The 72089-nt window shown below is 38.9% G+C and overlaps 1 protein-coding gene, 1 long non-coding RNA gene and 1 pseudogene across 2 annotated transcripts; all 3 read left to right on the forward strand.

Annotated features, from left to right (window-relative positions):
* Positions 1 to 25127: 25127 nt before the first annotated feature.
* Positions 25128 to 54523, forward strand: LOC122432429. Its single transcript, XM_043454332.1, has 7 exons — positions 25128 to 25419; positions 28501 to 28567; positions 34124 to 34261; positions 43998 to 44043; positions 53407 to 53507; positions 54030 to 54260; positions 54338 to 54523. Exons 1-7 carry the CDS (start codon positions 25265 to 25267, stop codon positions 54521 to 54523), a joined length of 924 nt encoding a protein of 307 aa, XP_043310267.1. The 5' UTR covers positions 25128 to 25264.
* On the forward strand, positions 29713 to 31994 carry LOC122432256 (annotated as a pseudogene).
* Positions 54524 to 68384: 13861 nt separating the features above from the next.
* On the forward strand, positions 68385 to 70163 carry LOC122432617. Its single transcript, XR_006266901.1, has 3 exons — positions 68385 to 68510; positions 68593 to 68696; positions 70137 to 70163. It is a non-coding gene; the product is annotated as an uncharacterized LOC122432617 (long non-coding RNA).
* Positions 70164 to 72089: the final 1926 nt, after the last annotated feature.

Raw genomic sequence — 72089 nt, forward strand, 5'->3', positions numbered from 1 at the left:
CCAGAACCTAGCAGATAGTAGGTGTTTACAAAGGGTTCAATGAAGGGCACCTGCCAGACTGTGTCAGACTCACCCCAGTGCAGCAGTGGGACCCAAGGCTGCTTAGGCTCCAGGGATGGGGTCGCAGCCCCAGTCAGGGAAGTTGGGGGAATAAAGCAGGCACTGCTTCCCTTTCCTTCTCTTTAATAGCATGTGATGTTATGCTGCAGTATGGTCGATCTGCAGTGTTCTGATCCTTGTTGTATATGGCCACCTGATTCAGGTACTCACAGTGTATCTATGAGATATGTCTATTCTTTCTTGGATTTCCTGTCATAGGAGGTCAAGAGTGCTGAGCATCAAGTCCTGGTAGATTATATATCTCAGATACAGTTTTCTGTGTATACATAAAAGGAAGGTAAGAGATAATCTCTGTGGATTCTCTCCTAGGGATACAGATTTCCATGTATATGGAAAGGAAGGAAGGGAGAAAGGAAGAGTTGAAAATTGAAAGGAAGGGAGAAAGGAAGAGAAAGGCAGAGTTGCCAGACCGAAATGATAGGAACTTTTCCCTGTTTCAGCCTGGGAAGCTGGGGCAGAGTTGTCCTCCTGAAACAGGAACTTTTCAGTTTTGTCTACAACCTCCATGCTGGATTTACCACTAACCCTGTGAGCACGGACACTCACAGTCTCGTGTGAGACTTTTATACAGATGCATGAATTCTCAGTACACCGAATTCACCAAATCTGAACGGGCCATCTACCCTGAACAGGTGATGGGGTTTCCTCAGGGTCGTCTCAACAGATGCAGCAACAGCATTTGACAAAATGCCACCTCCACTCACAGTAAACTGTCTTTTCAAAATGGGTACAGAGAAGGAGTCCCCTGGGGGCCCAGTGAGAGGGACTCCCCGCTTTCTTTGCTGGGGCCTGGGTTTAGGGACTGAGATCTCAGGCTGTGCGGCACCCCAAAAAGATACTGAGGGAATATTTCACAACACAACCAAGGTGTGTTTGATAAACTAAAAGGTAATATCAGACCCCTCAGTGTATGATACTAGCTTTGGAGATCCGCAGGGAAGCTGGACTCTGCAGCATGACTTGTGGGCGGACAGAATGGGTGCGGGCCGATTCCAATGGGGGGCCAGGCACGCCTGCAGGACTGGGCCTCTGCCCTGGGCCTCCGGAAGTATTTCATGCCCAGCAAAGTGTTTTAATGGAAGAGAAAGGATGAAAACACGAGTCAGAGTCCATTGTCAGCTGACAGGCAGCAAAGAAGACTGTGAGACATAACTTTAGAGCAAATAGAAAAGGGGCCCAGAAAGAAGATGGAGAAGGAGAGGAGAAGCAAACCAGTAAAAGCCGCGTGTGTGGGCACGATTCGGTGATGAGTAGAGGGGGAAAAGGACCTGTCTCTACAGGGCATAAAGTAAAAGGAGAAGGACCTGCCTCTACAGGGCATAAAGTAACAGTGTAGAGTCAGCTTTTGCAAGGCCAGGGGGCATTCTCACGAGAGCGCAGAAAGGCGGGCACTTACACTGAAGCCTGGGAGAGCAGAGGACGAAGGGGAAAGGGAAGCGTCAGTGCTGTAGCCATGGGTTCTGGGAAACAAACTCACTCAGAAGGACAACACAGATCGTGGAGTGCAGTTTATTACACCAGCGGGCCCAAGGCAGAGTCTCCTCTTAGCTGACCAGTTTTTGTGAAAACCTCACACCCACCTCCCCATATTCCCTGAAACTAGTCTGAACAAAGGAAAAAGAAAGATGCAATCAAAGTTAACCCAGTGGTTCATATGCCTTAAGCCTATGTAGGTAACAGTGGACAATTATCAATAGGTTTGTGGTCATACCCCAATAAGCATAATAGAATGTATGATTCTATTCGGTTACACAGGTAATTAGGGTGTTCTTTTAGGTGATGGAGAGCCCTGGGGCTCTTCCTTTGGGGGGGGGGGCTGCTTTCCCAGTTGGTCTGTCATTTCCATAGGTACTGTCCAGATAGCTCAAAGTCCACAGTCCAGCCCAAGATAGAATCCTGCTTTCCAGATAAAGCCTCTTCTGTTTCCTCCTTCATCAGTAGATTGCTGTGGCTCAGTTATCTTCTGTGCTCTGTGATCACCCTGAGGTGGAAGTGAAAGAGCATCTCGGTTTCTGGCTATCAGAGCAGAAACTAGGCCGCAGGTTAGATCCCCTGGGGACAAGCAGGCCCAGGTAGGATGGGGGGATCACGGAGTCCTGCCAGATGAGGCAAGGAGTAAACTTCCCGCCCAGGGAGTCCATCCCCCAAAACGCTTGGTTTAAATGGTGGGAATATGTTCAAACCTTCAAGGGGAAATATTCAGTCTGGAGAACCAGGACAGTTTTTCTTCTGGTCATGACCTGGTACTATATTTTTTCCTCCCCTGACAACAAGTACAGAATTTTCACTAGAATGAAATATCTGTTGTTTTGCATTGGGCCCCAAGAGACAGTCCCTGGTGTATCCAGCTGGGGGGTGGGGTGGAGGGAGGAACGTCCTCCCGTCCAGGGGAGCCCCCTCCAACAGGACTGGAGGGGATGCTCCGGGGCTTCCAGGGTCGGGGCGGGTTCTGTCCTCCCCAGGGCGGCAGGGGACACAGTATGGCAATCAGGGGAACACTGGGTGGAGGACTCTGAAGGGGTTCACGGTGCCCTGGAGAAAGGCTGGTTCCATTAGGTAAATGCTGGTCCCGCTCTGGAAGTGCTGGTCTCCCGGGGGAAGTGCTGGTCCCACTGGGGAAATACTGGTCCCACTGGGAAAGTGCTGGTCCCATTTGGGGAAATGCTGGTCCCATGGGGAAGTGCTGGTCCGGCTGGGGAAGTGCTGTTCCCCGGGGGAAATGCTGGTCCCCGGGGGAAGTGCAGGTCCCGCACCAGATCCGCCCCCGGAGGCCCTCCACCGCCCCGCCTAGGCCCCGCTGAGTTCACAAGAGGACCTGCCCCCGCCCCGCCCTGCGACTGTTCGCTAATACCACCAAGAGACCCGCTCCATGGCCCCTCTGATCCGCCTGTGTTCGCTTGGTAGGCAGCTGCCGCAGCGCACGTGCAGAACTGGCGGCACTGGGACCCCGCTGCGATAGAGCCCTGCGGGCAGCGGGCTGGCTGCTGGCGCTCTGGGCGGCGCTGACCCCAGTCCCCAGTCCCCAGCTTGGCCGGCCGCCCCTCGTGGCGCTACAGCTCCCCGGAGGTGGTGATCCCACAGAGGGACTTGGTGATACCCCAGAGGGAGCTGCGCCGCGGCAAGGGCGCCCGCGAGCCGGGCGGGCTCTCCTACAGCCTACGCTTCGCTGGCCAGAGGCACATGGTCCACCTGCGGCGCAAGAAACTCTTCTGGCCCGGACGCCTGCGGCTGATGACCCAGGATGACCAAGGAGCGCTCCAGACGGACTGTCCCTTTTTTTTGCATAGCAAAGGAAACAATAAAGAAAATGAAAAGACAACACACATATTGGGAAAAAATATTTGCTAAGGATGTGACTGACAAGGGATTAGTTTCCAAAATTTACCCACAGTTCATGACACTTGATAGTATTAAAGCAAATAAAAACGGGCAGAAGACCTAAATAGACATTTCTCAAAAGAAGACATACCGATGACCAAGAAGCACATGAAAAGATGTTCAACATCAGTAATTACTAGACAAAAACAATTCAAAACTTCAGTGAGATATCATCTCACACCAGCCAGAATTTGTTGTTGTTCAGTCACTCCGTCATGTCCGACTCTTTGTGACCCCATGGACTGCAGCATGCCAGGCTTCCCCTAACCATTTTCCAGCCTGAATGGTCATCATCAAACTGCAATGGTCATCCACAAACAGTAAGTGCTGGAGAGGCTGTGGGGAGAAGGGAACCCTCCCACACTGTTGGTGTGAATGTAAACTGGTACTGCCCCTATGTCCTATAGTATGGAGCTTCCTTAAAAATCTAAAAATAGAGCTACCATGTGACCCTGCAATCCCACTCCTGGGGATATATCTGGAGCAAAATATAATCTCAAAGGGTACATGCACCCTGTGTTCATTGCAGCACTGTATATGCTAGCCAAGAAATGGAAGCGACCTAAATGTCTATCGACAATAATGGATAAACAGGAAGTGGTGCCCATATACAATGAAATATTACTCAGCCATTAAAAGGAATAAAATAACGTCATGTGCAGCAGCAAGGACGGACCTAGAGATTGTCATAGTGAATACAGTCAGTCAAAGAAGGAGAACTATTGTATGATACTCCTTATATGTGGAATATAAAAAAATTATACAAATACACTCACAAAACAGAAAGAGACTCACGAACTTAAAGAACAAACTTATGGTTGTTGGGGGCAAGGATTGGGGAAGGGACAGTTAGGGAGTTTGGGATGGACATGTACACACTGCTGTATTTAAAATGGGTAACCAACAAAGACCTTCCACATCACGTGGAACTCTCCTCAATGTTAGTGGCAGCCGGGATGGGAGGGGAGTTTGGGAAAGAATGGATACATACATTTGTGTGACTGAGTCCTTTTGCTTCCCACCTGAAATTATCACAAGGTTGGTAGTCTGCTACACTGCAATGAAAAAAAAAAAAGTAAAACTGAGAAACAGTCTTAGCTCTTATGCGGTCCCATGTTTTGCAACAGAGGGTAGGTGGAGCCTATATAGATATTTTTCATAACATGTGGTACATAGAGTCACAAAACAAAATTCAACTAAGTACATTTAGAGGTCTACATTGAGCAGCAGCCTATCTACCAAATCAAAAGGAGCTCTGAAGAGCTAAACAAAATAAAGGCGTTACAGTCAGAAGGAGGACAGGAAAAGGGCGTTTTAAGCAAAGAGTGAATCCACGATTGTTTCAGGTAAGCTCACCTTCCATTGGGGTATGGAAAGGCACATTACCTCACTGGTGTTAACCAGGTAATTCTAGGCTGACTGACTCAGGTTGCATTCCTGGAATAAGGTGAAATTCACTTAAGTTAGGTATTAATTCTTGATTTGCTTACATGGGGCTTAGCACAAATAACTCCACTGTGGGTCTGTTGTCTCCTTTTTAACAATCATTAAGTGCACCATTAAAGGGTCAAGTTAAAAACATAATTAACTCAATGGCAAACTTAAGAATTAGCTGAAAGAATCATAGCTCACAGTAAACTAATGTTTGCATACAGTACTGTAGTATTCAAGGCAGGAGGCACGGTATCTAGTGCCAGCCACATAAGTGTTTCAAAAGATTCAGTGAAAGAACGTTCCTGATTTGCTTTTGTTTTGATGCAGGACATTTTTGTTGAGTCAAAGTTTCTGTGCTATTACTTAAATTTCCTGGGAGTAAATGCCGGTTAAATGTGTGGTGCTCTCCCTATGGTGTTCTTTGTGATTTTGCTTTTCTCCAAAAAATGTAGAAAATAAAAGGCTTCTAAGGGCAAGGCTACTTGGTTTTCTCAGGGGTATTTCATGTATTTTGTGTCAACTTCAGAGTCTTTACCATAGTTGAATTCACTGCAAGTTGTTAAAGAAATTACCTGTGAGTTGATGAGTTCAATATGGTTTCTCTTTCACAGAATTCCTCCACCTCGAGCTCCCCCAATGAACATCCTCTCTGCAGTCATCACTGAAGCCTTTAGAGTGGCCCTTGTAGGCTATGTGGCCTCATTGGCTCTTGCACAAGGATCTGCCAAAAAATTCAGATATTCAGTTGATGATAATCAGGTGTAGTATGTCCCAGTCCCTCTCCACACCTCCCCATAGCTATTGTATCATTTTGATGTGTACTTCCAGATGCTGAAAATGTTGAATTTATGAAAAATACAGCTTTCCTAAGTGTATAACAAGAATAGGTAGAACAAACCAAAACAAAAATCTGTAAATCACTGATAGAAAGGTGAAAATCTGAGCTTCTTGGGTTGGTTATAGTACACTTTTGTTTTGAAATAGAGGGATATCTTGTTCTCTTTGTTTTTAGGAGAAAATCTAAATATATTTAATGACTCATGCCAACTTTTTAAAAAATTCAGATTTCAAAATACAAAGAACACTATTATCCTTCTTAGTAAAAAACTAAAGGATGAATGGGTTTCTTAGCGTACCAAGGATGAAGATTTTACTGAGAATGTTTCTGAATCTACTTTTACTAGTGTTTTGTCTCAAGCCCCATGGCCCTGCATTCCTACACAGGTCTGCAGACATAGATGTGCAGCAGTGGTTAGAATCCCAAAGTACCTACGTCTAAAATCTCACTCTGAAATTGTTTCTATGCCCCAGTTTTGTCATTTGTAAAAAAGCAGGTTTATTAATTCAACAGATGGATATTGAACCCTATGTATAGCAGACACCAGTCTAGGAGCAAGGGATACAATGGTGCATAATACAGACCATGTCTTTCTTCATCTCAAAACCTCCCAGTGGCTTCCCGTAGTACTTAGATTAAAAGCCTATTGCCAAGGCTTACAAGGCCCAACCTGACCTTGCTACCATCTCTTTTCCTCTATAATCCCATATTTTTTTTGTAGCCTGTTCGAGCCTCACTTCTTGCCTTGTTTTTTTTTTTTTTTTTGAGTTTACTAGCTATGTTGCTAGTTCAGGATGTCTGTACTTGCTGTTCCCTTTTCCAGGAATTCTATACTCTCAAGTAGCTGCATTCCTCCTTTATTTAAATATTTCCTTCTTAGAGAGGCCTTTCTTGGTAAGCTAAATCCTCATCTCCGAAACTTTCCACTCTCTGTTTTACTTTCTGTGTTCATCTTGTTTATTGGTAGCATCCCTCCACTAGAACACCAGTCTGTGAGGGCAGGGATTTTTGTCTGTGTTCCTGGCAACAGCAGAAGCAGAAAAGTGTTAGGAAGCTTCTGTAGGAATCCAGGTGACATCTGATGACTTGGATGCAGCAATGAAGGAGATGAGAAGTGGATGGATTATGAATTGGATGTGGGCACCATCTGGGCAAAGGGGAAGTCAAGACTCTCTCTAAAGCTTTTGGCCCAAATAGAGCTTGAGGTGGGGAAGGGTGTGGGAGGACCAGCGTGGGAGTATGTAGAGCAATAGCTGATTAATTAAGCTTGGGATACCTGTTAACCATTCAAATGAAAATGCTGAGGAATAGGTTGCCTATATCAGTCTGAAGTTCAAAAGAGTAGTCTAGGCTTGGAGAGATAAATGTGGCGGCTGTCAGCATGTTTTTGGGTAGCTCAGAATAGAGAAAGGAGTGCTCCAATGTTTGTGATTGTTTGTGTGAGGAGGAACCACAGAGGAGGCTGAGAAGCGGTGGCCAGGGAGATCGGAGGAAACCAGGGGGGTTAGAGGTTCAAGAAGGACCAGGAAGGAGGCTTTCAGGCGGAGAATGTGGGCGACTGTGTCAAATGCCACTTTTACTGCCAGGGAGGTTAAGAATTAACCATTGGATTTGGCACCCTGGAGGTCATTGGTGGAGTGGTGGGAACAAAACCCTTTATTGTAGTAACTTGAAACCCGAGTAATTGGCAACAGATACAGTAAATACCTTGTGCTTCCCTATAAAGTTATTATTGTTAGAAGGATCAAATGAGTGAAGGGCTCAGAACAGTTTCTGGCTCATTGTAAGCACTCAGTAAATGTTAGCTATTTTTAGAATGATGGTTAAATTACAACCAGTGGAGAGAACAGAAGAATACAAAAGACGCTGCATTCCATGACAAGCTTTATTTGTGGTCTCTCAAATCTGGGCTTCCCAGGTGGCGCAGCGGTTAAGAACCCACTGTCGTGTAAATCTATTGCTGATTCATGTCAATGTATGACAAAACCCACTGAAAAAATAAATTAATTAATTTAAAAAAAAAAAAAAAAAAGAACCCACTGTCAGTGCAGGAGATGCTAGAGAGGCAGATTTGACCCCTGGGTCAGGAAGATCCCATGGAGTAGGAAATGGCAACCCACTCCAGTATTCTTGCCTGTATGAACAGACTCCTTCATGGACAGAGGAGTCTGGCAGGCTGTAGTCCATGGTGTCGCAAAGAATTGGGCATGACTGAGCACATCACACACACACACACTCAAACACACACACGCTGAAAGTGGATTGTGATTAGGAAATGATACATTGCCCTGTCATCATTCCTGCAGGAACTCCTGGCCGATGGCCTCAGCAGTGTGATCGCCTCGTTCTTCTTCTGTATACCAAGTGCGGCTGCCATGGGAAGAACTGCTGGTCTCTATAGCACAGGAGCAAAGGCACAGGTAACTTCATTCTTCAGCAGGCACAGAAGGACTGAGAGAGAGAGAGAGGAATGAGCGTCTCTCTAAGTTCCCGAGAATGTTGTTATTTCTTTAGTCTCTTAAAACTAGCATCAAGGCAGTTTATCTGTTCTCCTGCTTAGAAATGACCCTTGAGAAGCTGAAGGATTCAATGAGCAGACAAAAAGAAAGTCCTGTACTAGCGGCAGGTTTCTTGTCACCAATCGTTGAGCAAAAGCTCCCTCTCGTGGTGCCTCTGATTTTACTTTTTGCTAATCTAACCTGTCAGTTTGAAATTTTAAAATCTTCGTTCATTTCCTTTAAATAGAATGAAAACAGTTGTATGCAACATCAGTCCTTGATACTGACATTCCTGTCTATAGAGATGTACAAGTATGTGCATGAACAATACAATGTCTATGCACATTTTGGCTTAAAGAAACAGTGGTGTGTTTTAGGAACTCAAATCAGTTTGACATTTTAGAGCCTGCTGTATAGTAGTGATTATGCTGGATACTAGTAAAATTATCAACGGTGGCAATTAAGATGATCCTGTGATGATAAGGATGGTGGTCGTGGTGGAAGCATATATTGAGTTATATGCCAGGCATTGCATGTCATACTTTTTTTTTATAAATGAACTCATTTAATGTTTTAGGAAACTATATGAAGGAGGCATAATTATTATTCTAGGTTTCCACATGAGAACATTGAGGAAAAGAGGGTTAAACTAACTTACCCAGGTCACAGAGCTAGGAAGTGGCAGAGCTGAGATTTGAACCCAGATAGATTTACTCCAAATCTTGCATTCTTAAGCACTGTTCTATACAAGGAAATTCATATGTGTGTTGATTTAATAAATTAACACGAACAGCTAACCATTGTTAAAACAATTCATGCATATTTTATTTTCTTTTTAGGCTTTTTTTTGTGTTATTAGTTGGCTGTGACGTGTCTTGGTTGCTGCACGCTGGCTTTCTCTGGTTGCAGTTGGTGGGGGTGCCTTTGTTGCCCTGCTTGGGCTTTGCATGCAGCGCCCCTCTTGTTGCAGGGCCTGGGCTCTGGACATGGGCTTCAGTCGTTGCAGCACGTGGGCTCAGGGGCTGGGGCACACGGCTCTGTTGCTCTGCAGCATGTAGCCTCTTCCTGGACCAGGGATCCAACTGGTGTCTCACGCATTGCAAGTGGAATCTTTACCTGCTGAGTGACCTGGGAAACCCATTTTTTAGTAGCCTACCTTATATTAAGTCCTTTTGGGGGTGTTGTAGAAGAGTAAATTTGAAATATATATAGTTCTTGACCTTGGGGGAAAGTGGCAAGAGAAAGATGGGTAAATAAACATTAAAATATAGCATAAAACTAATAAAATTATTGATGAATGTATCATGGAGCAGATGGGAAGCAGTAACAAATTCTGATTCTATAATAATATGACATATTATTGCCACAACACATCAGCAAGGATGTGTAATTCTCATTCGATGTTGTTTTACATGACATTTGATTTTTAGGTGGTTCATGATTTAAAGCATAAGTTCATAATGTGCATTGGCACAACCATTTTTGCCAGCTCTCAAATATTTGTAATCTAAATTTGAATGTTTAATATATAGTGTACTCAAATATCATTCCTTACTCTGAAGACTTACATCTGTAAAATTCGAGGATTCTATAGTGATTTCCACCTGGTTTCTTACAAGGATGAGTGTGTGAGATTTCCTTTCATCAGTTCTTCATGGTATTCTCTTCATTAGACTTGAGAAGAAATAAAAGGCACCTAACAAAATACTAATTCACAGAAGCAAAACTCAGCAGCACTGTATTTTTATGCTGTTTTGCTTGTTGAGATCATCCATAATCTGCTCAACTAGTCCCATTAAATTGCACAGGGAAGTAACCTGACTTAATGTGCATACCTCAATTGAGGATGTTTTCCCATGGTAGTCATTTTGGCATTACAACTATTAAGTTTACGTGGGGATAACAGACATGATTTGAAGAAGGCCCTGGGACAGCCAAGTCTTAAAAGTTTTGTTCTAAATAGGCTATTTGTGAAACCAACTTTCCATGTGACAAGACTTCACAAAGTAATCCCTTAAAATATCTCTCTTTCTCTCGTAGATACTAGACTTATACCCAGTAAGTTACTCTAGAAGAATGAAAATCTTTCAACTTTCAGGCTAATAATAGCCAATCGTTTCACCAATTGACTCTTATTCAGAAACACTATGAGTATTTCTGTAGAAAGATAGCTTTTAAAATGCAGATATGGCCTTGTTCCTTCCTCCCAGAGCCCATAAACGGTCTTAGCTTTCTGACCTTTCAGCTACCCAAACTGTGTGCTTCCCCCTGCAGCCTCACCCTGGACTGTTCTCCGCCTCACTCTCAGCTCTCTAGTCCGGCGCCTCCTTCCTCTTGAGCTCTGGTGTCTTCCTTTTGTCCGTTTCGTCTCTGTGGCTGCCTCCTCTTCCCTTCTAAGTCAGCTCCTCCCATTCATCAGATTTCACTAAGACTTCTGGGCCAACTGTGTTCTTTTCTTCAGAGACCTTAGCTCTATTGGACTTTACATGTTTATCGGTGTGATTACACGATTGATGTCTGCCTTCTGCTCTTGACTGCAGCTCCTAGAAAGTCCCTGTCTGCTTTTGTTCTCCATATCATCAGCGTCCAGCCCAGGACTTAGCACATGGCTAAGCACTTAGCACTTAGCACTCAGCACAGTAAGTGTGGGAAGGGTGAATGAAAAATAAAAGCATTGGATGATTATAAAAAAGTCAATTTTGCTGGTTTAAGAAGGAACAGAATAAGTCAGGCAATAGCTTTTATTCTCACTTGATATAGTACATTTGAAATCAGGAAAATGCTTTCATTTGAAATCAGGCTTAGGATCAAGTTGCTCAGTCATGTCTGACTCTTTGCAACCCCATAGACTGCAGCACGCCAGGCCTCCCTGTCCCTCACCAACTCCCAGAGTTTACCCAAACTCATGTCCATTGAGTTGGTGATGCCATCCAACCATCTCATCCTCTGGTGTCCCCTTCTCCTCCTACCCTCAATCTTTCCCAGCATCAGGGTCTTTTCCAATGAGTCAATTCTTTGCATCAGGTGGCCAAAGTATTGGCGTTTCAGCTTCAACATCAGTCCTTCCAGTGAACAACCAGGACTGATCTCCTTTAGGATGGACTGGTTGGATCTCCTTATAGTCCAAGGGACTCTCAGTGTTTAGCCGAGCAAAGTCTTCCCGGTCTCTAAACTGAGGATAACCAACCAGTCAGTATCCAAACTAATTCTTCCCAGTGTCCTTTACACTGGGGATAACCCACTTAGTGCCTGACTTGAATAAAACCTTCCCAGTCCTTCAACTGAGGATGTCACTCAGTATCTAAACTGAGCAACCCAGGTACGTCTTCTTGAAACCAAGTTTCAAGGATAGCCTTGTCCCCCATCAACTAAAACTTAAAATCATCAATAATGGGAGATCCTAGAACCATGAAAAACTCACTCAAATTCATCTGGACTCCCTGAGGTGGTCGATGGACACATGGAGCCTCTGCTGGTACCAAGGCTTAAGACCCTCATAGGATTCAGGCAGAGGAGAGGGATCCTTCTTTGTGGTTGCCATAACTGTCAACTTAAAAAAAATATTCAAAACCTAAAAGTTGAGAGTTATGCTTTAGTGAAAGTCGCTCAGTTGTGTCCGACTCTTTGCAACTCCATTGACTATATCCAGTCCCTGGAATTCTCCAGGCCAGAATATTGGAGTGGGTAGCCTTTCCCTTCTCCAGGGGATCTTCCCAACCCAGGGACTGAACCCAGGTCTCCCACGTTGCAGGTGGATTCTTTACCAGCTGAGCCACAAGGGAAGCCCAGTTATGCTTTATTCAGTGGGAATTTTTAGGACTTCAAGCCTGGAGGACTGCATCTCAAGGGACCCTGAGAAAACTGATCTGAGGAAGCCAGGGAAGGAGTAAAGTCATGGAGAAGTTTTGCAACAAAGAACAAGTAGTGTGAAAATCAAAACATTATTATAAAAGGAAGCCAGATATATTCAGGTTAAGGAATTTGGTGCTTTCCTAGGTAGGGGAAGATAAGAGAGTCTGGGCTCCCTGAAATCACTCCTTTCATACATGCCTCCGCTATCTGGGACCAGCGTTCTGTGTTTTTCACACCCTGAGCTTCTCTGAGGTGCACCACAGGCAGTGGCTGCCGGATCACAGGGATTCTTCTTCCCGGGTGCCCTTAGGAGCCCAGGAGCTCACACTGGAGGGCTGCGATCCCTGATGGCGGTGACATCCTTGTTTACTGATACTGCAGGAAATACTCTATTTCTCAAGGTTCAGTTCAGTTCAGCTGCTCAGTCGTGTCCGACTCTTTGTGACCCCATGGACTGCAGCACGCCAAGGACTCCCTGTCCATCACCAACTCCCGGAGTTTACTCAAACTCATGTCCATTGAGTCAGTGATGCCATCCAACCATCTCATCCTCTATCATCCCTTTCTCCTCCCACCTTCAATCTTTCCCAGCATCAGGGTCTTTTCAAGAGTCAGTTCTTCATATCAGGTGGCCAAAGTGTTGGAGCTTCAGCTTCAGCATCAGTCCTTCCAATGAATATTCAGGATGGTTTTCCCTTAGGAAAAGGTTAACACTGATGTTTGCATAGTCATCTTTGTAAGTAACCTGTAACACAGATAATATTTGTTTGAGAATGTAACAAGAAGAAAATATAGATTATTTCATTATCCTATATCAGAGTTAGCATAAACATGAATAGTTACAACTTTAGAATAAAAAGTTATCTGTGGATATATAATTACCGTGAAATGAAATGAGTTAAAGAAAACTAAAATGCCTAGAAAAATGTTTGTCCTCTGGTTAATTAAATGTGTGAACAGTTTTTTCCTACTAGTTGCAGTCTAAGCTAAGCTGGAACTTATTAAGAAAGAGGCATTTAGCTTTGTTTGTTTTCTGAGTTTAATAAAGGAAACAAGTTTATCTCCCTTCTGGTTGTAATTTGCCTTTAAATTTTTTTCTAGGTAAGTCAGAGGTATATAAGAAAGTAGCACTTCATATACAAAGTTATAGATGTTCAGAATGTGGGTAATACTTGAAAACATAGTGTAACTGTGTTATTACAGAAGTCTAAAGTCAGAGAAGTCTGTTATAGCATTGCAAATATCTCATCTTAGTTTAACCTCAGTGTATAGTGACTGAGTTGGTTATCTACGGAACAGTGGCTTGGACTGAATGCTTTTTTTTTTTTTTTTTTTTTGATGCTTTTATTTTATTTTATTTTTTTCATTTATTTTTATTAGTTGGAGGCTAATTACTTTACAATATTGTAGTGGCTTTTGTCATACATTGACTTGAATTAGCCATGGATTTACATGTATTCCCCATCCCGATCCCCCCTCCCACCTCCCTCTCTACCCGCTCCCTCTGGGTCTTTCCAGTGGACTGAATGCTTTTAAAGGCGTTTTCCAAATTCAAACTTTAGTACCTGGGTCTCTTACTTACGGAGACAAAGAGTGTCAGTATTTTGAGTTTTGAGAGTGGAAACTATTATATTATTGATTTCTATGCCCGAGGAGTAGATACCCTGGGCATAACTGATAAGGATTTCTTATCTAATTAGATGCCCTTGTCTTTTGATCTAGGGCATCAACAAAGATGAAATGCATTAAAGAGCTGACATAAGCTATTTGATTACATAGTCTGTTTCATTGTATGACTTACTATCTAAGGTAAACAAATAGATTTTTTTCACCCGTTGTTTGTCATCCTTTGAAAGTAAGATCCATTTAACTCTTATTTTAACAATAAGACTGAAATTATAGTTCAGTGAGCACACTATTGTTAATGTATTTACAAAAAGCTGTGTAAATAAAAAATAAGTAATCTTTAGAGAAAATCTTGAAGGTAGTTGACGTTTACTGTTTTTAAAAAGAATTATTTAATTAGGTTGTAGCTTCTCTAACAGCTTTAGTGTATTTAAGATATCTAGAAACTTGAAATATATTTGACTTTATGGATCTAATTCAGTTTATAATCCATATTCCTTCTAATTCTTAGCTCTGTGACCTTGGGAAAGTCATTTTGCCTTTATGTCCCTCAAATCCTTCAAAGGAGTTTAGAGTCTAGCTGTCTCAAGTTCATAGCTGCAAATAAGATTAAGGTACCTTTGTAAGTGTTTGATAAAGGTCTCACGGCGACACTGCATGCCATTGTCTTTTGACATGAAGTGCAGTTTAATAATTGGTGCCTTTTTCTTTCCACATGAACACGGATATACTGAACCACTTATGGGGATATCTGAATGAATTCTATAACTTGCCTTCTGACAACAAGCTTTTTTCAGTCTAGTGGAATGACAGGCATAATATTTTGTCATTTAAAAACTCATGTAAAATCACCAATTACTCCTAAATGATCAGTTTAGCAGCAGTTTAGTGTATTAGAACTTCCCTAACAACCTCTAGTTCCCTAATGACTTATTTCCTACAGAAGGATTTTTCCCTTTTATATGCTATATAATGCTGTAGAGGAGTTCCACTAAATATGGAAGGAACTTGTATCAGTTTCTTTCTCTTAGTTTTATGATTTTGAGTTTAATCCGTGCTGTTACATGTGTGAATAGTCTTTTTATTATTGAGTAGTATTCTACTATAAGGATGTACCAAAATTTATCTATTCACCAATTGGTAAACAATTTAATTATTTACAGTTTTAGTGTTTATGAATACAGCTGCTATAAATATTTACATGTATGTTGATAAGCATAAGTTTTCATTTCTCTTAAGTAGTTTTAGGTCAGACATTACTTCATGAGAAACTGCCAAACTTTTTTTGGAAGTGGCTGCGCCATATCTTAAGTCCCACTAGCAGTGTCTGAGAACTCAAGTTGCTCTGAGACCTTACTATTGATTATTTGTCTATATATTTATTTTTAACCACTCCAGTTTCCTTTGATTCCTCCATTATGATATTTTAGGTATTTTTTTGGTCCTGGGAAGCCTCTTTTCTCTTGGTAGGCTGACAGTTTGGCTAAATGTTTCTACTAAGATGTGAATGTTTGTTTATGTGAAACTGATTCTCCATCAAGTGGAGCTTAGTTAGAAGTGAGCTGTTTTGAATTGCCTTTTGTCAACATATTGAGTTGGTTAAAACACAATATTAATGATTTTTTAGGATTAATAAAATTGTTTGCTTCACTGCAGAGACTGCTTCCATAATCCCATATAACTGTTTCATACTAATGAAGGACTCCTAAGAAGAGAGCAAAGGCTTCCGTGGAAATTTATCAGCCCAGAAAATCCCTAAAGCTGTGTGTATTCAGTTATTACCCATATAACTAAGAAATGAGAAGGGAGGTCAGGTGAACAACAGTAGGCTTAAGTACAATTGAAATGTCATTTTCACCATTAAACAACGGAAAATTGTGATGTGTGATAATAGTTGACGGTGTCCTGTTTCTTTGTGTAGAATGGCTTTTCTCTCAGTGCTGACTGAATTTCATCGCACTAGTTTGTCACCTGTCACGTTGGGTTGCTTCAACTACACAATATAGATAACGACAGTCTGTATAATTTAACAATCCCGTGCCAACATTTTGTTTCTTCTTATCAAGAAGAACTAAGATTATCTTTCCCCCCTATAACTTTGGAATAACAAAAAATTGAAGGATTTCTCTTTTTGCTGTCTTGTGTTTTGCAGGTGGCTTGTCTAATATCTTGCATTTTTGTCCTGGTAGTCATCTATGCGATAGGGCTGCTGCTTTACTGGCTGCCCATGGTAAGCAGTACTTTTTATTATTTAATTTTAAACTTTAACATTAAAGAGAATCATTCCATTTTAAGCATTTCTTTGAAGAACAACCTCAGTGATCCTAACTCTGAGAAGTTATGTGGCATAAGTAATGGTTGTATGGAGGAGAGATAGAAAGAGCCCACATCTGATGGGTAAGGTACGGGAGGGTACCATGGCTGTTTTCATTTAATTAGATTTATTCTGTGTTCAGTTGGAAGGTAGAATTAAGCAATCTCTGTTATGAGAAATAGACTTTGGAAGAAGTTTATAAAATTTAGACTCTTAGAAAATGCATGCTGGGCAAGAGAGTAGGGAACAAAATATTTCTTGCCACCCTTGATACATCTTTATACAAAGTGACTCAGAACATTAGTGTGGGTATCTGCCTTGCTTTTCGCAGGCCTGGGACACTATAGCAAGATGCTGGTCTTCAGGGATCCAGAGACAGTTCTTGTTCTAATTCTTCACTCATGTAATAAGAATAAATCATTTTCATGAGAGGATCTTCCAATAATCAAGTTTATTTCTCAAGAGACTTATAAATATATTCTGATGCAGCCAGATAATTTATATTCAAGATGATTAAAGAAATACATGATACACTGAATTTTGCAATAAGTTGCAAACAAATGGCAATGAATAATTATTATAAAGTTAACAGGACATTCAGTCTTATCACATTCACCCTTATAATTCACTACTTTTCTTTCTATTTCCTCCTTTTTTTAAGAATGGAATAACATTTACCCTGTGACTTTTCTAGAACTGATATTATGTTCTTAAAGTACAATAATAGGTTAGTTCTAAACAAAATGAATATTACTTTAGTCTTCTAAATGGTAACTATTCTCTAGTAAGTATTTAGAAAACAAAGACATAAAATACCTTGATTCTTTTAAATTTAGATTAAAGTCTTTATCTTGCATCTTTATCAGCTTATTTTTTATTTGTAGTGTGTTCTTGCAAGTATTATTGTTGTGGGACTGAAGGGAATGCTAATACAGTTTCGAGATTTAAAAAATACTGGAATGTGGATAAAATTGACTGGGTAAGTAGAAGTTTAATCTAAAATTGCTCTCTTGGCTTAAACACATGTTACAAAATAAGCTTTAATAGTTCCATTTGCAGAAGATAGTTTTAGCCATTTAAGTCTTACATTTTACGAACAGTTTTTACTTATTTACAAACTATAATTTTTTTCAAAGTCTTAAAACATTTTTTATAAGAACAGAAATGGAATTGTATCAAGTTTTGAATGATGTGCTGTTTAAGACCTTTTTAAAAAATGTTATCACTTGAATGGTTTGTGAATTCCCAGTTTCCATTATGAATTGATTATAGAAGTTAAGATCATCAAGAAACAGCTAGTAGAAATATGACTATATATAACATATATGAAAAGCCAGCATTGATTTCTAAGAAACATGTGCTTCATTGACATAGGATAAGCATACTAATAGTGACCATGTTCTCAGTCGCTCAGTCATGTCCAAGTCTTTACAGTCCCATGGACCGTAGCTCCCTAGGCTCTTCTGTTCGTGGGATTTCCCAGGCAAGAATACTAGAGTGGGTTGCCATTTCCTTCTCCAAATGGTGACCATATTCATTCTAAATGCAGAGTCTCATGAATTGCTTTTTTAAATGAGTTACATTGAGAAGAATATTATGTTAATAGTATATCACTAGGAACACATTCCTCTGGTGGCTCAGCTGGTAAAGAATCTGCCTGCAGTGCGAGAGACCAGAGTTCGACCCCTGGATTGGGAAGACCCCCTGGAGAAGGGGATGGCAACCCACTTCAGTATTCTGACCTGGAGAATTCCATGGACAAAGGAGCCTGGTGGGCTACAGTCCATGGAGCTGCAAAGAGTCAGACACGACTGAGCGGCTAACAACATAACACAAAGGAACAGATTAAATTATACTATAAAATACGGATTCCACTAACATCAGTTTTTAGTATGCTTGTTCTAGAGAAATGTGTCTATGTGAGAACATTCAGTATTCTCTCCCTCCCATAGATGGGTGAGCTATTTCATGAGTAGACTCTGCTTAGCTCTATTATGGCATTTACCATATTGAAATGCAATTATCTATGTACTCCTCTTTCAAATTCTTTACTCTGAGAGACTTTGGAGGATTATTTATGCTGGAGCCTAATTTAATAATACTCCTCTTATATCTCAATATTACTGAGCTCCTACCAAGGTACAGTACTAGGTGTTATGTGAAAATGCAGAGACGAATAAAGAAGTACTTATCGTCTTCAGACACTGATATCTGTGCAGCGTGCAGACACAGACACATTAACTGTTACGTGAGGCATGATACAACATAACAGAAGCAAAAGTAAGAACTTGGCACTGGAGAAAAGTAGAAGCTGAAACATTTAGTTTGGACTGGGTTAATATAGTAGAGTTACAGCAGAGCTGAAATGTGGACTGAGACTTGAAGGAATAGTGTTTTTTGGGCAGTCTAAGAGGCCAAAATTAACCAGGCTGATGAAGGAACAAGACTTTTTTAAGGTAATATATATGAAGTGGCACATGGAAATAGAAAAACTGAGAAGATGCAAAGTTATTTAACAAGCTATTGATAATCCCATGATAAAGGTATTGATAAGAAACTCATTAATCACATAAGGGGGAGGACATTATCATAATGGAAGGGGAGAGATCTCTAGGAAGTGTCAGAGGATGAGATGGCATCACTAACTCAAACTAACATTAGTTTGAGTAAACTCAGGGAGATAGTGAAGGACAGGGAAGTTTGGCATGCTGTCATCCAAGGGGTCACAGAGTTGGACATGACTTAGCAAATGAAAAACTATATATATGTATACATATATATGTATATATTTATGCAATGAAATATCATTCAGCTATAAGAAGGAACAAAAATGGGTCATCTGTAGAGATATGGATTGACTGCCATAAGGAGTGAAATATGCAGAAAGAGAAAAGCAAATATCATAGAATAATGTATGTATGTAGAATGTAGAAAAATGGTGCAGATCAACCTATCTTCAGGGCAGGAACAGCGATGCAGATGCAGAGGCTGGACATGTGGACGATGGTGCAGGCGGTGGGGTGAGATGGATTGTGAGGCTGACATGTATACCCTACTGTGTGTGAGGCCAGTGGTAACCGCTGCGTAGTGCAGGGTGCTCAGCTCAGGGCACTGTGGTGATCTAGACGGGTGGGATGGAGATCCAAGAGGGTGGGGATACATGTAAAAGTTCAGTTCAGCTCAGTTCAGTCTCTCAGTCCGGTCCGACTCTCTGCAACTCCATGGACTGCAGCACGTCAGGCCTCCCTGTCCATCATCAACTTCCAGAGCTTACTCAAGCTCATATCTATTGAGTCAGTGATGCCATCCAACCATCTCATCCTCAGTCGCCCCCTTCTCCTTTCACCTACAATCTTTCCCAGCATCAGGGTCTTTTCCAATGAGTCAGTTCTTCCTATCAGGTGGCCAAAGTATTGGAGTTTCAGTTTCAGCATCAGTCCTTCCAAATGAGTATTCAGGACTGATCTCCTTTAGGATGGACTGGTTGGATCTCCTTGTTGTCCAAGGGACTCTCAAGAGTCTTGTCCAACACCACAGTTCAAAAGCATCAATGCTTCGTGCTTAGCTTTCTTTATAGGCCAACTCTCACATCCATACATGACCACTGGAAAAACCATAGCCTTGACCAGACGGACCTTTGTTGGCAAAGTGATATATACTCACAGGCTGATTCACTTTGTGGTGCAGCAGAAACACACACCATTGTAAACCAACTGTACCCTAATAAGTAAACTAGAGAGCCTTATGCATCATTAGTAGTAAGCTACCTTAGTTCTTTTAATAGCAGTCCTAGAAAAAAGAAAGCTATTGAAAATGACCAAAACTATTCACAGTTTTATTTGCAATATCATTACATTAAATGAGAAAATAGTGGAAAATTATGGCATGCTTTTGAACCAAACACATAAACCAACAATTTACAGATTTTAAATAAAGTCTTTGTGAGGATTGAATTAGCGGTTGGCAACATCTCTATATAAAAGACTGAACTTTGTCACTTTGCCTTTCCATTAACCTCTGCCACAGGGAGTCTGATGGAGTGTGGATTTGTTTCTGTTTTCCTGGACTTTGTGTGTGTGTTTGTGTGAACATATATTTTTATCTCTCTCAGGTAATTACCCAGTAGTGAAACAGGTTGGTTATGTGGTATGTGTATGTATATATATGCCTCCCTGTAGCTCAAATAGTAAAGAATCTGCCTACGATGCAGGAGACCAGCGTTTGATCCCTGGGTCTGGAAGATCCCCTGGAGAAGGCAGTGGCAAGCCACTCCAGCATTCTTGCCTGGAGAATCCCATGGACATAGAAGCCTGGCAGGCTACAGTCCATGGAGTCCCAAAGAGTTGGACGCAACTGAGTGACTAACACACACACACACATATATATAATTTAATTTATAAAAATATATATAATTTATTTTTAATTGGAGGATAATTGCTTTAGAATGCTGTGTTGCTTTCTGCCATACAACAATGTGAATCAGCTATAAGGATACATATGTCCCCTCTTTATTGAATCTTCTTCCCACTCTCCAACCCATCCCACCGCCCCTGGTTGTCAGAGGGCACAAGTTTGAACTTCCTGTGTTATCCAGAAACTTCCCACTAGATACCTACCTTGCATATATTAATGTATATCTGGGTCTTGTAGTGTTTTTATTCCTAGTTTGTAAAGAAATCTTCATAATGTCTCCATAGGGGCCCTATCAATTTACTTTCCCACTAACAATGAAAGAAGTTTGCCTTTTTTCCACATCCTCTCCAACATTTATTTTTTGTAGATTTTTTTATGATGGCATTTCTGACTAGTGTAAGGTAATACCTCATTATACTTTTGATTTGCATTTCTCTAATAATGAGTGATATTGAGCATTTTTTTCCCTGTGTTTGCTGGCCAGCTGTATGTCTTTTTCAGAGAAATGTCTGTTTAGGTCTTCTGCCCATTTTTAGATTGGATTGTTTGTTTTTCTGATATTGAGCTTGCTGCATGAGCTGCTTATATGTTTTGGAGATTAATCCTTTGTCAGCTATTTCATTTCCAACTATTTTCTCCCATTCTGAGGATTGTCTTTTCATCTTGTTTATGATTTCCTTTGCTGTGCAAAGACTTTTAAGTTAAATTAGTCCCATTTGTTTATGCTTATTTTTGTTTTCATTACTTTAGGAAGTGGCTCAAAGAGGATCTTGCTATGATTTATGTCGAAGAGTGTTCTGCCTATGTTTTCCTCTAAGAGTTGTATAGACTTTTGGTCTTACATTTAGGTTTTTAATGCATTTTGAGTTTATTTTTGTGTACGGTATTAGGAAGTGTTCCAATTTCATTTTTTTACATGTACGTACACTTGTCCAGCATTCCCAGCATGGCTTCTGGAAGAGGCTGTCGTTTCTCCATCAGCCTGTGTTTCTGTTTTTGTGTCAGGATCATGCTCTTTTGTTTATTCGTTTTTTCTGACAATGCAAGGGACTTTATTAGGAAGGGATGCCTGAGTGGAGAGCAGCAGGGTAAAGGAATCCAGGGGAACTGCTCGGCCACATGGCTCACAGTCTTAGGTCTTATGGTGATAGTATTACTTTCCAGGATCTCTTTGGTCAATTATTCTGACTCCTTCCTGGTGTTTCCTGGTGGCACGCGCATTGCTCAGCCAAGATGTATGCCAGAAAGAAGGATCCTGAGAGGTAGTCGGACATGTGAGTACCATATTGTCTTGATCACTGTAGCTGTAGAGTGCAGTCTAATGTCAGGAAAATTGATTCCTCCAGCTCCATTGTTCTTCCTCAGGATTGCTCTGGCTATTTGGAGTCTTTTATGTTTCCATAGCCATTGTAAATTTTATTGTTCTAGTGATGTGAGAAATGTCAATGTTAATTTGATAGAGTTTGCACTGAATCTGAATTACTTTGGTTAGTATAGTCATTTTCACAATATTTATTCTCCCAGTCTAAGAACATGGTATCTCTCTCCATCTGTTTGTGTCATCTCTGATTTTTTTCACCAGTGTCTTAATTTTCTGCATACAGAGCTTTTGTCTCCTTGGTATATTCCTTGGTCTTTTATTTCATTTTATGTGTTGCAATAGTGAATGGAATTAATTCCTTAATTTTTCTTTCTGATTTATCATTGTTCATATATAAGAATGCAAAGTATTTCTGTGTATTGATTTTGTATCCTGTGACTTTATTAAATTCATTGATAACCTCTAGTAATTTTCTGGTAGTGTCTTTAGGACTTACTATGTATAGTACCATATCGTCTGTAAACAGTGAGAATTTTACTTCTTTTTTCATCTAGATTCCTTTTATTTCTTTTTCTTCTCTGATTGCCATGGCTAGGACTTCCAAAGCTATATTGAAAAATAATGGTGACAGTGGGCATTTTCGACTTGTTCCTGATCTTAGAGAAAATGCTTTCAGCTTTTCACCATTGAGAATAATATTTTCTGTGGGTTTCTCACATATGGCCTTTATTAGGTTGACATAGGTTCTGTCTATGCCTATTTTCTGAAGAATTGTTATCACAAATGGGTGCTGAATATTGTAAAAAGCTTCTTCTGCATCTATCGAGAATATCATATGATTTTTATCTTTCAATTTGTTAATATGATATGTAACATTGGTTGACTTGCATATATTGAAGTATTTGTAGGATTAAACTCTAATTAATCATGGTGCATGATGTTTTTAATGTGTTGTTGGATTCTGTTTGCTGGAATTTTGTTCAGAAATTTTTCATCTATGTTTACCTTTGATATTGACCTGTAATTTTCCTTTTTTGTGATGTCTTTTCCAGTTTTGGCATCAGGGTAATGGTGGCCTTCTAGAATGAGTTCATTAGTGTCCCTTCCTCAGCAATTTTTTGGGAAGAATTTAAAGAGCAACAACATTAACTCTTCTCTAAACATTTGATAGAATTCACCTGTGAAGCCATGTAGCCCTGGGTTTTGTTTTTGGGAGATTTCTTTTTTTATCACAATTTCGATTTACATGCTTGAGAGTGATCTGTTTGTATTTCTGTTTATTCCTTGTTCAGTCTTAGAGGTTGTAATTTTCTAAGAATTTGTCCATTTTTTCCTAGGTTGTACATTTTATTGGCATATAGTTGCTCGTGGTAGTCTTTTATGATCCTTTGTATTTCTGCATTGTCTGTTGCAATCTCTCATTTTTCATTTCTAATTTTGTTCATTTGTTCTTCCTTCTTTTTATCTTGATGAGTCTGTCTAATGGTTTATGAATTTTGTTTTTCTTCTCAAAGAATGAGTTTTTAGTTTTATTGATCTTTGGCATTTTTCTTTCATTTCTTTTTTTATTTATTTCTTTTCTCATCTTATGATTTATTTACTCCTGCTTACTTGCTGTGTTTTTTGTTTGTTTTTTGTTCTTTTCCCAGTTGCATTATGTTGTCTCTTTGATATTTTTTCCTCTTTCTTGAGATAGGATTGCATTGCTATATTCTTCCCTCTGAGAACTTCCCAATAGGTTTTTTGGGTCATCGTGTTTTCAGTGTCATTTGTCTAAAGGTATTTAAGAAATCTTTTTAGTAACCTATTGGCTATTAAGAAGTATATTGTTTAAATCTCCATGTGTTTGTGCTTTTTTACAGTTTCTTTCCTATTATTAATATCAACTGTTATAGCATTGTGGTCAGAGAAGATACCTGTTACAATTTCAATTTTCTTAGATTTAGTAAAGCTTGATTTGTGACCCAAGATGTGACCTATCCTGAGAAAGTTCCATGTGCACTTGAAGAGAAAGTGTATTCCAGTGCATTGGCTGGAATGCTCTGAAGATATCCATTAGGTTCATCTGATCTAATGTGTAATTTGAAGCTTGTGTTTCCTTATTAATTTTCTGCCTGGAAGACCTGTCAATTGGTGGAAAAGTCCCCTACTATTATTATGTTGCTCTTGATTTCCCTTTTATGTCTGTTAATGTTTGCCTTATGTGTTGAGGTGCTCCTATGTTGGGTGCATGACTATTTATAATGTTCTGTTTTCTTCTTGGATTGATAGCTTGATTATTATGTATCATCCTTCTTTACCTCTTGTAATGTTTTTTATTTTAAGGTCTAGTTGTCTGATATGTGAATTGCTTATAAGGTCTATTTGTCTGATATGCAAATTGCTACCCTGGGTTTCTTTTGATTTCCATTTGCCTGAAATACAATTTTCTATCCTCTCACTTTCAATCTGTATGTGCCCCTAGGTCTGAAGTGGGTCTCTTTTAGAGAGCATATATAAGGGTCTTATTTCTGTATCCATTCAGCTAGTCTATGTCTTTTGTTTGAAGCATTTAACCCATTTACACTTAAAGTACTTATTGGTGTATATGTTTCTTTGGGCATTTCCTTAATTGTCCTGAGTTTATTTTTGTAGGTCTTTTCCTTCTCTTGGGTTTCCTGCCGTTAGAAGTCCCTTTAGCATTTGTTGTATAGCTGATTTGGTGGTGCTGAATTGACTTTTGCTTGTCTGTAAAGCTTTAGGTTTCTGCCTCAAATCTGAATGTGATCCTTGCTGGGTAGAGTAATCTTGATTGTAAGTTTTCTCCTTTCATAACTTTAGGTATATCTTGCCACTCCCTTTTGGCCTGCAGAGTTTCTGCTGAGAGATCAGCTATTAACCTTATATAGTTTCTCTTTATTTTACCTGTTGCTTTTCCCCTTCTTGCTTTTACTATTGTTTTCTTTGGGTGTAATTTTTGTTAGCTTGATTAATAAGTGTTTCGATGTGTTTCTCCCTGAGTTTGTCTTATGTGAAACTCTCTGTGCTTCTTAAACTTGTTTGGCCATTTCCTTTCCCATGTTAGAGAAGTTTTCAACTATAATTGCTACAGAATTTTTTCTCAGGCCCTTTCTCTCTTCTTCCTCTTTTGTTGTTCAGTCACTAAATTGTATCCAACTCTTTGTGACCCCATGGACTTCTGCACGCCAGGATTCCCTGTCCTCCTGTTTTATGTGGATCTGTATATTCCTTCCCAGTGGTCAGGGACTCCTGCCAGTCCTCAGCTGGCGCTCTGTGGGATCCCCACCTGCAGATGTATTCCTGATGCATTGTGGAGAGAGATGTACTCCACATCCACCTAGTCCTCTGCCATCTTGTCACCTTCCCTGGGCTTTTGTCTACTACTCCTTAAATGATGTATTCTTGCTGAGAGATTTCATCACAGGGATGTTGTAGAGCAAGACTGTGAGGACTTAGCAATCAGGAGGAAGATGAGCATACGAAAGGACCCATACACTCTGTCTCCTGTTCTCTTCCAGGGCATATGGGTCAGTACATACTTATTCACAGTATGTTTTGCTGCCAACGTTGGGCTGCTGTTTGGTGTTGTGTGTACCGTAGCTATCGTGATCGGTCACTTCCCAAGGTAAGATATTATTTAAATGCTGTTTATTCTGACACAGCAGCAAAATAAATGGTGTTGGCAGTTACTTTTATTTCTGTGGAATAGATGGTATTATAATCTCATGCTTTTAGATTTAAAGCTAGAAACAAAAGTTTTTATCTACATGTGATATATAACAATGTTAGTCTTAATGGAGAAGAAATGGCCTTAATGGAGGAGAAATACTTTGTTATAGCTATAAAATAGAATATATAAAAACTATTAAAGTGAATTAATTAGCCTCATAGCCATATACTGCATTATAGAGTTACTTTTTTTTTTTAATTAAGGGAATGGATATAGTCTCTAATGAGACCCAAACAATATAGCAGTGTAATCATTTGAAAAGTTAAATAGCCTCAATACATTTAATTTTTCTGAAGTTGTGTTAATTTAGCTACTTTTTCCAGATGACTTATTAAAAAGTGCATTGTTTTTGTTTTTTACTAAACATCTGTAAAGCATTCCATATTTTGACTATTTTTTTGTTTGCTCAGTGTTCACCATCTGATAAAGCTTCTACTCATATCTTATCCTTCTTTTGAAATTCTTTGTGAAATAATGTAGTCTTAAAAATTAAGTTTTATCTCTATAGATTCAATTGTTATAGAGTCTATCAGTGCAGTTCAGTTGCTGAGTGATGTCTCATTCTTTGCGGCCCCATGGACTGCAGCACGCCAGGCCTCCCTGTCCATCACCATCTCCCGGAGCTTGCTCAAACTCATGTCCACTGAGTCAGTGATGACATCCAATCATCTCATCCTCTATCATCCCCTTCTTCTCTTCCTTCAATCTTTCCCAGCATCAGGGTCTTTTCCAATGAGTCAGTTCTTTGCATCAGGTGGCCAAAGTATTGGAGTTTCAGCTTCAGCATCAGTCCTTCCAATGAATATTCAGTGTTGATTTCCTTTAGGATGAACTGGCTGGATCTCCTTGCAGTCCAAGGGACTCTCAAGAGTTTTTTTCCAACATCACAGTTCAAAAGCATCAATTCTTCAGCGCTCAGCTTTCTTTATGGTCCAACTCTCACATCTACACATGACTACTGAAAAACCATAGCTTTGACTAGATGGACCTTTGTTAGCAAAGTAATGTCTCTGCTTTTTAATATGCTGTCTAGGTTGGTCATAGCTTTTCTTCCAAGGAGTAAGCGTCTTTTAATTTCATGGCTGCAGTCACCATCTGCAGTGATTTTGGAGCCCATGAAAAGAAAGTCTGTCATGGTTTCCATTGTTTTCCCATCTATTTGCCATGGAGTGATGGGACCATGATCTTAGTTTTTTGAATGTTGAGGTTTTTTTTTTTTAATATTGAGTTTTAAGCCAATTTTTTCACCCTCCTCTTTCACTTTCATCAAGAGGCTCTTTAGTTTTTCTTCACTTTCTGTTATAAGGGTGGTGTCATCTGCATATCCGAGGTTATTGATATTTCTTCCAGCAATCTTGATTCCAGCTTTTGCTTCATCCAGCCCGGCATTTCACATGACATAGTCTGCATATAAGTTAAAAAGGCAGGGTGACAATATGCAGCCTCGGTGTACTTGTTTCCCAGTTTGGAGCCAGTCCATTTTTCCATGTCCAGTTCTGACTGTTGCTTCTTGACCTGCATACAAGACGGTCGGGTCATGGTGGAGAGTTCTGACAGAATGTGGTCCACTGGAGAAGAGAATGGCAAACCACTTCCATATTCTGGCCTTGAGAACCCCATGAACAGTATGAAAAGGCAAAAAGATATGACAGTGAAAGATGAACTCCCCAGGTCAGTAGGTGCCTAATATGCTACTGGAGAAGAGTGGGGAAATAACACCAAAAAGAATGAAGAGATGAAGCCAGAGTGAAAACAATGCCCAGTTGTGGATGTGACTGGTGATGGAAGCAAAGTCTGATGCTGTAAAGAGCAACATTGCATAGGTACCTGGAATGTTAGATCCATGAATCAAGGTAAAATGAAAGTGGTCAAACAGGAGATGGCAAGAGTGAACATTGAGATTTTAGGAATTAGTGAATTATAATGGACTGAAATGGGTGAATTTAATTCAGATGACCATTATATCCACTACTGTGGGCAAGAATCCCTTAGAAAAAATGGAGTAGCCCTCATAGTCAACAAAAAAGTCTGAAATGCAGTACTTGAGTGCAGTCTCAAAAATTACAGAATGTTCTCTGTTTCCAAGGCAAACCATTCAATATCATAGTAATCCAAGTCTATGCCCCAACCAGCAATGCCGAAGAAGCTGAAGTTGAACAGTTCTGTGAAGACATACAAGACCTAACACCAAAAAAGATGTCCTTTCATCACAGGGGACTAGAATGCAAAAGTAGGAAGTCAAGAGATACCTGGAGTAACAGGCAGGTTTGGCTTTGGAGTATGAAATGAAGCAGGGCAAAGGCTAACAGTTTTGCCAAGAGAACGCATTGGTCATAGCAAATACCCTCTTCTAACAACACAAGAGACGATTCTACACATGGATATCACTCGATGGGCAATGCCAAAATCAGATTGATTATTTTCTTTGCAGCCGAAGATGGAGAAGCTCTATACAGTCAGCAAAAACAAGAGTGGGAGCTGACTGTGGCTCAGATCATGAACTCCTTATAGAGTCTCTCTCTCTCTCTCTCTCTCTCTCTCTCTCTATATATATATATATATATATATATATATATATTCATTGTTATCTGATCCTATCTTGCTATTGATTTCCTCTTTACTTCCTGTATTTTACACAAGATTTCTGACAAACCATATACTTTCTAGCCTTTTCCCTTATTGCTCACTCTTTTTTGTCAATTCACCTCCTACACCTTGAAGATAGGATAGCTGGGAGTTCAGGTGAGATAAATTACATTTTAAAAATCTAAGTTTAGATGTCTGTGCTGTTACTTTATTTCTGAGGGTCCCAGAGAGATACACATTTACCAGTGTCTTATAAACAGTTGGGATGTAGTGTGAAAACCACTCTAGATACTTTCTAATTGTTATAATGAAGTGACTCATCCTTTTTACTTCTTCATGGTTAATGTAGTAACTTGCAAATTATATATTTTATATATGCTTTCATTCTAGAGCAAAGACTCTGAGTACAAAAAATATGAAAGAAATGGAATTTAAAATGAAGACAGAAATTGATGATGTAAGTTTAGTTTCCTTTTCCTTTGTGTAATTAATAATTTTTGTAGGTCAGATAGTTTCAAGATATAAGAAGCAGATAAATTACTAATTTTAAAATGATAATTCTATTTTTGATTAGTTTGAACTTTTAATAGTATATGTGACCACTATATATATGGCAATCAACATGCAACAAATCAAGAGAACAACAACAGAAATTTTGTATCAGCATTCAAATAATAGAATAACATGGCACATAAAAATACAGTTCACAGTAGAATCATGGTCCAGATTAGTTCAAGTATTTGGAAACCTCTTTTCCATCTGACATGTCTGTTAGTTTGTGTGTGTGTCACTTAGTTGTGTCTGACTCTTTGCGACCTCATGAGCTGTAGCCCACCAGACTCTTCTGTCCATGGAATTCTCCGAGGATACTGGAGTGGTTTGAAATTTCCTTCTCCAGGTGATTTTCCTGACCCAGGGGTCTCCTGCATTGCAGGCAGATTCTTTACCATCTGAGCTATTAGTTTATATTGACATATAACAGTCAAACTAAACTAATAGTCTATTCCAAATTAAATGATGGAGGAAGATAGGGAAAAGGGAAGGGAATAAAGAAAAGTAGGATCATGGTATTTGTTAACACAGTCAATGAATCTTATCAGCAGGGCCTAATTAATGACTCTAGGCTTGGTTTCTTGCACAGTGGACACCTTTTTAAGGAAGTAACTTATTAAATTATCTCACCCCCAGGTGGCGCTAGTGGTAAAGAACTCGCCGGCCCAGGCAGGAGGCGTAAGAGATGCAGGTTCGATCCCTGGGTCTGAGATTCCCTGGAGGCGGGCATGGTAACCCACTCCAGTATTCTTCTCTGAGGAATCCCATGGACGGAGGAGCCTGGCCGGCTACAGTCCATAGGGTTGCATAGAGTCAGACACGACTGAAGAAGCTTAGCAGGCACACACCGCAATCCATGTTTAGGCAGGCCAATTGTGTTTGATTTCTAGCTTCTTGTTCTGAAGGACGATACAAGTTTAAGGTGAAGAAAGAAAATGTTGACTGAAATTCTTGTCAATTAAAAAAATTAGCCTTACTTTGAAACTGCTTTGTGATGCTTGACTAACCTTTTTTATCTTTATTTTTCATTTTTACTTGTTTTAATACCTAATGATTGTCCTCAGAACAGAGAGAACTTACCTCCTACCAGAAGGATCAGTGTCAAGGTATTTCTGAGTAGACTGGAAGTAAAAAGTAAGCAACAGGAGCCCTTCTCTGATACCCAGGGAAATGGCTTGTGTTTTTAATAAGTATGGAAAGATTTGCTTCACAGAAAGCTATCAGAGTTCAAAGACTTTGAAGGTGTCCCAGACTCAAGTTTTCCACCAATGTTACCTTTCTTTCCTTCCTGTCCCTTTCTTTTCTTCCTTTAAATTTTTCAGGTGCCAAATCCCAGACTCAGGCCTCTGTGTATCCACCCCACACATGCAGCTGTGTGCCATAGTCTTGATGTTCTTAGCTTTGAAGCAGAATTCAAATTTAACTATTTTTCAGTTTAAAGATCACTCATTATAAACTGTACCTAATCCAGACCTTCTCCTCAGGCTAAATGTGTGAGAAAATGAATAAGGGGCTTTGCAGGAAGATGAAAGTGCCACAGTCTCTCCATGTCTTGCCCTTGATTTGTTCCAGTCTAGTTACCTACCCGAATAATAACTGTACCACAGGAAATCTTAATTTTATTAGAATATTGCACCTCACTGGTTATTTAATGTATTATATCAAAACTAAGAGGGAAAACACTAAGAGAAAGATTTGAATATGAACTGTTCGGTAGAGTTTTAAGCTAATGTCAAGTGTAGCGGTGATCTGTCCCTTCTCTCTCCCTCTCCGTCTTCATATGAAACAGTTTGGAAGGTCTCTTTCTACTCAGGGACTTCAACTCTATTGAGAATTTCTTTTCTGGCCCAACTCCATTCCTTAATAAATGCCTATCTTTAAAAAGCACACTAACTTAAAACATACTGGCCCAATCATATGGTGAGATTAATGAGACAATCTAAGATGTGGGGGATTTGTCATAACTAAACACGACAGGCCAAATGTTTTATTTTGTCTTTTAAGAGATTTCCTCTTTATTAAAAGTTCCTTTGGTAACATAAAGGTTTTTATTTTCTTGAATTGTTTAGTTGTGGCAAATGTCCTCACTTTCTAGAGCTTGAACAGTTGTGTAGCTATAGAAACTTTCTGAGATTATCCGGTTTAAAATGTCCCTGCTTTAGCTCTCACGATCCCAGTAGGGGAAGGAGGAGGAGGCAACGAGCAGAGTCGCTGGGGGGGACGGGGGCGGCTGTGGTTTCTGCGGCTGCTGCAGCGCCGTCTCTGTGCTGCTGGGATGGGGAAGGACGTGAGGATCCCAGGTGGGGCCAGCGGCCATGGGAAGGCGATGACAGCATCATCCGATGGCTGCTGCAAGTGAGAGGGTCCAAGTCTGGCAAGAATGTTCAGCTACAGGGACAGGAAATCGGAGGACTGTGGTTATTACAGTCCTGAGAGAGCTTTCTCAGTCAGCCTATCCTACTAGGACTGGAAGCACCATTCAAAATACACGGTGATATCCATGGGCAATCCTATAGGATTTGCTGTGACTTTCTGAGTACAGTGGTTTCCCTCCAGAAGCAATTACCTGTTTCCTGGGGACTATGTGAACAAGGGAAAGCAGTCAATGGACACTGTGCCTCTTACTGGCTTATAAAATCAAATATCTCTTGATTGTTTTGTTCTCAGAGGAAACCACGAATGTGACAGTATCAGTAGAATTTAGGGATTTTATCATGAATCAAAAGAAGATATATCATTAAAGTATGGAAAACTTTTGCAGACTACTTTAACTGTTTATGGATAGCAGTCATCCTGGATGAGAAAATATTCTGCTGTCATGGAGGATTGTCACCACATCTCCAGTCTGTGAAGTGGATTTGGTGAATTATGCAGCCAATCGGTGACCCAGATCAAGATTGTCTTTGTGACCTTTTGTGGTCTAACCCTGATAAGGATGTTTTTGGCTGGAGTTTGAAAATGACAGATGGCCATGCTTTGCACTTGGTGCAGAAGTGGTTGCAGAGTTCTCCATAAGCATGATTTGGATCTTATATGTAGAGCCCATCGGGTGGTTGAAGATGGATAGACGTTTTTGCAGAGAGACAGTTGGTCACTCTGTTTTCTGCATCCAGTTATTGTGGAGAGCTTGACAAAGCAGGTGCCCTGGTGACTGTGGATGAGACACTAATGTGTTGTCTTCAGATTTTGCAGCCTGCAGAGAAAAAGAAGTGCCATGAGACCTGAAGTACCTCCAAGGGCTATGATCACAAAGCAAGCAAGGAAACAGATGTCATTTTGACACTGCCTAGTTGGGACTTGTAACATATATAGCTTTTATTTTTAAAGCTGTAATGTGTATTGGCCAGCTTACTTAATGTTTGTGGGCCCCCATTACATTTTTTACTTTATCAAAGGTATTTTTGATTTTAACAGCAAATAAAAGATTCCCCACTCTCAAGGAAAGATGTTTTATTTTGTTTAGTTCTCTGTTCCTTTTGCAAACAATTTTAATGATAGTGTAAAGCTGTACACCCCAGGACAGTTTATCCTGACTAAGGGGTGAGTGTACAATTGATCTTTCTTTACATTTGTTACAGCTCATGAATAATGTAAATACCAAATTTTTTAGGATATAAAGAGAGATCTAGGGTGCTCAGTGTGTACATGTTATTGTCATAAAAGGCATACTGTTGGATACAAAACACCATGAACTTTTTGTTTGCTTGCTTCAAAGAAATTGCTCTTTTTCTTGTCTTGTCATGTACAAACCAGTTTTTAGAGTTATCAAAATTAGGAATAGCTTTCAACCTTGCCAGCCTCTCTTGTATGTATATTTAATTAAAGTACACTTTCCCCTGTGATACACTTAAAATGACAATTAAAACCATTATTTTAAGTGTTTGTGATTCTTTCCTAAAACCAAAGTTTCTATTGAAATATAAATGGACACTCTCCTAAGTACAAGGTGACATGATTGTGTATGCCTGCCGCTTTCTTGGGGATTCAAAAATAGGTTTTTAAGTTTGAATAACAATTAATAACATAAGGCTGTTTACACTACTAATGATTAAAGTTAATAACATTTGTACTATTTTCAGTCTATTCATTAAATAATCTTTTTATAGTTAGATCAGGACTGAACCTGTCCATTCAGAAAGCTTCAAATTATAAAAACAATACTGTTCTGTATGTGTGACTGATTATGCCTTCTTTGGCCTATGTTCTTTATTCTGTGATGAAGTTGAAGCTTATAAGTCAAAACAAAGGAACTTAACTTACAGAACTCACAGTATCTATGACTTTTTAAAACTAATATCTGTTTTAAAAAAAAGAAAGCGGTTTCAACAGATGACCAGGTACAATACCATGTGGGAAAAATGAATTCAGACTTATTTAATGATGAACTTGTTAAAAAAATTACCTACTTTAAAAAACAAGGAAGCTAAGAGAGGTTAAATGAATTATCCAAATTCACAGTATCTATTATTTTCCAATCTTTCTATCTCCGTCTGTATGTGTCTGAAGGAGTACTGCTTTATTTAGTTGGTGAGGAATTAACATTTCATAGAGCTTCCATTTCTCTCAGCTTCTAAGATAGACCCCTGCTCCAAAGGTCATGGTGCTGTGCTGCGCTTAGTCACTCATCACGTCCGACTCTTTGTGACCCCATGGGCTGTAGCCTGCCAGGTTCCTCTGTCCCTGGCGATTCTCCAGGCAAGAAAACTGGAGTGGTTTGCCATACCCGCCTTCAAAGGATCTTCCCAACCCAGGGATTGAACCCAGGTCACCCGCATTGCAAGTGGATTCTTTACCATCTGAGAAGATGGTATTGCCAGGAAGACCTGGGCAAATGGCTGCAGCAGACAAATTCTGTATTGAAATTTCTCCTCCATTTCTTCATGTCTTGCCTACATCCTGGCAATCCAATATAATCTAGGCCTGCCCAAAGTGAAAGTACCTTCCTGATAATACCTCTTGGTTTCTTTCTCCCAATTAGAACTATCAGTCACTTGTAAGGTGACTTCCAGGCAAAGGAAGGCTACATCATTATCAGATAAATGATTGACAGTTGACCTTTCAGGCCATATTTTCATTTTAAAAAGTACGGGGTGGCTAGGCAAAGGAATTTTAGATTTCTGGATTGAGTGGAAGAGGTACTTGCAGGAGGATAAGTCTTTCTGATACTCTTTGGATAGTCTTTTGCCTCCCCAAAACTCAGTAGGAATAAGGGGTATTTTCTGAAAGGCTACAGACTTATTTAATGATTGCAAAAGTTTCTTAGTAAAGAAGAAGTACATATTTTCCTTGAGAAGTATGGTAGTATAGTAAGTCCTCCAACAATTTTTAATAATGAAAACATCAGCAAAGAAAATGTCAATCATGATTGAGTGACAGTTGGACTTACAGGGTTTCAATTCATTGTAGGATTTATTTCATTCAGAACTCTGAATCTGTTCTTTTTTTTTTCTCTCTCTAAAAGGAAACCCTGCAGCAGGTGAAAATTATCTCAATAAACAACCCGCTTGTTTTTCTGAATGCAAAGAAGTTTCATACTGATATAATGAACATAATCCAAAAAGAAAATACTGGAAACCAACCACTTGATGAAATCAGAAAGGTAAGGTCAACTCTTTTGATTATATTATGCTACAGGTAATCCTATATCTTGATACCCCAAAAAGGAATCATGTAAATATAATACATTGTAAAAATGTTTAGAGGCCTCTTCCCTCAGTAAAAGCTTATATTGTGTTGTAGTTTTTATCTGGTTTGTAGTTAGCTTTTAGGTAATCACTCTTGTTCATTCGTTTGTTCATTCACTCATTAATTCATCATGTATCTAAAGGACATGCGCGTTGTGCTGTTCTGTGCTTAGTCACTTAGTTGTGTCCAACTCTTTGCGACCCCAGGCTCCTCTGTCCATGGAATTCTCTAGGCAAGAATACTGGTTTGGGTTGCCATGCCCTCCTCCAGGGGATCTTCCCAACCCAGGGATCGAACCCACGTCTCCCACATTTCAGGCAGATTCTTTACCAGCTGAGCTATCAGGGTAGCCTGTGTTCTAGGTGCTATAACCCTGGGAGGAATAAATAAGATAATTTACTTAAAGCATATTTTTACCCAGTGAAAGAAGAGTTAGGTCTACCTCTAAAAGAGAATATAGTAGATGACTCAAAGAGGTATAAACTGTCCACCTCATTGTGATAACATTGTCTTAAATTGCCATCATTTTTTATCTCCACAAATTATCTCAGTTAACAGAGATAGCAAATAAAATGTGCATGAGAAAGAGTTTATGCATAATCATTTGAATCCTTAAGCCCTCTGCAATGTTAAGAGCATAGACTTTGGAGCTAAGCTGCCTGGGTAAGCCACTTAGAAGCTACTAGACCTTCAGTTCAGTTCAGTTCAGTTGCTCAGTCGTGTCCGACTCTTTGCGACCCCATGGACTGCAGCACGCCAGGCTTCCCTGTCCATCACCAACTCCCAGAGTTTATTCAAACTCATCCATTGAGTCGGTGATGCCATCCCACCATCTCATCTTCTGTCATCCCCTTCTCCTCCTGCCTTCAATCTTTCCCAGCATCAGGGTCTTTTCAAATGAGTCAGCTCTTCGCATCAGGTCGCCAAAGTATCAGACCTTAACCAAATTATTTAATCTTTTCTATTTAAGTTTTCTAATCAGTACTATCAACAATTAAATATGTTAATATATGCAAAGAAATTAGATAGTGCCTGGCCTACTTAATACTCTAAAATCTTAGCTAGTCTTACTGGTTTGATTGAGTGCAAATAATATCCTCTGAATGAAGAGTTTCTTGACTATTGTAGATCACAAAGTTCTCTTCTTTCTCTTATATCCTTGAGCATATACTATCTCTCTGTCAGTCAGATGCATAGGAGACCATGGTCCTCTCATTTCTGGTATCTCAGGAACTAATTCCATATTCCTGTCTCTGAAGCTTGACGTGTCTACCCCAGGCCTCATGCTGATCCACACTACAGAGACCCTAGATACAAGATCAGATATGAAATTTGCTGGGCACAGTTCAAAATGAAAGTGTGAAGCTCTTTGTTCAACAACTGTTAGGAATTTCAAAATGGTGACAACACAGCATTAATCCAAATGAGAGACCCTTCGAAGCTTGAGGTCTTATGTGACTGCGCAGGACTCTAGCCCACAAAACTGGCTCTGCCTGTCTATCTCCAGACCTTCTTTACCACTCATTGAGCTCTTTTAGATGTCACTTTCATTGGAATATTAGGAGCCACCTCCTGTGATTTTGGTTGAAAAGAACTTGCTCTTATTCTAAAGGGGGAGATATATACCTAATTATTCAAGTTGTACTACTATATTAGGCCTGTTTTTAATCACAAAGCCATTCTATACCTATATGTGAAACAGGTATGTTCTTGTAGCTGACTTTAAGCTCATAACCACCATGTATAACAGCATTATGGGAAAATCTGTCTAGAGCTTCATGTAATCTAATTAACCTACAAGAAGTTTGTGGTCTTATTTTTCCAAAATGTAAGCTTACTTCTTGAAATAATATACTAAATTGTGGGCTTTATCATTTCTAGTAGAGTACCTGACATGGGAATTCTTACAACTAATTATTTATCAATAGTTGATAGTGTTTTCCTTATTTTCCTGCAAGATTAAGATTGCTCCAACTTGTTTTCAGAAATTACAAAATGACATGTGTTTACCTTTAGTATATCTTAGAAACAAATCTCATTAACACAGTCTTCTGTGAGAAGTTTCCACATATATGATTTTACCTACTTGGGATTTCAGAAAATTGAGTCAAAAAATCAAACAGGCAACTAAAGAGAAAATTAACAAGGAAACGCAAACCTTATATGACACAATGGACCAGCTAGACCTAATTGATATCTATAGGACATTTCACCCCAAAACAATCAACTTCACCTTTTTCTCAAGTGCACACAGAACCTTCTCCAGAATAGATCACATCCTGGGCCATAAATCTGGTCTTGGAAAATTAAAAAAAATTGAAATCATTCCAGTCATCTTTTCTGACCACAGTGCAGTAAGATTAGATCTCAATTACAGGAAAAAATTGTTAAAAATTCAAACATATGGAGGCTAAATAACACGCTTCTGAATAACCAACAAATCATAAAAGAAATCAAAAAAGAAATCAAAATATGCATAGAAATGAATGAAAATGAAAACACAACAACCCAAAACCTATGGGACACTGTAAAAGCAGTGCTAAGGGGAAGGTTCATAGCATTACAGGCTTACATCAAGAAACAAGAAAAAAGCCAAATAAATAACCTAACTCTACACCTAAAGCAATTAGAGAAGGAAGAAATGAAGAACCCCAGGGTTAGCAGAAGGAAAGAAATCTTAAAATTAGGGCAGAAATAAATGCAAAAGAAACTAAAGAGACCATAGCAAAAATCAACAAAGCTAAAAGCTGGTTTTTTGAAAAAATAAACAAAATTGACAAACCATTAGCAAGACTCATTAAGAAACAAAGAGAGAAGAACCAAATTAACAAAATTAGAAATGAAAATGGAGAGATCACAACAGACAACATTGAACTACAAAGGATCATAAGAGACTACTGCCAGCAGCTCTATGCCAATAAAATGGACAACTTGGATGAAATGGACAAATTCTTAGAAAAGTATAACTTTCCAAAACTGAACCAGGAAGAAATAGAAGATCTTAACAGACCCATCACAAGCAAGGAAATCGAAACTGTAATCAAAATCTTCCAGCAAACAAAAGCCAGGACCAGATGGCTTCACAGCTGAATTCTACCAAAAATTTAGAGAAGAGCTAACACCTATCTTACTCAAACTCTTCCAGAAAATTGCAGATGAAGGTAAACTTCCAAACTCATTCTATGAGGCCACCATCACCCTAATTCCAAAACCAGACAAAGATGCCACAAAAAAAGAAAACTACAGGCCAATATCACTGATGAACATAGATGCAAAAATCCTTAACAAAATTCTAGCAAACAGAATCCAACAACATATTAAAAAAATCATACACCACGACCAAGTGGGCTTTATCCCAGGAATGCAAGGATTCTTTAATATCCACAAATCAATCAATGTAATACACCACATTAACAAATTGAAAGATAAAAACCATATGATTATCTCAATAGATGCAGAGAAAGCCTTTGACAAAATTCAACACTCATTTATGATTAAAACTCTCCAAAAAGCAGGAATAGAAGGAACATACCTCAACATAATAAAAGCTATATATGACAAACCCACAGCAAGCATCACCCTCAATGGTGAAAAATTGAAAGCATTTCCCCTGAAATCAGGAACAAGACAAGGGTGCCCACTCTCACCACTACTATTCAACATAGTGTTGGAAGTTTTGGCCACAGCAATCAGAGCAGAAAAAGAAGTAAAAGGAATCCAGATAGGAAAAGAAGAAGTGAAACTCTCGCTGTTTGCAGATGACATGATCCTCTACATAGAAAACCCTAAAGACTCTACCAGAAAATTACTAGAGCTAATCAATGAATATAGTAAAGTTAGCAGGATATAAAATTAACACACAGAAATCCCTTGCATTCCTATATGCTAACAATGAAAAAACAGAAAGAGAAATTAAGGAAACAATACCATTCACCATTGCAACAAAAAGAATAAAATACTTAGGAGTATATCTACCTAAGGAAACAAAAGACCTATACATAGAAAACTATAAAACACTGATGAAAGAAATCAAAGAGGACACAAACAGATGGAGAAACATACCGTGTTCATGGATTCGAAGAATCAATATTGTCAAAATGGCTATTCTACCCAAAGCAATCGATAGGTTCAATGCAATCCCTATCAAGCTACCAACGGTATTTTTCACAGAACTAGAACAAATAATTTCACAATTTGTATGGAAATACAAAAAACCTCGAATAGCCAAAGTAATCTTGAGAAAGAAGAATGGAACTGGAGGAATCAACCTGCCTGACTTCAGACTCTACTACAAAGCCACAGTCATCAAACAGTATGGTACTGGCACAAAGACAGAAATATAGATCAATGGAACAGAATAGAAAGCCCAGAGATAAATCCACGAACCTATGGACACCTTATCTTTGACAAAGGAGGCAAGGATATACAATGGAAAAAAGACAACCTCTTTAACAAGTGGTGCTGGGAAAACTGGTCAACCACTTGTAAAAGAATGAAACTAGAACACTTTCTAACACCATACACAAAAAATAAACTCAAAATGGATTAAAGATCTAAATGTAAGACCAGAAACTATAAAACTCCTAGAGGAGAACATAGACAAAACACTCTCCGACATAAATCACAGCAAGATCCTCTATGACCCACCTCCCAGAATATTGGAAATAAAAGCAAAAATAAACAAATGGGACCTAATGAAACTTAAAAGCTTTGCACTACAAAGGAAACTATAAGTAAGGTGAAAAGACAGCCCTCAGATTGGGAGAAAATAATAGCAAATGAAGAAACAGACAAAGGATTAATCTAAAAATATACAAGCAACTCCTGCAGCTCAATTCCAGAAAAATAAATGACCCAATCAAAAAATGGGCCAAAGAACTAAACAGACATTTCTCCAAAGAAGACATACAGATGGCTAACAAACACATGAAAAGATGCTCAACATCACTCATTATCAGAGAAATGCAAATCAAAACCACAATGAGGTACCATTACACGCCAGTCAGGATGGCTGCTATCCAAAAGTCTACAAGCAATAAATGCTGGAGAGGGTGTGGAGAAAAGGGAACCCTCTTACACTGTTGGTGGGAATGCAAACTAGTACAGCCACTATGGAGAACAGTGTGGAGATTTCTTAAAAAACTGGAAATAGAACTGCCATATGACCCAGCAGTCCCACTCCTGGGCATACACACTGAGGAAACCAGATCTGAAAGAGACACGTGCACCCCATGTTCATCGCAGCACTGTTTATAATAGCCAGGACATGGAAGCAACCTAGATGCCCATCAGCAGATGAATGGATAAGGAAGCTGTGGTACATATACACCATGGAACTATTACTCAGCCATTAAAAAGAATGCATTTGAATCAGTTCTAATGAGATGGATGAAACTGGAGCCCCTTATACAGAGTGAAGTAAGCCAGAAAGATAAAGAACATTACAGCATACTAACACATATATATGGAATTTAGAAAGATGGTAACGATAACCCTATATGCAAAACAGAAAAAGAGACACAGAAATACAGAACAGACTTTTGAACTCTGTGGGAGAAGGTGAGGGTGGGATGTTTCAAAAGAACAGCATGTATACTATCTATGGTGAAACAGATCACCAGCCCAGGTGGGATGCATGAGACAAGTGCTCGGGCCTGGTGCACTGGGAAGACCCAGAGGACTCGGGTGGAGAGGGAGGTGGGAGGGGGGATCGGGATGGGGAATACGTGTAACTCTATGGCTGATTCATATCAATGTATGACAAAACCCCCCAAAAAATAAAAAAATAAAAATCAAACAGGGTTCATTGAATTTAGGTTATTAGTAGATGAAGTCACTCAAAAGGATTCTTCAACTCAACTTTATGATGGTGAGGAAGAATTTGTTGAAACTGAGTTCCACTATAATGATAATGATGCAAATATTGTATGTATATTTGTATGCTGTGAATTTTAAAGGAACTCCAAGGATTCAGATGGCAATTTGGAAGCCCTGCTCTCAGAGGAACATGGGATAAACCTTTATTTGGAATGATTAAAAGGATAGTCTTGAGCTTGAGTGCTCTTTGGGGCATTTCGTATTATTCTTGTCAGGCACTGTCAAGGATATCTACCTGTCTTAAGGACTGTGCACTTATTCCAAGTTCAGTTTTAGAGTAAGACGTCTGCATCAGTTAATCTCTACTGCAGCGTTGCCTCCCTTTATCAACCTGCACAAAATAGTTCACAGTTGTGCCTTGAACCAGAGTGCTCTGCTGGGGCCTCGGTTTTCTCTTCTCTGACAGCTGGTGGTGATGGAAGGACATTGAAAACACTCCAGAGCAGGAAGATTCACATCCCATTCAAAACAAGAATTGAAAAAGTACCCTCTGTTAGGTTATATAATGATATACTTCTATGTTGCTATACTTCCTGTATGCTCAGTCGTGTCCGATTCTCTGAGGCCCCATGGACTGTAGCCTGCCAGGCTCCTCTGTCCACAGGACTTCCCAGGCAAGAATACTGGAGCAGGATGCCATTTCTCACTCCAGGGGTTCTTTCCGACCCAGGATTGAACCCGAGTGTCTTGTGGCTCCTGTATTGGCAGGCGGATTCTTTACCATTGAGCCTGTATATCACCATTAAATATCTCCCTGAATGCAGAAGCTTAGAAGGATCTCAGGCTGCTAGTGTTTGATGGATTTGTGCTCGCTATTATATAGAGCTACAGATATTCACTATTCATTATCATTTGTGCTCTCACTTTGCAAGAGAAGTTTCAATCTACCATTTATCTAAAATTTTCTTTTGCTCAGACAAAATGTTTTTCAAAACTAGACTTTGTTTTTGGAACAGTTTTTTAGATTTACAGAAAAATTGAAAAAAGTTAGTATAGAGAGTTCCTGTATTAGAGAAAATTCCTATATATACCCCACATGACACGGTTTCCTCTATTATTAACATCTTGCATTAGTGTGATATATTTATTATAATCAATCAACCAATATGGATACATTATCATTAAGTAAAGTCCATGCTTTGTCTGGGCTTCTCAGGTGGTGCTAGTGATAAAGAACCCACCTGCCAATGCAGGAGACTTAAGAGATCTGGGATCGGTCTTTGGGTCAGGAAGATCCCCTGGAGGAGGGCATGACAGTCCATTCCAGTGTTCTGGCCTGGAGAATCTCACGGACAGAGGAGCCTGGTGAGCTATACTGCCTAGGGTGGCATAGAGTTGGACAGGACTGAAGCGATTTAGCACACATGCTTTATTTAGATTTACTTAGTTCTACCTGATATCCTTTCTCTGCTCTAGAATTCCATCCAGTATATCATGTTACATTTAGTTGTCCTATCTTCTTAGTTTCCTTTTGACTGTGACAATTTCTTAGGCTTTCCCTTTATTTAATGGTCTTGACAATTTTGAGTAGTACAGGTCAGATATTTTTTAGAATGCCCCTCTGTTGAAATTATCTCCTATTTTTCTTGTGATAGCACTGGGGATATGGGTTTTTTAAGAAGGAAAACTATAGAGGTGAAGTGCCATTTTCATCACATTGTATCAAGGGTACATAATACCAACATTATTTCTCGCTGTAGATATTAATCTTGATCTTCTGGATGAGGTAGTATTTATCAGGTTTCTCCCCTATAAAATTACTTTCTTTCCCCTTTTGCATGCTGTAATCTTTGAAAGCGAGTCACTGTGTGCAGCTTGTATTTAGGGAAAGTGGAGTCATGCTCCACCTTCTAGAGGGTGGAGTATTTATATAAATAATTTGAAGTTCTTCTGCAGAAGAGACTTCTGACAAGGTATTTTTAAGAGGAGGGAAAGGAAACTCACATTCCTTGACTGTCTTTCAGGGGCTCATCTCTTTACCTGGGCTATCTAACATACTTATCGTCAGCCCCATGATGTAACTGACTTTACCTGAATGTTACGAAAAAAAAAAAAGATTGAGACTTAGAAATGTAAAATAACCTGGGGGAAATTATTTGATAACTGTCAGAATCAGACTTAAAGTACATAATCTGGGCCAGTGGGTGCAGTACCAGTGGCTTCCCAGGTAGCGCTGGTAGTAAACAACACGCCTGCCGGTGCAGGGGACTTAAGAGTCGTGGGTTCGATCCCCGGATGGGGTTTGATCCCTGGGTTGGGACGATCCCTTGGAGATGGGCATGGCAACCCACTCAAGTATTGTTGCCAGGAGAATCCCATGGACAGAGGAATCTGGTGGGCTACAGTCCATAGGGTCACAGAGTTGGACATGACTGAGCGGCTAACACACACACAATGGGTATTAAGAAGGGAAATTGATATTCTGTGATCACCCTCCAAGATGAAAACTGATTTCATGGGAAAGTAGTATAATGTAGCAGTTTGGAGCAAGAGGTACAGAGTTGAAAGACATGAACTTAGATTTTAACTTAACTCTTGCTAGCTTTGTGACTTTGGTCAAATTATTTAACCATTTCAATCATTAGAAGTCTTCCAAATTTAAAAATTTTCCAACTTTCAAATGGAAAATGATATCAGTAACTTCATAGGATTATTCTGATAATTAAATGATTAATGTAAAGTTCTTAGGATACAGTAAGCAGGAAGTACTCAAGAAATAACAATTGCTATCATCATGAACCGTAACAACAAGACATTTTTGAGAAGTATATAGCCTGTTATAATTTTAGAGGCATCAATTATTTTTAATTTCAAAAAGTTTAATTGTAGGATATAAAGTCATTTTCATTCTCTAGCGTTTCCATAAATCAGGAATCTTTTTTTCTTAGACATTTTCATGAAGCTTCAGATGAACAGCTAATTTTTAAAAAAATTATTTTTATTGAAGTTTAATTGATTTACATTGTTAGTTTCAAGTGTATAGCATAGTGATTCAGTTACACATACATGTATTTTTTAATGATTCTGTTCCCTTATAGGTTAGTACAAAATATTGAGTATAGTTTCCTGTGCTATATAGTATGTCCTTGTTATTTATCTATTTTATATGCAGTAGTGTGTGTATGTTAATCCCAAACTCCTAATTTATCCCTCCCCCACCCTTTTCCTGTTGGTAACTGTAAACTTGTTTTCTATGTCTGTGAGTCTGTTTTTGTTTTGTATGTAAGTTCCTTTGTATCTTTTTTTTTTTTTTATTGGCTTCCCTGTGTACGTTATGTTATGTGATGTTTATCTTTCTTTGTCTGGCTTACTTCATATTACTCAGCCATAAAAAATACAATACTGCCATTTATAGCAACATGCATGGACCTCATACTAAATGAATAGCTGACTTTTGTATAACATGAAATGCAAGTTTGGTGGCTCTCTCTTTGAGAGTGCTGTGTTAATGAGGTTAATTTCTGATTGGATACATATATGAAAAACACATGTAAATGTTCACTTCCTGATATAAAAATCAAAACAATCTTGCAGAAAATGTTCTAAAAAGGAGAGTCTGACTTGATAAATTATCAGCTGAGCTAACATAAACTTAGGACTAACTTACTATTTCAGTTTGTTGTATTTATCATTCTGAAAAAAGGACTAGGGAAAATAATTATTGGAGACCATTTTCTGTTGTTATTATTATGGAGAAAAGAATGATGTTCTTTTTTAGGGGCAGAAATGAATTTTTATAATGTTGTTCATCTTTTTATGTGTTTTTATTTCAGTATGAACAAAGCACATTGCTCACTTCTCTGAGTGGCATTTGCAACGGTGAGTTAGCGTAAAGGAAATGTAAGTGTTCTGACGTGACTGTAGAGCAGAAGATGAAGCCTTTGCCTTCTTGCGGCTTCCTGCTTCTGTTTCCCCTTCCTCTCTCCTCCTGTCTGCCTCTGCCCTCCACTTTCCTCCCTTCCTGCTCTTCCTCTCCTCATTCTACTCTCTCCCCCCCCATTCCTCCTCCTTCTCTTCTTTGTCTTCCTCCTCACACTCCCAGTTTATTTTAGAGATTAATTTCAGATGTATCAGCCTACAAAGAATGAAGGTATAAAAATTTATTATGAGACATTATGAATACCTGAAACACTTAAATTAATGGTATTTTTTAAAATGGAAGGAAATACAACGTCCATCAATCAGAATACACAATGTTGAAAAGATGTCAATTCTCAAATTTTGTTATAGATATAAATTGAATCACAATTAAAATTCTGATAGGACATTTTAATGGCAGTTGATAAACTCATTCTAAACTTTGTACAAAACTCAAATAGCCAAGAATAGGCATGACTATTGAACTATATGAACAAGAGAGAGAGCTTGCTTTCTTATGTATATATAAATGTATTATAAAGTTCTAATAATCAGTGTAGTGTGCCACCAGTTCAGAGACAAATGAACAGGTCAATGGACAGAGCAGAGAGCACAAAAGTGAGGAAAAACTCACATATATTGTGACAAATGTGGCACTGCAGAGCAGTGAGCAAAAGACTGTCATTAATATACAATGATGAGACAATCACACACCCATAATGAATGGAATTAGACCTTCATCCCATCCCATCCCATCCCGTCCCATCCCATCCCCCAAATCAGTACCAGCTCAACGTCCTAAGAGTGGTAGGCAAATTATAAATTTAAAAGAAAATATAGGAGCATATGTACAAGAAATGTTAAACGTTATCATTAAACTTCACTAGATTATAAAGAGTTTTGTTTACCAAATGACATCATATGAAGCCTGAAGAGATAAGCTAGGGTGAAAGAAGACAGACGTAATTTATAAAATGGAGAAAGAATTGTATTCCCCAACATATGAAGGAGTAAAAATGGCAGATGACCCATTAGAAAAATGCGCAAGAGACATGAACAGGCATTCCACAAAAAGAGACATTTTAAAATTTACTAATAAGCATATGCGGATATGCTTACTTAGATTCACTGATGCTATTCATAATACTTGGGGAAATCTAGATTAACCTCACAATAAATAACACAATATATACGATTGATAGTTTTTGAAGTCTGACAATACCAAGTATTGATGAGAATGCAGAGCAACAAAAAGTCTCTTGCAATGCTAGTGGGAGTGTAAACGGTAACAACTACCTTGGAAAACAGTTTGGTAATATCATATAAAGCTGAAGATACACAAGATACACAAACCAGCAATTCCACATCCAGTTTACATTCTAATAAGTTACATAAACAAGAATGCTTGAACAGTATTGTTTTTAACTATCCAAACCTGGAAACAGTTTGTATTTCAAAAAAAAAAAAATAGCTGGTATGTATAAGTATGGAATATTTATACATTTGAATTTTTAGTTGATATATTTATTATATGGTACATATATACAATAATGAAAACTACATGAGTCTTATAAATGTAATTGGACCAAAGTGAAAAGGCAAAGGAAAACATAAATTCTATTATATAAACTTAAAAAAAAAAGCAGGAAAAGCTGACATACTGATTTTAGCTCTTCTAAAGACAATAAAAAATGGAGCCTCTTAATATCTGCACCTGGAAACATATACAAGATTGTTTATAGTAACTCTGTTTATAATCCTCCTTAATGAAGAAAAACTAACACTTTTTAGCAGTACAGTGGATAAAAGAACATGTGGAATGTTTATATATAAATATATATTATAATATCTATCATATTACTTTAAGGTACTCTGCATAAATATATAAAATATAGAATAGAATAAAATAAATATCATATAAATATACAAATTAATTGCACGGCCCACATCAACAGGGTAGCAGTTCAGATGTTAGCTTCTCTGGTCTTTTCTAATTTCTCCTGACAAATTTGTGGGCTTCCCTGGTGGATTAGATGGTAAAGCATCTGCCTGCAATGTGGGAGACCTGGGTTTGATCCCTGGGTCAGGAAGATCCCCTGGAGACGGAAATGGCAACCCACTCCAATATTCTTGCCTGGAAAATTCCGTGGACTGAGGAGCCTGGTGGGCTACAGCCCACTGGGCACAAAGAGTTGGACACAACTGAGCAACTTCGCTTTCTTTCACTTTCAGTTTCTTTTCATGACAAATTTGCTTTCTTCTACTTTGTGCTCTGAAAGGATGCTTATAATACTGGTATTGTACTTATTTAATGGTTGTTTCTTTCAAGTCTTTCTCTTCTGCTAGTCTGACAAGTTTACAAGGGCATTGTCACCTCTGCATCCCTAGATCAGGCCCACTTTGCAGAGAGCAGTAGCTGATCAACATGGTCACCCTTGCTGTGTCCCTGGGAAACCTTTGGTACCCAGTTACCCTTATATATAGTTAGGATTGGTTGCCCAGAATGTTTTCCTGGTATCCTCCTCTCTTCTCCTGGCACTCCAGAGTATCCTGAGTCCCCCTCCCTCTCTCTCACTCAGAAACAGCATCCAGCTGTCACTTCCCTGTGCTTTAAATGCTTAGGTTTCTTTTACTGCTCATATTTTTGACTTCTTCTCAAAGTTTAAATAGTAAAACCTGTAACTCTAGGTTTTGTTGTGTTTACATTTTCACTTCTGTTACTCTGATTCTGTCCTTAACCATATTCAGTTAATGAATGATGACTGAAAGATGAATCAGTTTGACTTTCCTATTTTTTTTTCTGCTATGAGACAGTCTTGGTCTTACTCTGTGAATAGAGAACACCCAGTTTCCTGTGATTACAGAAGATAAAATTAATCAATCAAGGCACTTCCTCCTGTGAGCCAAAGTAACCTGAGACTCTTCTGAACAGGGAGCTCTAATAAGCTGTTACAAATGGCTAGTGTTGACCAGGAGTCGGTGATGGACAGGGAAGCCTGGCATGCTGCAGTCTATGGGGTCACAAAGAGCCTGATGTGGCTGAGCAACTGAACTGAACTGAACTGACACACAAACTGAGATGCAGTTGCCATCCTAGCTTTATTCTATGATGACAGTTAATCTTAAATAATCTTTAAAAAAAAAGCCAAAGACTTCTTATGCATTAGAGATCCCTTCAGAAGATCAAATGCCCAGTCCTCAGCTTGACACCTAAAACCCTTCCGCATCTTCTCAAACTGATTTCCCTTTTACTACACATGCCAGTCAGATGAATCAGTTTTCATGGCTCCTACATCTAATTTAATCATTCCTGGATCTAATTCTTTTTTTAAAAAATTTATTTATTTTAATTGGAGGCTAATTACTTTACAGTATTGTAGTGGTTTTTGCCATACACGGACATGAATCAGCCACAGGTGTACACGTGTCCACCATCCAGAAGCCCCTCCCACCTCCCTCCCCATCCCATCCCTCTGGACTGTCCGGTGTATCTGGATCTAATTCTTTATTCATATTCTCCCTTCTAGAACCATCTACTTTATGCCAATCCAAATATTATACTTTCTTCAAGGTTTAATAAGAGAAGAAAAGTAAGTCAAAGGGACATAGTCTTTGGCAAACTCATCAGGTAGAAAAAGAAGTCAACCAGATCCATAGAGGCAAAAACACAACAGTGCAGTGCCACTTGGAATTCAGCTCCTTCAGCTGTGAAATGGGAATTGTAGTGACTTGGAGAGGTTACCACATGCCTCACTCAATCACATATCACTTTATATAGTTACAAAGTTGTTTTATTCATGCACATTTTCCTCCTAATTAGATTTTTAAGGGAAGAGATGCATTTTAATGTTGATTGCATTATCCTTCATTGTCCAATGAATACTTGGTCAGTGAATGAAAATTAACACTGCTAATATTTGTATAGCACTTCCAAGGTTTCAAAGGATATTCTTCTAAATAGATGAAATAGGTAACTGGTAATTATCATTTTCAAATAGGTAATAGGATAGGATACTCTTAGTTTTATTGATGAAGTTGAGGCCCACTTTTGCCTTCTGAGGTGGTCTGTATGCTGCCTATTGAATGTGTATCTCTCTAAATAAACTTACTTTCACTTAAAAAACATTGAGGCCTTAAATAACTAACTTGCTTAGGATCATGCAGTTGGTTAGGGACAGAGGAGGACCTCAAGACCCCTTAGAAGGCCAATGTGTATAGCAAAGGGTGCTTAAAGCTGAGATTCGAGAGTTCAGAGCCAGATACAGTCTGCAGAAACACAACCAAGAAGGGTGGGTTTGTGCTAATCCAGAGAAAAGGAGGTGACAGAGAGTGGCACTCTTCTCTGCTTTGGTTGTAAGCTTGTGAAAATGGAGATGAATATGGACTTAAAAGAAATTTCAGTATGTAATTAACATAACCAGCACTGTTTGGGTATTGAGGGAAGGAGGAGGGCAATACAAATGATGATTCAAAACTCTGAAACTCTCAAACTGGGATAATATGAAATCCAGGAGGGTAGCTAAAAGGAAAGGGAAGTTTATTTTAGAAGGTGGTGAATTTATGATACTGGGAAACCTTCCAGGAGATATCCTTGGGTTTGGGGGACCATTGAATAGATCTGGAAGTAACTAAAGCAAAGGGAAATGTTAGCTGGGTGAGGGAGTAGGAAAGAAGAAAGAGAATAAGTAATACCCACTCCTGTAAACAGTCTTTAGAGAAGAGAAAGAATTGATTGAATAAACTAAATAAACTTACAAACCATGTAAATAATAAGATTAAAGTCATCATATTTTTCTGAATGAAAACAAAAATCACTCAAATGCAAAGAAATTTCCCATTACCATGTTCGGTGAATTGTGTTCCAAAGCACTTCAGTCACATCGTGCCGTTACCAAGAGGCGCTCTGTCAACATCTTTCTCAGCATTGTGATTTTTCAGGTTTACCTCCACCACCTTCTTACCTGCTTCCCTTCAAATTATCCTCCAAGTCTCATCTTCCTTGTCCCATTCTTCCTTTCATTCCTGTGTCAATTAATAAATGTCCTTGTTCACTTAGCAAATCTTTCTTGTATTTAGTGAGCATTTACTAAGTCTTAGGCACAGTGGTGGGTGCTATATGTTCAAGGATGATAAAGCAGGTGTGACTTCTGTCATCACAGTTCCTGAAGCCTAAATTGGTTCCCCTGCCACAGCTGCCCCCATCCTCATCCAGTTCCCTAGACGAGCTGTACTTTGGAGGCTACTGGGGAGAATCCTCTTACTTCCTTACCCTTTTCAGCTTCTAGAGGCCATCCACATTCCTCAGGTCATATCCTTTCCTCTATCTTCAAACCAGCAGTGCTGACATCTTCAAACCTCTCTCTGACCTCTTCTTGCATCACCACTTCTCCTTCTTTGCCTCTTACCCTCCTGCTTTCCTGTGATAAGAACCCGAGTAACATTTGGACTTCCCCCCCACCCAGGGTAATTCAGGATAATCTCACTCAGGATTCTTAATTTAATCAAGTCTGCAACATTCCTTTGACCATGTAAGGCAACATATCCCACAGGTTCTAGGGATTAAGCTATGGACATCGCTGGGGGTCATTTTTCTGTCTACAATACCAGGTCTATCCTGTACCTCCTGAGTGCTTTCTGCGTAACTTTCAGCCTTGGTAACACTTTAGATTACTAGTTCAACTGACTGGTTTCTCAGTTTACTTGTGAGTCTACTGAGAGTAAAGACCATTATCTCGCTTGTCCATCATTCTACTTGTATTTCTTAGGACGGTGCTTAGAGTAAGCACACACCACATCTATATTAACCAATTGTTTGGATGAATGAATAAAACAGATAATTTACACAATCATGTGCATACATGTTTTCCAAAGATAGTGTTTTGGTTTCTCCTAAATATTTCTGATTCCTTATTTTCTTGAGATATTAGAGATATAAATCTGTTTCTCAATAATTACTTGATATCAACAGAAAATGCCTTCTTTTAAAAAATTATGAGTGATTCACAAACTGCCAGAAACCTTTCGAAGTATAAAAAAAAGCACCCCTAAATTATGCATCTATGAATACTTTTTAATTAAACAAGTTAATGAATATTCCACAGGAGAGAACTGACTTGCAGAGTCTGGAGTTAATCACCCACCCACACCTGATGGTTAATTTCTTTCTTTAGTTTTCTTTGACTTTTGTAGATAAAGCCCATCATTTACCACATCCCCCATGAGTATATATTAGTTATCTCCTTTGCACATGCTCCAAGCTTACCTCATTTTGTTTAAGGCATATTAGCTGTTCATTCAGTTTTCTACAACAATATGAATTTTATTGCATGATTGATTTACTTAGAAGCTTAGAACACAAGTATATATTAATAGTCATAAAATCAGCACAATGACAGAACTGAGAGGCTACTATATAAAAGAAAACTTCACTTATTTTTGGAAAAATTTCAGAAATGCCCATTGTATTTAAATTTTCATTTGAGGGAATTGGTAACTTTGCCATTAACAATGTCTTTTTATTTACAAAAAAAAAAAAAAGAACTGCTTCTCTTAATTTTTTTTAAGCTTTTTTTAGCTTACTTAAATTATTATCCACAACTACATGTCACAATTCTTTTATTTCTTTTGGACAGTCTGAAAATGTGCCTACATTTTGATTAAAGGAACACAAAAGAGGAACCTCAGATGTAAAAATGAAGGACAAAGCAAGCACATTCTGAAACAAAAGAAAAATTTTTGTCTCACTATTGATTAAACCCAAACATTTTTAGTTAGCAATCTGTCATCACTTAAATTATGAAATAATTACAAGAAAATATAAAGAATGGCAAGTATAATTTATAAGTGAAATTAAATAGGATAGAAAAGAAAAAAAACACCTTCTTTCTTAAATAATTTTCTGTATCCTTTTACCACCATTTCCTAGTCATTTAGATTAGTGATCAATCTCTCTAAATAATATGCATAGTTTTTTCACTGGATTATTAAGTTCAGATTGACAAGTAAAATTGCTTATGAACCAGTAGTGACTTTCTGAAACACTGAATTGATAGAAATTCTAGGGTCTTCTTTGAACTGACTGGGAAAAAGTACCATGATTGATTAGCCATGTTTGGCTTGTTAAAGAATACGGGATGATAGAATGCATGTCATAAATTTAGTTGCAGATAATAATTTATGTACCTCCTTCATGAAAAGCAATTATAAATAAAATAGTTGTTAATATTTTCTGGATTATATTGAATATATATGTTGAATTATATTCAGTTTTACCACTGACAGTTATGTTTTCTAATAAATGAAGAATAAGGCTTAAAGATCTCAAAGAATTCATAATTTAATTTGGGTGGATTAGATGTTAATGATAACTTTTTCTACATAAATTTTTGGACTAAGAATTTTAGATTTAGCTTTTTTGTATGTACTTACTATAAAAGACTATAAGGAGATGGAAAAAAATACTTCATTAATTTTGTTATCAAATTGTATCATCACTGTCACTTTAAGATCTATTGCTAAATATGTCAGAGGTTTAAGTCATTTATTTAATCCAAGCTATTGAATTTTTTTAAAAATTACTGATTATTTTCCTTGTGTTTAGTAAGAGTAACCAGATTTACCTAATGATATGTTGGTAAATCCAAAAAACTTTTGGAGTGGAGAATATGGCCTGGGGTGGTGGAGAAGTGTGATTTGTTGCACTTGCCAATTTCCATGGTGTAAATATTTTCAAGCTACCACCATGCTGTCATTAAATGTGGAGCTTGAAAAGATTTGTACACAGTTGACATGCTGAAAAGATGTCAAAATAGCTGGACTGAGTTGTCTTCTAAAAAATCATATACGTTTTATTTTCTAAAAATAATAGAAGTATTGCATAGAAACCCTTCAAATTTTGAACTCCATGGTACATTAGCAAATGATCAGGCCATGTGGATTATTGAACTTTTGTAGGAGAGCTTATCGGATATTCAATTGTTAAAGATTCTTATACTCTGAAAATTCAACAAAATGTTTCCAAATTGGATAAAACATGTTTATGAATCATAAAAAATTTGCAAGGAAGTACATATCACAAACAGATAGTGAGTCAAATATCTCAGCAAATCTTTTAATATTTCTCTAGTAATTCTTCTTCTATAACTCTAAATAAAATGGAATAAAAGTATCTCTAAACTAATTAGTGTAGTGCCAACCTGTGTATGTGTGTTTGTGTGCGTCTGTTTGTGAGACTAGGAGATAAAAGGAATAAATACCAATCAACAGTCCGCTGTTTGTCCTTGCCTAGGATTCATATTTTTATTTTTCCTGTGATCTTAAACCCACTCTCCAATTTCTGATAATAGCAATGACATATTATATCTGAGGCTAAAAATAAGAGCCCTTCTGTAGTGGGGCTGTGTTCTATCTTTAGGCAAATAGTGAATGATGATGATTACTACTGAGTGGTCAGTGGATGAGCTAAGTTGTGGTCACTTTTCATTTTGCTTGAAGTTCTAATTTACCATGTCGAGCCAATGGTAGCATTGCCTGAATCTGTACTTGCCCTCAGAGCTCCCTCTTGGGAGGAAAAGGGAAACAGAAGGCACTGCTAGAGTAGCTGGCATGTGGGAGGTCCCCAGTAAATTCTTAAAAATATATTTTTTTAATTTATTTGGCTGCACTGGGTCTTAGTTGCAGCACATGGGATCTTAGATCTTGTTGCAGCACGTGGGATCTTTAGTTGTGGCATGTGAACTTTGGGTTGCAGCCTGTGAACCCTTAGTTGCGGCATGTGGGACTAGCTCCCTAGCCAGAGATCAAACCTGGGCCCCTGCATTGGAAGCATGGTTTCCTAGCCACTGCACCACCGGCGTAGTCCCCCCAGTAAATATTGGTTGAGTGGGACAGGAAAATTTTGAGATCTCAAACTGTCATCAGTGTTTCATTAAAGTTGTTCACATGATTGGAAGGCTAACAACTCTGTATTGCTTCTACTTTTAGAATTAAATATGTCTTCAAGGCTACTTTTGCATGAAGCCTTCCCTGGTTGCTCCAGAGGGACATCTTATTGTAAATTTCCATTTCCTTTCATTTTTAATCATATGCTATTTACCAATATTATCCTTGGCGCTCAAGTTATGTAATAATTACCTGAGATAATATTAGAATAATAAAAAATCAGAGTTCAAAAATAATTAGTAGCCAACTGAAAATGTAAAGTTAAAAGTGTTTGGAATTGGTTTCGTTAAACATTAGGCCACTGTTGATCTTCCCAATGTTCAACAAAACCAGTGGTGAAAATCTCTAAGAATTTTCTCTGATTCAACTCTGTTCTTCTTACAGAAGAAGCTACCCAGCCCTGCCTGAATCCAAAGTGTTCTTTAATCCTGGATTGCAGTGGATTGACCTTTTCTGACTATTCTGGAGTCTCCATGGTTGTTGAGGTATTTGCACAGCTTGTGTTTGGACTGATTCTTTCCCTTCTCTTTAGGAACAGTGTTTTCACGGACTCTTGCTCAGCTATGAGGTCGTGACCCTGCTTGTCTCAATACTCATCTCACCCATTCTCCCCAAAGGACATAGACTTTATGCCTCCCACTACAGTAGATTTCTTTTCAGGAGATTTCATGAAGTTTCTAGCTTTGCGTGTATCAGGAGGGCGTAAGCAGAGTAGAGTAGGTATTCACGTGGGACATGACTTTTTACATTTTCAGTTAACTGCTAATTATTTTTGAACTCTGACTTTTGATTATCCCAATATTATCTCAGAATATGTATTTGAGATGTAGTGGGTATAGTCCATGCTGGGTAGTCAACTCCCAGGCTTCTAGAAAGAAAGAGAAAAGCCCCCTCCATGAGCAAGTGCCCTGAACTTGGCAGGATATGGGCTTTCATATCATGGATGGGTACAGTCTGACCTGAAACCATTCCTGGCCTGAATTATTGGGAAACTACCTCCCAGACAGGGACAGGTCGAGCTTTGGAAGCTCAGAGGAGAGCACAGCGACAGGTGTGTGCGAGGCAAAGCAGAGAGGGTTCAGCACAGAAATCGGCACCGACCAGCATTTCCCAACCTGAGCCACTCGACGGCCCGGCCGCCCACCGTGGCGGGGGGCTGGGTGCTGAGGCGCAGGCTTCAGGGGTCTGACCCCAGGAGAGGACTGGGGCTGACTGCCGTGGACACTCTGAGGGGGCGCGTACGACACAGCTGAGGGGAAAGCCTGGGACTGCCAGAGGGGCGACAGGTGATTGCCTCCACCTCGGATGCTTACAGATGCTAGGACACCGCCTTGGTGAGCGCCCACGGTGGGGCTGGCCACAGCTGCGGTCTGCAACCCCAGAGGGATTTGGGCTGGCTGCTACGAAGGCTCACGTGAGTGCCCGAGCCAGGACTGGTCACGGCTCTGGCCTGCAGCCTCAGAGGCGGACACACTGGCCCGCCACGGAAAGGCTGGCGTGAGTGCCCGAGCCAGGACTGGTCACGGCTCTGGCCTGCAGCCTCAGAGGTGGACACACTGGTCTGCCACGGAAAGGCTGGCGTGCGTGCCCGAGCCAGGACTGGTCACGGCTCTGGCCTGCAGCCTCAGAGGTGGACACACTGGCCCGCCACGGAAAGGCTGGCGTGAGTGCCCAAGCCAGGACTGGTCACGGCTCTGGCCTGCAGCCTCAGAGGCCAGCCGCCGCCCGGGCCGGTGGGGGTGCCGGAGGCAGGGATGAGGAGCGCCGCAGGCCCAGCCCCAGGGGTCGCAGGTGCAGGAAGCTGCGAGCAGGCACAGGTAACAGCCCACAGCTTCCTGGAGCTTCTGCACCTTGGCGTTGCTGAGGTTCCCACGACCAGGGGCCAGTTCCCCTGGGAGAGTGATGGCCTGCCTCAGGCTGCAGCGGCATTCCGAAGGCCTTTACCGCCCCAGGCCCTCCCCACACATTCCACTTGTGCCTGCCATACCCCTCCCTCTTCCCAGCCCAGCTGAGTAAGCGAGGTCCCATACCCTCTGCTTCTGCCCCACCTTGTCTGGGTGGGAAACAGACACCAGAGCGTAGCCTGCAGAGGCAGGGCAGAACTAACGTGAGCCGCAGAGGCTGTGTGACCAAAGAGAACGTGAACTGCCTCCTGCAGCCACGGGAGCAGCAGATTAAATCCCCGCAGCTGGCTTGAGGGTGTGGAGTTTGGGGACAGTTGTGGACTTTGGAAGCAAGTACAAGTTGGAGTGCGGACAGGTTTGAGTCTGAGCTGACCCCATAGTGCCCACAGCAGGTCTGGAGACCTTCCTAGAAATATTGGAGGTCTTTCTAATGAGGCACATTAGCTGGAACTCACTGTGTGGCAGGAAAACTGAGAACTGAGGCCACAGGAAAATAGTCTTCTTACCACCTCTCTCTCTCTCTTTTTTCATTTTGTTCTGTTGTTCTTTTTTATTATTATTACTTTAATACTTATTTTTTACTTAATTTTTCCTTTTTTAAAGCTTTTATTTTTAAGTAAGTTTATTTTATTTTTTCCTATTTCTACACTAGTATTTTGTTCTGTTGTACTTTTTTCATGTTTTTGGTTCTGAATTTTTTCCAGACTAGTTTATTCTGTGTGTTTTCATTTATGAGTTTGCTTATTGGTTTGGTTGCTCTCTTCCTTTGTGGTTCCACTTTTTAAAATTTTATTTTAGTTTTTTGTCTTATTTTCTGTTTTTGAGTATGAGTGTATGAGTCTCAATGTATGTTCTTATCTGTTCAGTGTTACTTTTATCATTTGTCTTGGGGATTTGTCCGTTCATTTTTTGTTTGCATGTTTGTTTGTTTGTTTGTTTTCTATTTATTTCCTTTTCTCTTCTGTGCTGTGTGGCTTGTGGAGTCTTGTTGCTCCAGCCAGGGGTGGATTCTGAAACTCCAAGGTAGAAGGTCCAAGTTCAGGATGTTGGATCACCAGAGATCTCCTGACTCTGAAATATTAATTGGCAAGAGCTCTCCCAAAGGCCTCCATCTCAGTGCTAACACCTGGCCCCACCTAAAGGCAGGCAAACTCCAGTACTGGATGCCTCGTACCAAGCAATTAGCAAAATAGTAACACAAACCTACCCATTAGTAGGCAGGCTGCCCAAAGCCATACCAAGCTCATAAACACCCAAACACACCATTGGATGTGACAGTGCCTTTCAGAGGAATAAGATCCAGCTCCACTCACAAGAACACAGGCGTCTGTCCTCTTACCAGGAGACCCTCACAAGGGGCTGGTCAAAACCCACCCACTGGGGGCAGACTTCAAAATTAAGAGGAACTGTGGCCTTACAGCCGTCAGGAGAGAGGCCCCAAACACAATAAATGAAATGGAAAAGAAGCAAAACAAAACAGCGAAACATGCATCAGATGAAGGAACATGGTAAAAGCCCACAATACCAAACAAATGAAGATGAAATAGAGTGTCTATTAGAAAAAGAATTCAGAGGAATGATAGTAAAGATGAACCAAAATCTTGGCAATAAAATGGAGGCATAGATAAATAGAGTGGAGGCATGGATTGAGAAGATACATGAAGTGTTTAACAAGGACATGGAAGAAATAAAGAACAGACTGTCAGCAATGAACAATGCAATAAGAGAAATAAAAAATACACTAAAGGGAACGAATAGCATAATAACTGAGGCAGAAGAATGTTCAAATGAACTGGAAGATAGCATGGTAGACGCAGAGCAGAGCAAATAACTGAAGCAGAGCAGCATAAAGGAAAAAAATGAAAAGAGAAGAGCCCAGTCTCAGAGATATTTGGGACAATATTAAGCACATCAGCATTCAAATTATAAGGATTCCAGAAAAACAAGAGAAAAAGAAAGTGTATGAGAAAATCCTGAAGGAGAGTATAGTCAAAACTTTCTCTAACATTAGAAAGGAAATAGTCACCCAAGTCCAGGAAGCACAGAGAGCCCTACATAGGATAAACACAAAGAGAAACATGCCAAGACACATATTAACCAAACTAGCAAAAATTAAACACAGAGAAAAAATATTACAAGAAGCAAAAGGGAAAAGTGACAAATAACATACATGGGAATCCCCATAAGATTAACAGCTGAGCTTTCAGCAGTAACTCTGCAGGCTGGACGGGAGTGGCGGAATATACATACAGTGATAAAAGTGAAAATATGAGACCAAGATTACTCTACACAGCGACAATCTCATTCATATTCAACAGAGAAATCAAAGGCTTTACAGACAAGCAAAAGGTAAGAGACTCAGCAACACCAAACCAGCTTTATTTACAACAAATGCTAAAGGAACTTCTCTAGACAGGAAACACAAAAGAAAAGGCCTACAAAAACAAACCCGAAACAAAAAATAAATGGCAATAGGATCATACATGTCAATAATTACCTTAAATGTAAATGGATTAAGTGCTCAAATAAAAAGACACAAACTAGCTGAATGGATACAAAAGCAAGACCCCCTACCTATGTTGTCTATAAGTGACCCACTTCCCACATAGGGACACAAACAGAATGAAAGTGAGAGGCTGGAAAAAGATTTTCGATGCAGATGGAAATTTAAAAAAAAATAAAGACTTTAACAACAGACAATGAAGGATCTTGGATTGATCAAGGGATAAATCCAAGAAGATGATATAATAATTATAAATATATATGCACCCAACATAGGAGCACTCCAATGCATAAGGCAAATGCTAACAGACATAAAAGGGGAAGTCAACAGTAACACAAAAATAGTGGGGGACTTTAACACGTCACTCATGCCAATGGACAGATCACCCAGACAGAATATTGAATAAGGAAACACAAGCCTTACATGACACTTTGGACCAGAAGGACCTAATTGCTATCTAAAGGACATTCCATGCAAAAGTAGTAGAATTCACTTTTTTTCTCAAGTGCACAGGAAACATTCTCCAGGATAGATCAAATCTTGTGTCACAAATCAACCCTTCATAAATTTAAGAAAACTTAAATTGCATCAAGCATTTTTTTTTCTTACCACAATGATATAAGATTAGATATCAATTACAGGAAAAGACTGAAAAACAAAAACCACTTGGAGGCTAAGCAATATGTTTCTAAATAACCAAGAGGTCACTGAAGAAATCCAAGAGGAAATCCAAAACAAACAACACAATCACAACAACTCAAAACATATGGGAGGCAGTATGAGCAGTGTTAACAGGGAAATTTATGGAATACAAGCTTAAATCAGGAAATGAGAAAAATATCAAGTAAACAACCTAACCTTACACCTAAGGCAACTAGAAAAAGAAAGAAGAAGGAAAAGAAAACCAGAGGTAGTAGAAGGAAAGAAGTTATGAAGATCTGTGTACCGTGTTTTAATCACTCAGTCATGTGAGTGATCTTTGTGAGTCAGTGTCCGACTCTTTGTGATGCCATGGACTATACCTCTCCAGGCTCCTCTGTCCATGAAATTCTCCAGGCAAGAATATCAAAGTGGGTTGCCATTCCCTTCTCTAGGGTATTTTCCCAAACCAGGGATTGAACCTGGGACTCCTGCACTGCAGGCAGATTCTTTACCATCTTTTTATTTACTTCTGCTCAGATGAAGATCAGAGCAGAAGTAAATTTAAAAAACGAAGGAAACAATGCTGAATACTAATAAAAATAGAAGCTGCTGCTTTGAGAAGATAAACAAACTTGACAAACCATTAGCCAGACTCATCAAGAAAAAAAGGGGAGAAAATTCAAAACAAGAAAATTAGAAATGAAGAAGTTATAACAGACAACACAAAAATAGAAAGGATCAAAATAGAGTCTTATGAGCAATTATATGTCAATAAAATGGACAACCTGGAAAAAATGGGCAAATTCTTAGAAAAGTACAACCTTCCAAGACTGAAACAGGAAGAAAAAGAAAATAGAAACAGACCAATCACAAGCACTGAAATTGAAACTGTGATAAAAAATCTTCCAACAAACAACAGCCTAGGGCCAAATGGCTTAAAAGGCAAAAAGTAGCAAACTTCTAGAGAAGAGCTAACACTTATCCTGCTCACTCTTCCAGAAAATTGCAGAGGGAGGAAACTCCCAAACTCATTCTGTGAGGCCACCATCACCTTGATACCAAAACCAGACAGATATCACACACAAAATAATTACAGGTGAATATCACTGATGAAAATATATGCAAAAATCCTCACAGTAATATTAGCAACAACACATGAAAATGATCATAAAGCATGATTAAGTGGGGTTTATCCCAAGGATGCAAAGATTCTTCAATTTATGTAAATAAATCAATGTGATACACCATAGTAACAAATTGAAAGATAAAAACCATATGACATCTCAGATACAAAGAAAGCTTTCAACAATATTCAACACCCATTTATAATAAAAGTTCTTCAGAAAACTGGCATAGAAGGAACCTACCTCAACATAATAAAGGCCATATACAACAAACACACAGCAAACATTATTCTCAATTGTGAAAAAATGAGGGCATTTCCTTTATGATCAGAAAAAAGACAAGGGTGCCCACTCTTGCCATTATTATTTTATATAGTTTTGGAAGTGCTAGCCTTGGCACTCAAAGAAGGAAAAGAAATAAAAAGAATCCAGATTGGAAAACAAGTAAAACTCTTACTGATTGCACGTGACATGATGCTATACCTAGAAAACGCTAAAGATGCGACCCTAAAATTACCAGAGCTAATCAATGGATTTAGTAATTTCCTAGGATACAAAATTAAAACACAGAAATCTTTTGCATTCTTATACAATAATAATCAAAAATCTGAAAGAGAAATTAAGGAATCAATCCCACTCACCATTGCAACAAAAAGAGTAAAATACCTAGGAATAAATGTACCTAAGGAGACAAAAGACCTGTATTCAGAAAACTACAAGATACTCATGAAATAAATCAAAGATGATAAAAACATGGAGAGATACACCATGTTCTAGGATTGGAAGAATCAATATTGTGAAAATTCCTATACTACCCAAGGGAATCTACAGATTCAATGCAATCCCCATCACATTACCAAAGGCATGTTTCACAAAACTAGAGCAAATAATTTTACAGTTTGTATGGAAACATAAAGACCCCAAATAGCCAGAGCAATCTTGAGAAAGAAAAACGGAGTTGGAGGAATCAGTCTTCCTGATGTTTGACTATACTGCAAAGTTACAAAGCTATGATAATCAAGACAGTATGGTACTGGCAAAAAAGCAAAAATATGGATCAAAGGAACAAGATAGAAAGTCCTGACATAAACCTACATACCTATGGACACCTTCTCTTTGACAAGGAGGCAAAAATGTACAATGGATAAATGATAGTCTTGCCAGTAAATGGTGCTGGGAAAACTGGACAGTTACATGCAAAAGAATGGAACTTGAACACTTTCTAACACCATACATGAAAATAAACTCAAAATGGATTAAAGACCTAAATATAAGGCTAGAAACTATAAAACTCTTAGAGGAAAACATAGATAGAATACTTTGACATAAATTGCAGCAAGATCCTCCCACCTCGTAGAGTAATGGAAATAAAAATAAAAGTAGGAGAAGAAAATGGCAACCCACTCCAGTGTTCTTGCCTGGAGAATCCCAGGGATGGAGGCGCCTGGTGGGCTGCAGTCCATGGGGTCGCACAGAGTCGGACACGACTGAGGCGACTTAGCAAAAAAATAAAAAAATAAAAGTAAACAGTTGGACCTAATTAAACCTATAAGTTTTTGCACAGCAAAGAAAACTATAAATAAGGTGAAAAGACAACCCTCAGAATTGGGAAAAAATAATAGCAAATGAAGCAACTGATCCCAAGCAACCTAATCAAAAACAAAAACAAACAAACAAACAAAAATGGGCAGAAGACCTAGAGAGACCTCTCTCCAAGGAAGACATACAGATTGCCAACAAACACAGGAAGAGATATCATTTATTATTAAAGAAATGCAAATCAAAACTACATCGAGATATCACCTCACACTGGTCAGAATGACCATCATCAAAAAAATCTACAAACAATAAATGCTGGTGAGGATGTGGAGAAAAGGCAACACTTTTGCACTGTTGATGGAAATGTAAATTGATAGAACCACTCTAGAGAAGAGTATGGAGATTCCTTTAAAAAAAAACAAAAAAACCCTAGAAATAAAACTACCGTATGACCCAGCAATCCTACTACTGAGCATATACCCTGAGAAAATCATAATTCAGAAAATACATGTTTACCCCAATGTTCATTTCAGCACTATTTACAATAGCCAGGACATGGAAGCAACCTAGATGTCCTTCAACAGATGAATGGATAAAGAAGTTGTGGTACACATATTCCATGGAATATTACTCAGCCACAAAAAGGAACCGGCTTCCCTTGTGGCTCTGCTGGTAAGAATCTGTCTGCCATGTGGGAGACGTGTGTTCAATCCGTGTTGGGAAGATCCCCTGGAGGAGGGCACAGCAATCCACTCTAGTATTCTTGCCTGGAGAATCCCATGGGCAGGGGGGCCTGACGGGCTACCGTCCATGAAGTCGCAAAGAGTCAAACGCGGCTGAGCGACTAAGGGCATACACACACAGACACTTCCGTAATTGTTCCACCCCCCCTTTTTTTTAATTCAAAGTCAACAAGGAATGCACTCCCTTTCTTATTTCTATGTATTCTCTCCCCCAGTACCCCAAACATGCGGGAGGATCTTGAGGATTAGGCCGTGTCTGTTTCAAAATGGCCCTCAGTCCCCCATTAGCTTCTGCTGTGTGAAATCAGCTCTCCTCACCTTGGCTGTCTCCTCCCCAGTGGGTCTCTTACTCTGGCCTCAAACAGTCTCCTGCTGAGTGAGACTTTCTGTTCTGTCAAAAACTTAATCATAGCCCTTAATAATTTCTGGGGCTCTTTTCCGACATATTTCCCTCCTTTCCATTGTTCTTGCTCATAAATCTACCCACTTGATCCTTCGTGAATGCCAATTCAGTCTTCTCAGCTCCGTAAGTGGCTGCATTTTGCATGGGTCCCCTATCGTGTATTGGCCCACAAACTGCTTTGCAGTAGAAATCTGAGATGATCTGAGAGCTGGTCTCATTCCTTTTCTTTCTCTCAGAGAACTCAATCCTTTGCTGCCTGTTCCCATTACTGGAAAGCACTTTGTATATTTTGTCCAGTTGTTTACTTACTTATGGAGGATAGGATAGCCTTTATATTAGTTACTCAGCATGACCAGAAGTCAGAATTGAACATTGACTTTTTAAGAATTAAGACCAGGGCAGTCTTTAGAAGAACTTTTGTAGATTTTGATTATTTCCTCATGGTGTTGCATAACTGTGTCTCCATTCATATTTTAAATTTGAAATGTCCAAACTTTGAAACTCAAAATAGTACAAAGGTCAGCTTTAATCTGGTTTTCCTGTGAAGATAGACTGGGGTTATGTGAAGGGAAGCACCTTAAATATATGACAGTCAGAATATATTCTAAGATCTGGCACACTGGGAGGTGTTAAGGAAATTGTCTAACTTGTCTGGATCTCAGTTTATTCATTTCATAAAAATGAGGGAGTGACTTTGTTTCAGAACTAGTTAGATATTAAAAAAAGCAAATTATGCAAAAGAACTGGGTTTAAGTTTCCTACGCCTTAAATCCAGTGGCTATTTTTCGGTAAGTTGTCCTTTTTCTCATGTAAAGATGGGCACAGTAAAGGACAGAAATGGTATGTATGTAACAGAAGCAGAAGATATTAAGAAAAGGTGGCAAGAATACACAGAACAGAAGAAGAACTATACAAAAAAGATCTTCATGACCCAGATAATCACGATAGTGGGATCACTCGTCTAGAGCCAGATATCCTGGAATATGAAGTCAAGTGGACCTTAGGAAGCATCACTATGAACAAAGCTAGTGGAGGTGATGGAATTCCAGTTGAGCTGTTTCAAATCCTAAAAGGTGATGCTATGAAAGTGCTGCACTTAATATGCAGCAAATTTGGAAAACTCGTCAATGGCCACAGGACTGGAAAAGGTCAGTTTTATTCCAATCCCAAAGAAAGGCAATGCCAAAGAATGCTCAAAATTCTCCAAGCCAGACTTTAGCAATACGTGAACCGAGAACTTCCAGATGTTCAAGCTGGCTTTAGAAAAGGCAGAGGAACCAGAGATCAAATTGCCAATATCCGCTGGATCATCGAAAAAGCAAGAGAGTTCCAGAAAAATATCTATTTCTGCTTTTTGGACTATGACAAAGCCATTGACTGTGTGGATCACAATAAACTGTTGAAAATTCTGAAAGAGATGGGAATACCAGACCACCTGACCTGCCTCTTGAGAAACCTATATGCAGATCAGGAAGCAACAGTTAGAACTGCACATGGAACAACAGACTGGTTCCAAATAGGAAAAGGAGTATGTCAAAGCTATATATTGTCACCCTGCTTATTTAACTTATATGCAGAGTACATCATGAGAAACACTGGGCTGGAAGAAGCACAAGCTGGAATGAAGATTGCCGGAAGAAATATCAATAACCTCAGATATGCAGATGACACCACCCTTATGGAAAAAAGTGAAGAAGAACTAAAGAGCCTCTCGAAAGTGAAAGAGGAGAGTGAAAAGTTTTGCTTAAAGCTCAACATTCAGAAAACTAAGATCGTGGCATCCAGTCCCATCACTTCATGGCAAATAGATGGGGAAACAGTGGCTGACTTAATTTTTTGGGGCTCCAAAATCACTGCAGATGGTGATTGCAGCCATGAAATTAAAAGATGCTTCCTCCTTGGAAGAAAAGTTATGGTCAACCTAGACAGCATATTGAAAAGCAGAGACATTACTTTGCCAACAAAGGTCCATCTAGTCAAGCTATGTTTTTCCAGTGGTCATGTATGGATGTGAGAGTTGGACTATAAGGAAAGCTGAGCACTGAAGAATTGATGCTTTTGAACTATGGTGTTGGAGAAGACTCTTGAGAGTCCCTTGGACTGCAAGGAGATCCAACCAGTCCATCCTAAAGGAAATCAGTCCTGAATATTCATTGGAAAGACTGATGCTGAAGCTGAAATTCCAATATTTTGGCCACCTGATAGGAAGAACTGACTCATTTGAAAAGACCCTGATGCTGGGAAAGATTGAAGGCAGGAGGAGAGGGGGACAACAGAGGATGACATGGTTGGATGGCATCACCAACTCAATGGACATTGGTTTGAGTAAACTCTGGGAGTTAGCTATGGACAGAGAGGCCTGGCTTGCTGCGGTTCATGGGGTCACAAAGAGTTGGACATAACTGAGCGACTGAACTGACTGACTGACTGATGCTTTCGTATTCTTGTTGTTCACCACAAAAACTTCTCATAACTTGGCATAGAGTTCAACCTCAGTTCTTTTCTTGCATCTGAATCTAGACTGGAAACAGATAGTCCCTCATCACTGGAGGGCTTCTATGTTCCACACTTTTACTTACTGTGCTGCCAAGGTCTGGAAGAGCACTGTTAAACCACTTTTTAGAAGGATCACGTTGGGAGCTTATTTAAGATGTAATCTTCTGATGGTAACCTATAGTGATCGTTTTGAAAAGTATTTGTTGTTATTTTCCAGTTGCTCAGTCATATCCAACTCCTTGCAACCCCATGGACTGCAGTAGACCAGGCTCCTCTGCCTTCCTCTATCGCCCAAAGTTTGCTCAAATTCATGTCATTGAGTTGGTGATACTATGAAACCATCCCATCCTCTGCCACCCCCTTCTCCTCTTGCCTTTAATCTTTTCCAGCATCAGAGTCTTTTCCAATGAGTCAGCTCTTCACATCAGGTGGCTAAAGTATGCTTCAGCAACAGTCTTTCCAATGACTATTCAATGTTGATTTCCTGTAGGATTGACTGGTTTGATCACCTTGCTGTCCAAGGGATTCCCAAGAGTCTTCCACAGCATCACAATTCAAAACCATCAATTCTTTGGCTCTCAGCCTTCTTTATGTCCAACTCTCACATCTGTACTTGACTACTGGAAAAACCATACCTTTGACTATATGGACCTTTGCTGGCAGTGATGTCTTTGCTTTGAATACCTTATCTAAGTTTGTCATAACTTTCCTTCCAAGGAGCTAGCATCTTTTAATTTCATGGCTACAATTACCATCTGCAGTGATTTTGAAATCCAAGAAAATAAAATGTCATTGCTTCTACTTTTTCCCCTTCTATTTTCAATAAAGTGATCAGACCAGATGACATGATCTTAGTTTTTTAAATGCTGAATTTCAAGCTATGTATACCTGTACATGACTACTGGAAAAACCATAGCTTTGACTATATGGACCTCTAGTCTTTCCCATTCTATTGTTTTTCTCTCTTTTCATTGTTCATTGAGAAAAGCCTTCTTATCTCTCCTTGCTATTCTCTGGAATTGCATACAGTTGGTTATATCTTTCCCTTTCTCCCTTGCTTTTCACTTCTCTTCTTTCCTCAGCTATTTGTAAAGCCTCCTCAGACACCCACTTTGCCTTCTTGCATTTTTTTTTCTTTGGGATGGTTTTGGTCAATTACACCCTGTACAGTGTTATGGACCTCTGTCCATACTTCTTCAGGCACTCTATCAGATCTAATCCCTTGAATGTATTCATCACCTCCACTGTATAATTGTAAGGGATTTTATTTAGGTCATTCCTGAATGGCCTATAGGTTTTCTTCACTTTCTTTAGTTTAAGCCTGAATTTTGCTATAAGGAGCTGATGACCTGAGCCACAGTCTTGTTTTTTCTGACTCTATAGTTTCTCCATCTTTGGCTTCAAAGAATGTAATTGGTCTGATTTTAGTATTGACCATTTGGTGATGTCCATGTGTAGAGTTATCTCTTGTGTTGTTGGAAAAGGATGTTTGCTATGACCAATGTGTTCTGTTGGCAAAACTCTGTTAGCCTTTGCCCTGCTTCAATTTGTACTCCAAGGCCAAACTTGCCAGTTAGTCCAGGTATCTCTTGACACCATACTTTTGCATTCCAGTCCCCTATGATGAAAAGGGGCATCTTTTTTGTGTTAGTTCTAGAAGATCTTTTAGGTCTTCATAGAACCAGTCAACTTCAACTTCTTCGGCATTGGTGGTTGGGATATAGGCTTGATTTATTGTGATATTGAGTGGTTTGCTTTGGAAACAAACTGAGATCTTTCTGTCATTTTTGAGATTGCACCCAAATACTGCATTTTGAACTCTTTTATTATGAGGGCTACTTCACTTCTTCTATGGGAATCTTGCCAAAAGTAGTAGATATATTGATCATCTGAATTAAATTCACCCGTTCCCGTCCATTTTAGTTCACTGATTCCTAAAAGGTCGATGTTCACTTTTGCCATTTCCTGCTTGACGATATCCAATTTACCTTGATCCATGGACCTAACATTCCAGTTTCCTATACAGTATTGTTCTTTATAGCATCTAGTTTTGCTTTCACTACCAAACACATACACAGCTGAGTGTTTCTGCTTATGTCCTTCTTGCATTCACTTTTCTTTGGGATCGTTTTGGTCATGCCTCCTGTACAATGTAATGAACTTCTATCCATAGTTCTTGAGGCATTCCATCTACCAGATCTTATCCCTTGAATATACTAGTCACCTTCTCTATATAACAATAAGGAATTTGATTTAGGTCATTCCTGAATGGCCTAGTGATTTTCCCTACTTTCTTCAATTTAAGCCTGAATTTTGCAATAAGGAGCTCAGGATCTGAGCCACAGTCACTTCAACTGCAAGTCTTGTTTTTGCCTACTATACAGAGCTTCTCCAACTTTGACTGCAAAGAACATAATCAATCTTATTTCAGTATTGACCATCTGGTGATGTCCATATGTAGAGTCTTTTCTTCAGTTTTTGGAAAAGGGTGTTTGCTGTGACCAGAGTGTTCTCCTAATAAAACTCTGTTATTCTTTGCCCTGCTTCATTTTGTACTCCAAGGCCAAACTTGCCTGTTATTCTGAGTATATCTTGACTTCCTACTTTGCATTCCAATTCCAATTGGAATTCTCTTAAGAGAATAAATCCTGAGAGTTCTCATGACAAAGAAAAAATATCTTTTTTCTATTTGTTTAATTTTGTATCTATATGAAATGACCAATATTCACTAAACTTATCGTGGTCATCATTTCAGGTTGTATGCAAGTCAAATCCTTATGCTGTACACCTTAAACTTATACAGTGCCTTATGCCAATTATAACTCAATAAAAATGGAAGGACAAAAAATACAGATTTCTCAATCCTAGTCCTGGCCCAGGAATCTTCATTTTAAACAGCATAGGTTGTTTATGGATGATAAACGACATAGGTTGCTTATTGTCCAAGGTTCGTGTTTTGAGAAACACTAGACTAGGATTGTACATTTACTGGGAAAAGCCATTATGTATATATGTTATCCAACTGTATTTAAACTTTGTTTTTGAATATACTCCAGCATTTATTAGCTACTTTCTCTAGATACTGCAAATCAAGACTTAGAGTTAGTAAATATGAGGAAGTGGTTAACTATTCCCACTGAGTTTAAGATCTAAGGTTGAAAGTTCAGAGGAATTCAAATAACCTAAATACTGGGAATGCTAAGAAAGAAAATTTTAAAAATCTCGTCTTGTTTAAAAATGCTACACAATAGAATGAAGGAATAAATCAACTGATGCATAAATTTGAAGAAAATGACACTTGTGCTTCTGTATACATACAACCAGCCATTTTGTATTAGTTTGCCACTTTTAGTTTCCTTATCACTGTTTATTTCATTATGGTTACAGTAAATTATGATATGTGTTAAGAACATAGACTTTAAAGATAGACAAATTCTGGGTCCACATCTTAGCTGGATAACTAGTTCTAGGATCTGGATTTTAAGTATTTGTTTGCTTAAGTTGCTACTACTTGAGAATTTCTAGGACTTGAAGAAGGCAGGACCCTGCAATATGCCAAGAAAATTAGTTAGGATCTCTCATCTTAATGGACCATAAAAATGGAAGGTGGGGATCAAACTTGACTTTGATTGTAGTGAGGTTTTCAATTTACCATCCATGGATGGAGTTTGGAGACACCGTGAATATATAAATAAATAGCAAAACATTAAAGTAAGCAGATTTCATCATTTTCACAAATGGGTCCTTGACTTCCAATGAGGCAGTTGAAAACAGTTTTATATTATTCTTACAAGGAGGGAAAGGTGGTGTGTTTATTTTTATTAAATAAAGTGGAGAATGTAAGCAGCAAAACTGAGTTACATGAAAGGTGAATGCCTTGCTGGCATTTAGCTTCCTTCGCTAAGACCATCTCTTTTAGAAGTGAGTCAGAGTATGCCTGGTTGTGTTACGGTGCCACCCCCTGGTGATACAACATCATTTTTTTTTTTTTAAACTAGAAATTCTCCCTTCTGAGCTTCTTATTTTTTCCTGTCAGCTATCCTGAATTAATTATGAGTGTATTATTTTAATTCTTTCAGGTTTACATGGACTGTAAGAACAAGAGTGTGGATGTGTCTTTGGTCCATTGCACAGGTAAGGGAGTACCCTTGACTAACACTGGACCTGATCCTTCTGCTGCTCCATGAATCCTTATGTCGCTTGTGTTTTCTTATAGCTTCCTTGATAAAAGCAATGAAATACTGTGGAAACCTAGATTCAGAGAAACCAATTTTTTTTTAATCAGTGTCTGCTGCAATAAGTAACATGCATCTAAATAAGGTGAGTTGAACAAGTTGGTGTGCCAGAATCATAAGAAAATTGGAATGTAGAATCAAGGGTTTTGTGATTTTTATATTAGACTACTGTCCCATTTGCACCTTAAAACCTATTAAAATGTGTCCGCTCCTCAGAGTCCTCTGCTACAAGCAAATAAATTTTTTCATTCCTTTTTTGGACAATGCATGAACATTGTTTAAGAATTTGGAGTTTCCAGCAATATCACTGTTTAAAGGATCTGGTGATCACCTATTAATTGCAAACTGCTTGATTATAAAATAAATGCATCTTCCAGGATCCACTATCCTTGAAGTTGGAATCTACCTCTGTCAAATACAAAAACTCTAAATGTAACCAAATAGCTTTTAACTGCTCTGATACCCTTTAGTCTAAGCTCATATTGCCATTTTTGGAAATACTATTTACAGAACCCAGCACTCACATGGTCTGAAGTGTCAAAGTTATCTTCTAATACTGGGCTGTATGGTTAATTTTAGAACTATTCCTAGAAATTTGATTTCCCACAATTTTTCTTTTTTTTATCTTGAATTGTTTTGCCTTTCCTTATTCCTGGAAGAGCATTTATTGTCTTCCTGGGTCATCCTCATTACATGCAACCAGAACAGTATGCATTTACAGAGTAATAAAAATTAAAAAATTAAAGTAGAAATAATTATTATTTCTACTACTACTACTACTAAATATTATATCTTATGAACATTCATTGAGTGCTCATGTTCCAAGACTATGCTAAGAGCTTTACCTATATTTCTTCACTAAACTCACCACAAGCTTATGAAGTAGATACTATTATTTAACCTATTGTTAGAAATGAAGAAACTGAGGTTCGGGGAAGTTGTACCATTTGTAAGTGATACAGCCAGTTTCAAAGTCAACAGTCTGACCTGGCACTTGGAGCTATAAACTTCAATACTCTGATGCCTTGGAGAATACCCATTTTCTTCGTCTGACTAGACAGCTAGCTTCAGTTTCTAATGTTCCTTTACCTGCGGTTATCAACTTAAATTTCAGTAGCAAGTGGGGCTTCCCAGGTGGCTCAGTGGTGAAGAATCCGCCTACCAATGCAAGAGCCGCAGGAGACGCAGGTTCAATCCCTGGGTCGGGGGAAGCCCCTGGAGGAGCAAGTGACAACCCACTCCAGCATTCTTGCCTAAAAAATTCCATGGACAGAGGAGCCTGGCAGGTTACAATCTGTGCCGTCGCAAAGAGTCAGACATGACAGAGTGCCTGAGTGCGTGCACACACACACACACACACACACACACACACACACCCCAAACCCAGTATTCCTGCCTGGATAATTCCATAGACAGACGAGCCTGGCCAGCTGCAGTCCATGGGGTCATGAAAGAGTCGGACCGCACTTAGCGACTAAACAAGAAAACAAGTAGCAAGTGCTAATTTCTTCCTCTTCTATTTCAGAATTTGAGCATACTCAGTGACCCCAGTGAAGTCTGAGACTCCTTTGCTGCAATATCTGTCTTTTCTTTAGCAACTTCCCTGGAAAGGTCATAGTCAAGCATTTTGCACAAACTTTTTCATTGTGTGGAACCTACAAATGACCTTTCCGACATGTGTGTGACTTTGTAACTGCATAACCCCTGCTCAAGGTTTGCCAACAATTTTATCTAATCTTTGTCAGTAAGTAAATTCACTTTGTAGGTTATTGTATACTTATTTTATAAAAATCAATATGCGTTTAGTTTTAGTGTACTGAAAGATAAACATGAATTTATTTCCTTTTTTTATACCACAATATTTTGTGTTAATTTAGTTTTGTTATAGGTTGATTTGTAAAAGTGAGAAGTATTTTGTCCTGTCGTAGGAGATTTAGAACATTTGCAAGTCGTTTGTAAAAATGCAGGATCATATGTATAATACAAAGAAACAACTTATCAAGTGTGCCATTTTCCACTACCAAAAAAGCCATTAAATATCAATAAGCCATGAAATATTCATATAATATGATACAAAATTCATAGAAAGTAAGTCAAACAAAACAAATGACAAGTTGGAAACCATTCTTCTTCGTATCTTTCCATGCCTGGAAGTCTTCAGGAATGTTTTTACATCACTAGTATCCCAGTGAAATCAAGTTCTTGACTTTGGTTTTGTTGTGATTATTAAAAATGTTTAGGATCTTCAGGCCTTAGCCCTAGTTTGCATATCCCCACCCCATAAAAGTCTCTATTTTCAGCTTAAGTTTTGTTGGAACTAGAAAATGTGGAAGTTGCACATTTTATGTTTTTTTTTTTTTTTACAAATATGATTTATAGATGAGAAAGTATCAATAGCAGAATAACTTTGTGCTAGTCCAGTGTAGGATTAGCTACAGTAGTTTGAGACTTTCCTATTTCAGAGAGATAGTCAATATAATATAATACATTTATCTGTCTAAGATAGATAGATCTCCAGAGAATGCTTTATTTTTTTCTTTTGTTAGAGAAGACTTAGATAAATGCTTATCTGTAAACCCACTAAATCAACAGAGTAATTGACAAGTAAAACCACAGGCTAGGCTGACTTACATAAGTTACTGTTTTCATGTTTCTACATATATTTCAAATCACATAGTTTCTTATGTTTATCTAGCAACTTGATTTACCTATAAAAATATCACTTTGAAAAATAGGTATAGATACATGCTTTAATCTTAAGGCATTTTAGCTGTTCTAGAAAGTACCAGTTAACAAAAAGCCAAGTACTTTGAAGTGAGTTTGAGAAAGAGTTTGCAAACAAAATGAAAAGGGTTTAATTTTAGGTCATTTAGGTGTTTTTCTGGACATCTGTAAGAGAAAATTCTAATATCTGCCAAGTGATGTAATGGTCCCTAGCAAATGTATAACAAACATTCGTATGGCCCTTGTTTTTACCATTAAACTCTAAGCAGACAATGTAAAAGAGGAATAATAAACATTTCAAAATTTTATAACTTATTTAGCTATGTTAATTTTGATTGACATGAAATACAAAGATAGTTTTTGTCCCATAGGAAGCCTCAATCCCTTCATCACTAATTTGGAATGAAATGAGTGAAGCCAATTTTCCTTCCCATCAAATACTGTTCCAAGAAAAGGTGGAAGTAATAGTTGAAAGTAAACTTTCCTTAAAAAGAGGAATTTCACTCTGCTTTGCCTGGTTAAATTATTCCAGTTGTGGATGGTGGCAACAGTCACCGTCTCTAATCCATTGGTCACGGGCACACAAATTGATGTATTTCTATGCAACTTTGGCCTATTATTAAATTTATGCACTGTAGACATTTTCTAATTTGTTAGAGATTATGGACTATAGATGGAATAAAAATCATTACAGTTAATCAATGGATAGTTTCTTCTATTTTTTATTGAAGCTAGCATACAATTGCTTGAAAAG

This window comes from Cervus canadensis, chromosome 31, assembly GCF_019320065.1.
Source record: "Cervus canadensis isolate Bull #8, Minnesota chromosome 31, ASM1932006v1, whole genome shotgun sequence".
Classification (NCBI taxonomy): Eukaryota; Metazoa; Chordata; class Mammalia; order Artiodactyla; family Cervidae; genus Cervus; species Cervus canadensis.

Coding starts and splice junctions, on each gene's coding strand:
- LOC122432429 (XM_043454332.1), top strand. CDS start 25,265: ATGAGCATACGAAAGGACCCATACACTCTGTCTCCTGTTCTCTTCCAG. Junction 53,508..54,029: donor GAGTCTCCATGGTTGTTGAG/GTATTTGCACAG, acceptor CCTCCCAGACAG/GGACAGGTCGAGCTTTGGAA. Junction 54,261..54,337: donor TGGACACTCTGAGGGGGCGC/GTACGACACAGC, acceptor GGATGCTTACAG/ATGCTAGGACACCGCCTTGG.